This window comes from Anopheles nili, chromosome X, assembly GCF_943737925.1.
Source record: "Anopheles nili chromosome X, idAnoNiliSN_F5_01, whole genome shotgun sequence".
NCBI lineage: Eukaryota > Metazoa > Arthropoda > Insecta > Diptera > Culicidae > Anopheles > Anopheles nili.
The window spans coordinates 406,314-467,261 of record NC_071293.1 but is presented as its reverse complement, the minus strand read 5'-3'; the positions used below and the strand labels follow the sequence as shown (position 1 = coordinate 467,261).

Here is a 60,948-nt window from a genome sequence, read left to right as displayed (position 1 = left end):
CTTTAGGAAGTGCAAGGGCGGCCGGATTTTCGTTTACATTTTTTCTCCACGGTTCGATCGCCTCCGCGGACAATCTCGCGGGAAAGTTATGTAATTATCGACCGGCCACCACCCTTTGGTAGCGACTGAGAACGGTCGAGGGGAAAAACAATCGTCTCGGTTCTCTCTCAGACCTCGTGCAGCAATAGAACCAACACAAAGCTCACGTCCGTTTGGAGGAGAATGAAGCGGAAAACAAAGCCCAAAATCACCAACATGCCCAACGGATTGAAAATGGATTGCTTCGCAGGTGCTAGCGCTCCTGCTGTAGGTCCGCCTCCACCTCAAAACCTGAGTGGAGTAGTTGTTGGATCGATAATGATCAAAATATGGCCATTATAAGCTAGTGCACGCCGTTGAGTGGTGCAACGCAGGGTGGTGCAGTGATGAGGACCGGTGGGAAAGGACAGGAGGCGAGTTTAAATTGGCCCCATTCAAAGCGAACTCCAAATCGTTGCTGAACGAATTCAATTTCACTCGACCTTGAAGCGTTCCCGTGTTTCAACGAATGGGCAGGTCCAAGGGAAAATAAAACACCTTCAGATGGACTGAAGCGCGTTGTCACGAACAGCACTTCCAATAGCTCTAGAACGTCAGATCAACGGATGAGCTCGGTTCAAATTGTGTCACGAACCCGAGTTGCCTTTGAAAAGGCTACCGCGAAGGTAAAAGGGTGAACGACGCAATCGACCGAAGCTCAGCCCTAGGCCGGTGTCAACGACCTTCGATGATTACTCTCCTTCGCTCGGGGGATCTAGATACACGCCACCCGAAAACGGGTTGGAAAGTCGGAAGGGACGGTGACCTCTAGGTGCTAAGTTCATCTTCATCCCGCCAGTGGAATGCGCCTCACCGAAGGGCTCGAAGCATCCAGATTATCAGCGAGACCCTGGCGTGGGTCTTACACCCGAGAAACCTCGTCAGTATCGGTCTGTTGGGTACCAGGAACTCCGCGGTGATTGACGAGCATCATTGTGGTTAAAGGCAGGTCCCCGTTGCCCGGTTTAAGATGACATTGTGGGGACCTGAGATGCTCGCTTTATGAAGTAGTTCCATAGTTGGCTTTCTCGCTTTTCGTTGTCTCTGGAGATCTTTAGAACTCGAGTCCGAGGCCATGAACGGTCTGCCCACATCCGGTGCAGGTTAATCGTGCCGGCAGGTATATGAAATTAGCATCAAAATGCGACTCGCCGCCAACAGAACCCGCCTGGCGAAAGTGGAAAGGATGACGTCAAAGCACGGACGTCCCACCACGGGAGTCGCCATCTCGAGCATGGCGCGACCTGGAAGACCCGGAGAAAGTTTCGATGAAGACGACACCCGAGCCCTGAGGCGGCCGTATGGACGTGGGCGACGAAATCACGCGAGATCCGGGTCCACTGGGGGGGGGGGATCCGGCTCTGGAACGACTGGCAAAGGATCGACGACGACGAAGGCAACGACAATTTTCACGTGAATTCGCTTGACCGGTAATTGGAGATGCTGCGGCGCAATGGGGGAAAAATGGCGGTGCTTGACTTTTGCCGCTTTCTACCTTGGGCTGTTCGCCTTCCGGCTAGTGATCGCTGTTACCCTGGACGTGCCTCGAACGTGAGCGAAGAGCCCTCGATGGCTCAAGTAGCTTCGGTGTTTAGGGTTTGCGGGTTGGCGGGTGACACGGCACCGCAGGAGGTCAACCCGCTGCTGGGAACGAAATGTCAAATATTGGAAGGCAAGCTGCCCGTGGGAGGGCGTGAAATGAGCCAATGAAAGCATGCGAAGAGCCACCTAAACGAGGAGCCCTATGTTGGGGGGCACATTCCTGCAGCAGGTCCCGTACTCCAACATTGGGCTCGTGAAGTCGATCTCGAAGTCGATCCGCCCTGTACACTGCCCGTGTGCCCGCGTGGTAATGGGATTTCAAGCTACTCTTTTCCTCCATGAGGTCAGGGGTAGGTTTTAGTTTTATCGTCTCGCTTCATGCTCCTTCCGGCGCCTCAGGCATCATTAGCCTTCGATGGGCTCCATCGTTGTCTTATGTGAGCGTTTTGTGCTAACAAATCGCGCCCAGCCGGTTGAGAAGGGAATAAAAAAACTAATAAAAGAACTACTCCGAATGAAATTCACATCCCCAACTTTGGCTTTGTGTGAGCTATTTTTCCGATGGGGTGAAGTATTCACCTACCGCCAAGGCAATGCTTGAACGGCTTTTAAGAGTGAGTAAGGATCCACGCAAGGCATTTGATTTGGAAACACTGAAAATGTTGATGCAAAATTTAACGACCTGTGTAACGACGGCTTCCCCGAAGATGCGCCCTTCCATGAGGCCACGAGATTAGCGCATCGCTTTCACTTTCGGTGCTCACCTCTCTACTATTTTAATTCAAGACAAATCGAATTCGAGATGTAATGGCAAAGCAAACATAAGACGCAGCTCGTTTTCACCGCGCATAACCGTCTCGTGGCGGCACACATAAGAGGTGCAATGTTGCGAGTGCGTTCGTGAGCGGATCCCTCTCCACGTTAGATTTTCCATATATTTCATAACGCTGCCGTTAGCCGCGTGCCGATAGAGCCAGCGAAGATGGCGACGTGCCATTGCGCTTAAATATTTATGTGTGAATCTCGCTCACCCACCTGGTGGATGCTTCGGCTTATGCCACATGCGAGATGCTAGGAACGGCACCTCGAGCGGTGACGCGCTGTGGATCATAAACAGCTCGTTAACAATTAGCGGCCACAGCATGCGCCATAGACACAGTATGCGCCGTACGTGAACCGACGGGTGGTGACGTAAGCGGTGCACAATAAATCAAAATCAATCACCGCAAGCCGGCAGGCTGGATGTGTCAGAAGAGGAATAAATCCCGCGCGGGCGGCCAAACTTTCCCACCGATGGTGTCAGTTGCGAGAGTAGGCTACTGTGGCCTGAGCTGGCCGTGGCATGCCTCGCGATCGCTCCCAGCTCGACCCCGTCCTGTGAATTATGGTAATAACAGTCATAAAGATCTGAGCACCACACCCAGTGAGGGTGGAGATGATTACGATGATGCTGCACGTACATAGGCGAAGCGCACAGCCGGAGGACTCACGACCGGACCGGACCAGAGCAAGACGGCGTTGGTGCACAGCTGTCAAGTTGAAGGCTTTTGACATTTGACAGTGGCCCTGCGGGGTCCTGTCGAATTATTTCGCCAACTGCCCGGCAATTTCGCGAACGCGGAATAGTTTTCCGCGAGGACACCAGTGAGGAGCTTGCTCTCTATTGGTACGCCCGCCTCACGGCCCACAGGAATAGGAAACGGGAAGCACATAATGCCAGTAATGAAGCTCAATACATCAATCGGCATATACACGCGTGCCTAGCCGGAGAGGTCCGTGATCTGTGACTTATTACCTAATGCGGTAAATTATCTAACTCTCGCTCGATCTGCGCTGCGTGAGTGTTTTACTTTGCATGCCTCACTTGTTCCGTTCGGCTAATAGGGCCATCGAGCCACCCAAGCTACAAATAAATAAACACCTCCATCCCGACCGAGTGGCCGATCTAGTCTCGGTGAGTGGCTTCCGACGAGCCGGAAAACTATACGAATGTGTAACACCGATCGATGGATCTCTAATTGAACCGCGAACTCGATGCGTGCGGCCTACCTGCGTGCCAGCTGGGCGTTATCTCACACCGAGACAATTACAGTCCTCTGCCGCGCGGCAGATCGAGAGCCGATTTCGAGCAAAACTGGCAGGGGCTGGCGCACAACGTGGACGCGGAAGCGAACAAGTTACACCGGTGGGCGGCCGTTCGTGGAAATTCACCCGACGATGATAGCGCGACTGAGATACGCCGGTGTCGTAAGGCGGCGCGATGCGATGGGTAGAGGTTGTAAATAATAGCATAATTATGACGGCATTCGCCTACGACGGCAGCGCCAGATGACACCGTAGCCAGGATAGATGTTCTACCGTGGGAAAGGATTAAGCAAATGCGTCGCAGTCGGTCTGGTGAAGGTTAGTCATCCTTTTGACAATGACTCGTGCGGGTAATCACATGGAGTGGTTGCGATTTTCTCCCACTTTGAAGGCAGTAGCTGCTTTTCAGCTCGGATACCCCAGGTGGTTTATCTACACACGGATACGAGATCCCCAGGGGAGATTCGAATGATGTCTCTACCATGTTGGGCATTCCGTGGCACCGGAAGCAACGGAAACGATGCGCGGCTGGTGCACAACCGTTAAATCCTACCAGGAAGATAAACGTAATCATTAATCGAACAACCCTCTGCATGGGAGAAAGTTCGAAAACGCTCTACCCTCTGCCTTCTCTACCCGGCCCAAGCCCCGTTCGATCAACCATCGAGAAAGCCACACTTTTGATCACAATAGCTACTGCTGCAAGCACTAGGCCTCACCGATGTGCGCTGTTTGCACCGCCTCTTCTGTTTGCAGCTCATGCCGACGAATTCGGTACCACAAACCGGTACACACTTTATTTAAAGAAAATGGTAAAAATCCCCCACTCGCACACTGGCACACACAACATGTACACAAAGTGTTTCCGGAGATGGTGCAGTCGATTTTCGTGGTTGTCTGAACTTCGCACAGTGCGGAAAGTCTTCATGGTGCACGCCGTCGAAGTTGAGCCTACAGCCTTACGTAAGTTGTCGTAAAGCGAGGGTGTTTTGGCAGAAGATCTGCTGGTGGATGGAAACATGCTAAATTTGAATACAATCAATACCGAAGCTCCCGTACTCGTATCACCGATGTCGAAGTTATCACTAGCACCGTTTGAGCCTGGTCTGAGTTTGGCATCTTCGGCATCGATGGCACAGCACACACTCCGCAATCACGACTGATTATTCCACTGGCAATGGCTGCCGCTGGGGTCGTGTTGCTACGATGGCAGCTTTGCTCCATTACACTGCCATTGTTGCCAATTTATAGATGGTACCTCACCGCATGACGGTATGACGGTAGTTATAATTTATTATCGCTTCCTTTTGCGGCCCTGCTAATCTCACAAAGGGATATGGTAAGTTTTTCGTTAGTGTTTATGAGCCGCATTGGTGAGCCTTTCAAAACTTTGTTGACGATGTGTATAGCTAGGTATACCTGGTTCAGCGCAAATCTGGTAAAGCCGTTAACCTGTACCAGTAAAGGGCATCGGTGCCAAGAGCAGCGGGCACGAGGCCTCCGGTACACAATTTATCATGCTTTACATCATTATTATTTGTTCTCCTTTATACAATTGAGATTGGAGGTTCAATGTGACTACTTCTTAAAATGTGTACTTTTCTCGGGGGTACAGCTAGGTCAACAGCTGGTATAAACGCCGGGTCGCTGACGAGGGACGTGGAGTTGTGCCCAGTATTGTGAGATTCGCAATCGATGAACATCCCGTCCATCGTTTCAGCGCTCATTCAGCTGACCTAAGTGAGTTTACACAAAAGCTCGGCACATTCTCACAGACTAGCAATTTTTTGTACGGTGGTGGCGCAACGAGCCTCTTCTGCCCCAAAATGGTATTTGCGGCCCATTTTTGGTCATTAAGCTGGTGCGATTTCACCGGTGTCACCGGGCGGATGAGGTAATGGAGAAATTATACACATTTAAATTCAGCTCCCAACCACCCGGGCTCGGGCAACTCGACCAGTCACAGTGCCTTTCGTTTGTTTTGGCTGGATCGAGCACTCCTGTCCGGTGGATGGGAAAATGATAAGGCTCGTTCCGCCACCAGAAGACAATAAGGAATGAAGACCGAGACCTAGGCATCACCCCTCGGTTAACAATCTTAATTGAGCAACCACACTGCTGATTCGCTATCAACCGCGAGATGCCTGATGACGTCGGTGTGGGTGTGTTTTGTTTTGGAGCACTTTTGCTCTAAATGTAACTAAAAGAAAACGACGCGTTGGTTCCATTTCCTCCCGGGGAAATTTCGAAGCGCGGTAGAAGATGACGGACGAGGTGTCGCTCATGTCAGCGTTGGTCACCTTTATCGTAAGTGCTTGATGAAAATGATTCCGCTGGTAGCTGTAAAATGCGATTGCACTTTTATCTTGCATCGCAACACGTCAGTGCCATTACTTATGCGAATTCGCAGCAGTTAAGCTCAGATAGGAATGTTCGCGAGATGAGCGTTACCATTCTTGACGAAATTGAGCTGCATCGTAATTGAAAACTGTAAAAGATTGAGGAAATGTGCAACGTAAGTGCATTACGATGAACGCATCGTATGTGTCGATGACGTAATGTTAACTGCACGCAGCTGCCATTATCATATTATTTCGCCGTTCGTGCCCTCAGATCGACGCATGCGACCACGCAAAGAGTAGACTGTTTTCCCAGGTGAAAGAGAATTAAAATATCGGAAAAGTAGAAGGGGATCTCGGAAGAGTTGAGCTAGCGGTGGTTTAATCACGTCTCGACAACCTGAAGGGTCTCGGTCTCAAGGGTTGGAAAAGTGGTCGCAATAGCGCCGAAAAAAAAGGATCGCACGCAGATACAATTCTTCCGGCGTAGCAATGGGGTAGGTGAGAGACTTAGAAATGATGGCAGCCTTCCTCCCATCACCGCCATTATCGATCGGCAGAGATGCCGAAGCGACCGGATGCGAACAGAAGTAGTATTATTTAAGCTACACCAAATGTTTTCCTCCCGCGTCGGTGTTGCTTGTGGACTGGTCTTAATTGCCGGGTTTGCGTCTCTGTTGCGTGGGAGCTGAACGCCATTTCGGTCAGCTTGCACTAATACCTGGTCCGCTTTGTGGTACTTCCAGATGTGCAGCCTACTGCTGTTGGCGGTGTTGCTGGCGGTCGCGTCAGTAGAGGGTGCGAAGGAGGGCTCCATCGAGCGAAAGCTGAACATCGATCCGGCCCTTCGCAAAGCGCTGCTCCGCGCCCTACGCCACCTGAAGGAGCGCCAAGAGGAGGAGAAGCAGGAGCAGCTGTTAGGAGATGCTAACACGACCGAGGAGAACTTCGCGACCACCATTTTAGATGAGCTACTCGAGGAGAGCACGGTTGCGGATGGACAGGCGCGCACTCGTGATCAGCCTGCGGGAGACTTCCGGACGTACGTGGCATCAGAGGACGATCGGGACACCATCGAAGGAGAAGTGGAGCAGCGCGAGACAGGCCTAGTGACAGTTGGATCAGCTGACGCGAACGAGATCATCAAAACGATCATCATCGCAAAGCCAAAGACGACACTTGGTGTGCCGAAATCGGAAGCAGAGAACGAAATCGTTCCGCAGAGTGTGACTGAGCAAGGCCCTGTAGATACGACAGAAGCACTTTCGGCCTCTACGCGAAGCTCCACTGGGCCAACAACTACTTCCGTGCCCGTTTCAACCACTGCTGCCCCTACACACAACGAGGATGGCGAGAATATTGAGCGAGTCAAATCGGAGGATGTCAAAATATTCCAGGCTCCGCTTGTAGCGGCCTTCACCGTACAGCAGGATCAACTAGGAGTACCGCGTAATGTTATTCCACTGCTTCAAACCCCTCCGAAGCAGAAGTCACCAGTACAGTCGGACTTCAAGCCATCTCCAGTGAACCTGTCTGGGGGAGCTACTACTACCACTCCGTCAGCTTCACCGGGAGTTCCCTCGAATCAACCACTGTTGGCACCATTGGCTCCAGCTTCTTCACTCGGTCTGAGTACACGCGCCCTGGAGGAAAAGACGCGCCAGCTCGAGCAACAGTTGATCGCCCTACAGAACCAACAACGCGCACAGGAGCAATTGTTGCGGGCGAAAATCCAGCAGGAGCAAGCCATCATCCAGCAGCAGCAGCAGCAGTTACAGCAGCAGAAGCAACGTCTAGAGGAGGAGACTCGCCTGCGCATCCAACGTTTCGAACAGGAACAACGCCTGTTCCGACAGCAGCAGCAACAGTTCCAGCAGCAGCAACAGCAACAGCAGCAGTTCCAGCAACTTCCACCTTCTGCACAGCAGCTACCTCCCTTCAAACCACAGCCCTTGCCTCTCCAGCAGCAGTCACCGTCGGTACCACTTGCGCCTCAACCAACCTTCGTGCAAGAGCTACCTCGGCCGGGACCAGCTGTGCAATTCATCCCAAGCGTCAGCCTGCCGGGCGGTAAGCCCATCCCGATCTCGGTGGAGCAGCAGCTTCCCTTCAAGGAAGCCGTCGACTTCCAGCCGCAACAGTCGCAGCAGCAGTTGCCTCCACCATCACCGCAGCAACCGGCATTGAACCAGGGCACCAAGGTTGCGACCTCTGTCGAGCAGGTGAAGGCTCTAAGCCAGTCACCTCAGCTGGCTCGCGAACAAGCTCTTCCAGTAAAGCCTTTCCAACCGTTCAACCTGTTCCCTGTGCTACCGCCTTTGCTGATCGGACCGAGTCCGTTCGATCAGCAGCAGCTACCGCCTCTGCAGCAGCGTAACAGGGTGTTTCGCCAAGAGCCCGTCACTGGAAACTTTGGACTAAACGTCGGACCTGCAGGAGTACCTCCTCAGCAGCAGCAGAGCCCGCCCTTCCGACCATCACAGCCTCTCTCTTTCGGTGGATCGTCGCCGGTTCCACTTAGCGACAGCCAGAATCTACAAAACCTGCTGTTCCAGTCGGGCATCACGTCCCGCTCAGCGGAGGACTTCAACATCATCACGAAGGTTTTGGCTCTTAACCACGGCATCCCGCAGGCCTCCTCCCAGCGCATGTTTGCGAAGCTAACACCCGAACAGCAGCGCCAGCTACTCTTCCGGAAGTGAGCAACGTGAGAGCGTTCAACACCTGCACCACCAGCCTCAGCCGCCGATGCCAGGGCGTTCGAGAGGGAGGTAGCTAGGCCTCATCTCTGCCATATTTATTATTTGTCACAACTGCCAACGAACGTTGCTGGCGGTACAGGCAACCTTATTCATGTCGTCCATATCGCATCTGCAGTTCGTTTTAATCATTTCATCCAGCCCAAACCGTATCCTCCCCAAATGACTCAGCTACAACAAATACGTTTTGTTACACAATATGAATTCTCGATTCTACTTGTGCTCCAGAGATCAATTGATAATCTACCGAGATCCATCTCTCTTCAGTTCATTAATGTTCACCATGTAGAAATAGTTTGTGCGCTTGCAAGCAAATCGAGCCTCTTGAAGGTTGATAGTACTAAGATGCAGTCCTGGCGCATGTCCTGGTGCTAGTATACATCAGTATAAAAAAGAAAGCGAAAGTATATACGGGAAAAATTTTCTCTCGGAAATTGGAGTGCTTAGGAGCATGCAGTCAGGGCTGTTTAGGAGATTATTAAGTAGTGTTTTAATATTGTATTGCTTGTCGATTGGCTTCTTCTTACCGATCGACCTTATGAATAAATAATACTTTAAAAACATCGTTACTACGGAAAGTTGTCTTTTGGAGAGTAGCGCATAGCCTAGTGAGTTCGATATTTGGTTTTTCATCTAAGACCAATACATACTTCAATTCAGTGGGACCCTTGCTGCGAGATTTTAGGACTTGACCATGACCAATAGGATCGCAATAGGATAGCAACCATGTTTCATCATGACACTATTTTTCCTACTGCAAGATAAGAAAAAGTCTCATAAGCCTTGCTCCAAAAAGCGTTCGCTCTTGATTCAGTTCTCCGGGTATCGGCATTCGAGGACGATGTAAACCAACCGTAAAAAAGCCTATTCAAATGAGGTAAATGACAGTTGAAATTGGTTACCTTCTATTCCGTCGGGCGCATATCATTTCCTTGTCTTTCGGCTTATGGCGTTAGAACGACGTTGCACTGTTAAGAATAGTCGATTTCCCGGCCAACTCAAATCCATCGTTAACTTCTCCATGCTACTGTAGCTCGCAGTTGACTAGCCCCGGAGCGCTACGTTTTCTTCTTTGTTTATGGTGGGATGTTTATGAGCAGTCACATTAGCATAGAGCGTGGTGGCGTCAAATCGCGTGACTTTCACCGTACATCACGGCAAACAAATCCCGGAAAAAGGATACCATTGTGGAAGCTCCGAGCATAGGCTGTATCTGGCGGTCACACACAGCATTGGCACGTCCGTTGCATGTTCACGGGCGCTGCTCAAGGGCGGGTTCCAGTTTAGGGCCTTTTGCTGCTGTCACGGCCTAGCACGTTTTGACACCGCATCCGTTCACCATTCACCACGCCTATGCATAAATTTCATATCGACAGCTTCGCGCATGGTACACACGCGATATCGGGCCTCAGTTGTGCATCCTGCCAGTCGACGTTGTGCCTCGACCGCACTCGGCGGGTCTACGCAAGATCCTCGCATCAGCTCGGACACGGTCAAATTTTGTAGCAGCTCGCCAGCAAACGGTTCCAGTACGCTTCAAGCTGACTTCTGAGGAACAATACCTGTTGGAGGCGTTGGCACGGTTCTCTTACTTTGATCGATGGACCGATGAGCAGCGACGGAACTGTTGCCATCGGGCGCAGATCCGTCAGTTCGAGCCTGATCAGACAGTGTTCGTCGAGGGCGAAGCCCCAGTCAACTACGCACACTTTGTGCTCAGCGGCGAGTGTGGACTTCTGCAATGCCTCAAACTCCATTGGCGACACGACCGCCGCACGGGAGCCAAGCGTTATCGGTTATCCAAGGTTCAATACACGGAGGACGAGATAACTCGATTTCATCGTCGGCGTCAGCAAAAAAAGGACTCAACTCTCGCCAAAGAACTCACGCTGCCCACTTCAAGTCAAAGGTATAAAAGACCGTTTAGTTTATGGTTAAGTGTGAATGTCTGAGTTAATATTTCAGTGGAAAATCGGTCTCAAATGGATAGAAAACTTCATGAAAAGCAAATTAAAGCAGAATTATATGATTTCCGCGGGATCCTACATCAGCAAACGGAAGCATTTACATGAATGAATTTGTAAGAAATAATATATATATATATATATATATATATATATATATATATATATATATATATATATATATATATATATATATATATATATATATATATATATATATATATATATATATTTATATTATAATTATTTTTATATACCTTTTTATAACATTCACTTACATAATTATCTACTCTAATTATCAGTTAATTTTTCTAACCCATGCCTTATTTTAGAACGATTCCAGCACCTTCAATCGCGGGACACAAACCATCTCAGATTGAGTACCATTTTGTCGACATCGCCACCTACAGTCGCGGCTCGGTCTTTGGCATCGGCGAACACATGGTTGATCGAGCTGTGTTTGCTCGCAGCCGCGTCCAGTGCCTACTGATACCGCGATACTGGTTGCTTGAGAAACCTCAAAATCGGGGCAATATTTGGAACCGCATTCGCATCTTTCTTGAACAACGACAACCATCGCGAGTACGCTTGTTTCGGTGGTTTCTGGCCGGGGTTCTATGGCATCGCTATCGAAAGGAGCTAGTCGATGATTTTTTGATAGTGCACGCTCCACGCCATCTACCGCGATTATTCGACGTGCCACTTGTGTGTCGCATCGAAGAGTGCAATGTACAGCTGAACGAGTAGGCGATCATCGTTGAACTCCTGAACCGCATATCGCGCCTTTTGAATCATACATTCACTTAACAAACGAAGAGCTTCATGAACATCAATAAATGTGAATACGTTATGCCACAACAACGCTACTAATACTACTAATTTAACATAACAAACGCATGTGATATTACTTGTCGTTTCCATAAAACTATCACTGATGTGTCTAGCTTATCTTCGCTTGTGACGGCGTTGCGTATGGTTTTGGTTCGTTTAGCTCTTGAAGATCGATCAGTATAGGATGACAGTTGATACTACCTTCAAATTGTTCTGGAAAATTATAAAAGACATAATGTTAAAAAGACCACTTCTTTTTTTTTATTCAATTACATTTTTCAACATTACCTATGGATATAAGACCACAGTTTGCGATGTCGGCTTTAGAAAACAACCTGTCGCACTGTTCTTCAGAGATGGAGGACAAATGTTTCACAGTTCGATACAGCCCTTCTCTAGTTATTTGATGCTGGTCATTTCCGTAAAGCTAAAAAAAATATCACGTTGAAAATAGCATACTGTTTTGCCAGTATCGCTAATGGCTTCTTACCTTGAATAAAAGTTTCAAGAGCTCCAGTTTTGGTTTGCCCAGAGTAGACATAAAGAGTGCCAATAATAAATACTCTCGGAAGTCAATCAATCCCGAGCAATCGTTATTCTGTGAGCATCAAAAGATAAAATCAAATTATTATCACATTTATGGTAATTATTTTTGATCTATCTTTCTTACTTTTTCAAAAATTTTAAACAATATTCTAGTAGAATCGTTTTTTATCGGTACGTCTAGCCTGTTTGCAAATTCTGACAATGTTATGCGAGCATTTTCTTCTGTAAAGGGAGCGAACTGATCCAACATTTTTTTCTCGACGGTACCGTCTGTAAGCCTGTAAGAATGAAAATCAATGTTAGTTGCAGTTATTAAAAAACCTATTCTAGCCTCTACCAACCCAAGCCATTTGCGCATTTTGCCAATATCATGACTCCACGCAAAGTACGGCATTCCGATGGCAATCATGTAGTTCATCAGCTTGCAATCGTTGTAGCCATGTTCTGTGCCGGGAATTCCAAGGGACTGAGCAATATAATTGCGTACATTCAACGCGTATAGCTTTGCATCGTTACGCTCCTGCTCGTTGGGATAGTACACAGGCAGGAAGTTAATTTCGAATCCGGTATTCAGCGATGTAAGAGTGCGCCACAATAGTATCGGCCTGGATGGAAAAAACAACAAAATACACATGCAATGGACATCGCCGGAGCTAAAACTCTATTCTACTTACACTCCTGGTCCTTGCCACGTCCAGGAAACCGTGTTGATCGGATTAGTATATCGAATGGCAACAGGTTGCACAGGCAGACCAGGTCCAAAAGCACCCGGCTTGAACTGAACGATAGCTTTGCCGTTACTGCAGGTGCCCTCGGGAAAGATGAGAATCTGCGGCCAATCTTCCTTCGAGATGACGCGCTCGATAATGAGATGTCGCGTGATATGCCGTGAGTTCGGATCCTCTCGACACACGTAGATTGGTTGCGTTATATCGATGATCTCTGTAATGATAAACATAAGAAGCCGGCCATAAGTCTATAGACTTGTTTATGACTGACAACAAAACTCACTTCCAATCAATGGTAGATCAGCAGCCTTACTCTTTGCCACCACAGTCGATGGTCCACAATAAGCGACGATAATAGAGTCGAACAAGCTGTAGTGGGGTCCAACAACCACAAGTGGGGCTTCGCGTGGAGATGCGCATACGCCGTTCACCTTGATTCTGTGAAAGGATCCGAAAAAGTACAGCATGCGCATAGCCAGTGCTGTTAATTCACGCATTTCGCTGCAAACGAAGAAAGAAAATTATGTTTTGAATCTTTAAAATGTAGCAATTTGGCTAATTGTTTAACGTTATTTGAGAAATAAATAATAATAATATCATTATGTTCGATCGATTGAACATCAGAATTATGCCAAATTTTTCCCCAAGTCAATTACTAGACAGAAAGTGACTAAATTGCGGTTAGATAAGTGTCCCTGTACGTAAACCGTCCTTGACAAGAGAAACAATTTGTGTGCATTATGATCGTGCATGGTACTAAAAATATGCAATTGTTGCGCGTTTCGCTCGAGCTGAAACTGTTTATTGCGTCGCTAATTTTGCCGATATCTTTGACACAATTTGCCAAACGATTGTAATGACAGAAAATTAGTTAAAGAGCTGGTATCGAGCTTCATTCGGCTTTTGCTTGCTTTCACCTTCATCGCGTATAGTTTCAAGTGGAAATTTGGCATAGGTAAGAAAATTCTGCTCAGTGAAACGAAGAATTAAGAAGGTTGCCAAACGTTTTATACTGCCCAGTTCATGATCGTTGGTGGCAAGGCGACTAAAAACCCACTCGTTATCATAAGACCCATGAGGAAGTCGTAGATATTTCATCCGGCCGTGAGATCACGCCAAAAGAAAAGACGGTTTGTTATTCCGCAGCCACTTGTGGTAGTTTTTTTTTTGCGCACGCTAAGTACGGCGGATCACGCCACTTTTTAACATGAGAGTTTTAAAAATAGCTTCGTCCCTCTCTCACGAACATATTCGTGACCGGAACGTGTTCAGTTTTTTGTAGGGATCGTTTCTCTCCTTTGCCCAGCATTCCCTCGACAAACCATTTGTTTGCTCATGCGTTTCGCACTGATAACGAGTAGACGACGCGTTGCGTGTGGTACAAAGGTCTCCCTAAACTCGGCTGATACCACACTCAACATTGCGTCTAGACTCCGGAGCCATGCAGTCGTGCGCTTAAACAGCTGCTAAGCATGTGTAACTCGTTCGGCTTCAAGCTCTCTTTTTGCGTTCTCGTTCAATGTCACGCTGGGTTTTTTTCCGAACTCTCTAGCCACCCGTTTCATGAGGAAAATCCCACGTGAGGTCGCACGCTGGCTGTGCAGATACCGATAGATGGTACCATGCTAATAGTTTGTATATCACTGTAGAACATCACATACCGTCGCCAACCGGAAATTGGTGTCGAACGACGCTCCTTTTCAGTCAACCCATACAAGCCTATGGAGGCAAACACCCACGCCATCAGCAAGCACAATCCCATTAATATCGCTCGAATTGGCAGCACAAGCAGGGTCATGAGATAAGTCTGCAAAAACAGAAGTGTAAATTCAAATCGTATGCCTCAAAGATCGCTGGAGCCAATGCACTTACCTTCCGTCGTTCCCACGGATCATCGAGATCCAGTCGCAGTACAAAAGGATTGACATAGTCCTCTTCACGAATGCGCGCTGCCGGGTCTGAAACATCCGTTGATCGGTGAAACTCCATTCTAGCGTAGCTTTTGGTTGATAGATGGAGCTGGAAAACAAAACTGTATTCCAGCACAAGCTCGCAGACCAAACCACTGATGTGAAACACTTGTGTTTGACTTAATTCCAATAACAGTGTGTATTTCTCATCAATCCCGGCGGTTCACGTCGATACGATATGCGCCCAGAACTTCACCCCACCCGTGTGGCACGAGCACAAAACTTTAACTATTGTGTGTCAACGTCGTTGTTGCCTGCGCCGGCCGGTTGGACTGAATTCTTTCGAGAGACGCTAAAGTGAGGAAAGTCGTGCGAAACTTGTAAATATCTGCCGAAAATGAGAAAGACGGTAGCCAATCCCGGGTGAGCGAGCTCGCTATTGCTTCTCTCGTGAGCGCGGGAAAACCACACTACCGATGGGGTAGAGCATGATATAAATAACGATCATACTCAATCGCTGGTTCAAACGGTGTAGAAGGGCGGAACAACACACGATTTACTCGCTATTCATACTATTGACCGTGAAATCTATTACGAAAACAATAATTTATAGCAGAACGGATTCGGACTCTTTTTTTTCTCATCTCTCATTGAATGTGGAAACAAATTGATCAAGATTTTACTTCTCATTTTTATTTCATTTATATAGTGTTTTTTTCTCGTCTGTTCCACATACACCTTAATCTACATAGGTTTCCTTACAGGACACAGAGTAACACACTGAAATCTCAACAGTTAGCCAAAGAGAGACATAGCGATTGGAAAGCCATCATTCTCTTCCGTTTTCTTTATATATATATATATATATATATATATATATATATATATATATATATATATATATATATATATATATATATATATATATATATATATATATATATATATATATATATATATATATATATATTATCTCTCTCTCTCTCTCTCTCTCTTATTACATATCTCGTGCGTATATTTTCAACTGTAGTTGTACGAGTGTCGTCGTTTTTAATACCCTGGCAAATTTCATTTGCAACCTGATTTTTCAATTATTTTTACAAAGCTTATAAATGATTTTGCCTGATCATTTCTACTATCCATCAATATCTTTCAATATTTGTTGGGCTACAACAGAACCCGCACGTACATACATATACACACAGTCGCACACGCATGCTTAATCTAACTCTGAGTTATATTTTACTATAATCTAGCACATTTTTGTAAGGTTAATCTAGTCGTAAGATTTCTCCAAAGTATTTTTTCCAAAAAGCAGGTTTAAAATCGTTTTAAGGTATAGACCAAACTCAATCGATTACGTTTCACTTACACATGAAAGATGTAATTTACAATTTCCTGTTCTTACATTGTCGACAACGACGATCATAGCACTCAAGCTATATCTCAAATGAAAATAGTAATTGCTCGACATCGTTCATATGCAAAAAATATTTACAAACGGCAGCCTGGAAGAATTATTAGTTTGGACAGGATTATCCTTAATCTAGGCCATCAGTGCTTGCGAATAAAATAACAGCGTGTTGAATTATCTCTGTAGCCTGTCATGTTATGTTATGTTCATAAGTTATGTAGTTATGTTCATAATAAATTTAGAAACAAATTATTCAACATAGAATTAATTTTACAACCAATTGCATGGGCAAGATTCATCGCTTGTGTTCAAAGGAATGGTAGAATCATTGCCATTTATCTAAAATACTATTAAAAAGTATAAAAAAGTTGCTCATAACAATACAGTTCCTTTAGAGACGGTCGATATTCTGACCAATGAAGTATGATAGTCTAGCCCCAGTATCATAGTCGTAGCGCAGGTCTTTTCTAACCAGACTCTTGAAGAACATCAGGTGGTAATTCCATTGGTGGTTTCCATTTCGCAGTATCAATGTGCAATCCAGACTACTGCATAAGTTCGCTATGGTTATTTCTTTGGCCGTTTTAGGCAAAATACGATGTTACAGCATACTAAGTACCGTTTTAGTATGTTATGTTTCAGTATACCCTTCAAGGCTCGGTCAGCATTCGCACGAATGTTCATTTGGGCAAATCACTTCGAGCTATTTTTTCCGCAAAACGTAGATGGACTTTGCTACTGTCATTGATTAATTGATTACTATAGATGAATGATACCGGTGCTAGATGTTGAAAATGAACAAATTACAGTGAGGTTTTCCAAGCTCGAAGAGTAAGAGTCAAGCTGTTATAATATTAACAATCTTCCGATGAATTAATGTAGCTTTAAACTAAACAATTATTTTATATTTGATCTTTTGTGATTGTACCCTGTGAAAACATAGTGAACAATAACTGACAACTTTAAGTATATTTTATGTTTCAAAAAACATGTTCGAGATTGATAACGTTAACGTTAACTACATCGTCCTCTGCTTTTTCTTCTGATAGGTTGATCTAATAATAGATATATCTTAGTATTCTTAGTATTCTTTGCCTGAAGCCGAAATCGCACGGCCGATTAAAAAATAAGAGGACGATTTTCAACCCAGTCTTAAGTTGTTGGGATCATTATTCTTCTCGAGTTTTGTAAGAAGTGGATTATGCTCGATTGCCTTGAGGAAATTACCTGTATGCGAGAGAATTAATTTATGTAGTTAAAAATTATTAGCAGAAATTTCAAAATAAGCTGGAGATCAGCAAATAAGATGAATAAAATAGACGTACTGAATTTGATAGTTCCGAGATTGTCAGAATCCGCTAGAAGGAAAATACTGTTTATTTCCTTGCGTGAGATTCGGACCAGATGTTTGAGAGCATCGTACAGTTGGCTACGATTAACACGTCCATCGACGCCATTCAACTGTAACAATAGACAAGGAAGCTTAATTTTCTCTATCGCTTACATTTGGTATAATACTCACATAAAACAAAGCTTCAGCAAATTTTAGTTTAGGTTTATACAGCGTAATTAAAAATAAGGACTGCAAAAGATACTCTCTGAAGTCAATAATGTTGGGAGTTTGAGGCTAGAAAATATAAGGAATAGAATTTAATTTTTGTTAAAATTGCTTCACAGGACTGAGATATACCTTAACGAATTTTTGAAACAGGTTGCTCGCCGCTTCGTCGTTGGGGTCAATTTGCATTTTTTCGACGAACTGAGCAAACGTGAGATAACTGTTGGTGTCTGTGAACTCGTGCTGAAGTGTTACTATATCAGACTCCACATTGGAGAGATCCATTCTACAATTACGATATAATGGAAAAGTGTTACAAAAAGAACCAACATTATAATAATACATGCACTTTACATACTTGAGTGTCTCGCGCAGTTTTTCAACATCAGCTATGGCAGCAGCGTGTGGTATGCCAATATTCTTGACAAACGTCATGAGCTTACAGTCGTCGAAAGTGTAATCAGAAATTGGAATTTCTAGCGCTTTGGCCATTAGTAAGCGTACATTATCAGCATACAGCTTTGGATTTGTTTTTTCTGCTTCGCTGGGATAATACACAGGCAGGAACTCAATCTCGCAAAACGTGTGAAACTGCGTAAGCGTACGCCAGAGCAGTTGAACGCTGTTAAAATGAAGAGCTGTAGTTATATTATCTCTCGGAATAGCTACCAATATATCTTACGCGTTTGGTCCTTCCCATGTCCATGTGACGGTGTCAACTTTGTTCGGATACCTCATCAAAACCGGCTGGATGGGAACACCGGGGTAAAATGCTCCGGGCTTGAACTTTATCAGCGAAGTGCGATTGGTGCATGTGCCTTCGGGGAAAATGAGGATCTGGGGCCAGTCCTCCTTCGAATTGGCACGCTGAATAATCTCCCGTATGGTGGTTTGTCTTGAATGCGGATCCTCCCGACACACGTAGATAGGCTGGGCGTAGTCGATGAGTTCTTAGTTTTTGATGCACGTTTTATATTGATTTTTCACGTGACCATCAACGAAGGAGAAACAAGTTGCAACATTAGTAGTCGTGTGTATAAATGGTGATGAGATTCGACCTCTTTCTACGGTGGATAGCCGGGTGCGTAGATGAGCATGACAAAACAAACCGAAGACGAACTACATAAAAACGGTTGCCCCGCACAGAGCATATTGCACAGCACTACTTCATCAGCGATACACACCCTCGCACGAACACACACAACCACACAAGCAAACAAATGATAAATGGTACAAGGTTGAAAGGATTTCATGAGATACACTTACTGAGCTTACACACAAGAAAAGCAATACTGAATGATTGTATAAATGGAGAGCTTTGAAAATCAATTATGCATTATGTCAAGTATGCAAAAAAAATCAGATACAATCGTTCCAGCTTCGGAGTAAGACGTTGGCATTCGAGCATTTGAAAACATATATTTGCAGCAATTACTGGTAGGTTAGCATTCTAGCACCGACAAAATAGTGCTGACCCGGGAAGTTGAAAATGTATTTAGACAGATTCATTTCTTCAATACGTCCCTTTTGACAGGGTAATAATGGAAATAATGAGCTAAAACTCCCTATTTTAAGTTGGAAGATTCAAACAGTCGATTTTTCTCATAATTAAAAGCAGAAAGCTGACATTAGAAAGTAGTATAAATTTGTAGAACTAGATATTGTCTGTGTCTGTCTATTTTATGTGTTTTGGAAAAAAAATTATAATGGTATAATTTTTATATAAAGTAAAAAGAAGAAATAAGACAGAAGGGCCAATTACAGGGAAAACGTTCAAGCTTCATAAAGCGTTTCATAAAAAGGGAATTTAAAAGGTCATACCCAAAATAAAAGGATTGGAAGACTTACTACAGATCAAACGAAATTTTAATCAACACAGAGAAAATAAAGGTAGGTTGTAGAGGAAACATAAAGGTAAAGAAAATAGGCTGCGGAAAAAACACAAGAAATCAAATTCTGACACTTACTCCCGAGATTGCGGTCAGCGTTTCGAACCAGCGGACTGGACAGCCCGGTCAGATAGATGATGACCGCGTCGAGGAAGGAGCTGTGCGGTGACACCACCAGCACTGGCGCCTCGGAACGGCTGGCCTGCCGACCGCGGATCGTAATTCCCAGGCCGGCGCAGGTGTACGCCAGAACGGCAAACTCGCCCAACGACCACTTCAGCCGTCTGCTCAAGGCATAGGTTCAATTATAACATTGTCAATATGTTCCGGTGTGAAGAGTCCGTCCAAAGCGAGCGCCACGTGGTTGTCCAAGGAAGGGATAATATAGAGGAGAAACAGGTGGTAGATTTCCGTAGGTCGTTTATTTGTCCATCGATCATGCACGTTCACGTTCAGTCCGTTCAGGTTGATTTCGTAATGCATAGTTGAAGATAAACGGTGCGGATATGCGTGTGGGTGGATATGGGATGTGGGTGAATGTGGATTTGAGAAATAATGTCGAATTGGGTGATAATCAGATTGATAAAAGCGTACGTAAATTGTTAATGGATGGAAGATTTGTGAATGTATTCACATATCAATATACATTCAATAGGGTTGCATCAGTTTCACCAGGAAAATAACAAAGATGAAAAGAAAAGCGTACATAGAGACGCCAGCAACATGATCAATTTAAAGTACGAAAAAAATTAAAAGCAATGTAAAGTGTGTGGTGTAAGAAATGTAACATAAAAGTAACAATTTTGATTCAAAACAATTCCAGGAATGGAAATGGATCAAGTTTCATCAGGATCGCCCAATGTACAAGAAGAAGAGAAAGAGAGAAAGAGAAGAATAAAAGAGAAAGATAAAAATACACTTCATGAAAATGGGCTGGACATGACACGATGCAAATTGTTTACAACCCCCAATATACATAAATATAATTATATATAAATATAAATATATATATATATATATATATATATATATATATATATATATATATATATATATATATATATATATATATATATATATACATATATAATATATATATATATATATATATATATATATATATATATATATATATATATATATATATATATATATATATATATATATATATATATATATATATATATATATATATATATATATATATATATATATATATATGGGTGTGTGACTTGGTGAGTGTTTCACCATTAAATGATATTAGGAAAATTGGTGTGTTATAACGGGCATTGTTACAAATTATTGCAATCATGCTACAAAACGGCAAAAATTTAGCTCCCAATTAAATGTAAACAATCTTTTCAACACATAAACGACAGCACCGATTACCTTCGTTACATATAACTGTGGTATGTTACTGCTTAAGTTAGTCGAAGATCAAGGTATGCGTAAGCATAATAGATAGTAGAAGGTACCAGGGAGTAAGGTTGCAAGTTTGCAAACATTTCAAAGCTGAATCTGCGCAAACTTTGGTATGCACAAAGGTCATCGACACAATGTTGCCGTTGTGGAAATATATTTGAACAATGTTAAAAAGCGCGCCGTCGTCGAAACAAAATGCATTAGTGGCTACACCCGCAGGGCGCTTAGGCAGGCAAATGGTTAGTGACATGTTATTCGTTTCGCTCTATGTACAGAAACTGGGCGCGGACAGACTTTGTACACACCGAAACGGCGCAAAGGATCTATTTTTAATCCACTGTCTGATGACTGACCTGCGAATTTCCGATAAACAACACAACACCCCTGGAAATGGATTAATTTAGTTCCATGACCATGTGCGTAATATAAACCTTATACCAAACAGGTTAAATGCTTGATCTGGATCATTAGAGAAAATTATTGATCGAAGCTAGCGAAAATACTGTGACCGCGACTGAAAATAAAACCATGCATCAAGTGTCGCAGATGATATCATCTATGGCAAGCTTGCTAAAAAGAATGGGACCAGAGAGCGATAAGTCAGAGGAAGAGAAAATGCATGCGAGATGATGGTTTGTGATTACAGTGCTGTGAATGACGATGATGTACATTGCGTTTATTTCGTACGTCTTAAGTCTTCATTACGTTAATCGTTCAAATGTTCGGACCCATAAATTTTTTTTTTATTGGTTTTTAAAGAAACTTTGAGTTTGTGAGCATCGTTCGCCTCTTTTCGGACCCAGAAAGGTAAAATCTTCCCATCGTTGATGGTATATATTAATAACACAAACATACTCTTTTTCACATACACACATAAACACGAACTATATCGTGTAATACGTAAGGAGCATGTGCTATAAAATCAATCGCGATAGGCTCGCTTCTGTTCTCATTGCCCTGCCTAGTCAAAGGAAATCTTGAATGAAGTAGATAAATCCCTCGTGGTATCGGTATCGTGGAAGAGTGTAAAATAATGGAAATGGTAGAGAAATGGCAAGTCGAATGCAACATTATGAGTCCCGCGTAGGATCACATCTAGTATGTTGGGGCCTGATGTGTAGTGGACATGTGCGGAATGTCAAAATTAGAGGAAAGCATTTTGCAATTGCTCAAAAGCAAGCACACTGAAGTAGTTCACGTTCGGTTCGTTCGTCGGCTGATCACCGGACAGAGAGAGGACAGGGGATTGGAAACGACAGCGGATGTCAAACCAGCGGCGTGAAGCACCATGATCAGATAGGAGATCAAGACAAACACCTACTTCCGAAGAACGGCAGCGAGGCCGTCTCGTACTTGGCGACGACGGCCGATGGTCCGAACAACACGACGCAGACCGAATCGTAGAAGGCAGTATGAGGTGCCACGCAGATCACTGGCGCCTCCTTTGGCGAGGCTCGCACGCCCTTATACCGGATGTAGTTGAACGAGCCGAACAGGAACAGCGTGCGCATTACAAGGGCCGTGAGTTGGCGCAGCTGGCTGCAAGGGATGGGACGGGTGGAAATAAGAGAGAAAGAGACATAGAGATAAAATAGATAGAGAAAGAGATAGAAAGATAGAGTGAGAGAGAAAGAGCGAAACAGAGAGTATAAAGAAAAGACGGTGTCATTCAACTGGCCGCTATTGCAATATTCCTTATACTGGAGCTAATCCATATAAGGATATGTGGGTAGGTTCTAGGTCGAATGTACCAAAACCTGGTACACATCAATTATTTGGAATACTTTAAACCAAAATACTAAACTAAATAAATTTCATGATATCGTCACAGGTTAGAATACTCGGAATACAATTACCAGCATGGGTCAACAACAAAAAACTCTAAGAACCGTAAAAAGTATTTTAGATAAAGAGAAGATTGCATTTAAATTGTATTTTAATAACAATCAATTAAACATAACAAATGAATACGTCTTTCAGATTCTATCAAAGGTAGCACTAATGGCTTGAGGACTAATAGAGAGTTCACAAATGCGCAACAGGCCGGAAAGGAATCTCCAGGATCGAAGAAAGTGCATCCGGCGTTGATTGGCAATTTTTATTTGCATCGACTGTCACGGAACGGAATCACAAGACTCACCGAAGAAAATCTGTCAATTAAACCCCATTGCGCAGGTTGATGAAATGCTAGGTGATTTTCTTCGATCAAGGAAACTCCTCCTTTCGTTGCAGTCAAAATGTCATGAAAATAAATGATATGACATCGCTCCCCAGCTTTCCCGGTATATATTGACGGCCACATTGAGGTAGACGAAAAAAGGAACGGATAAGACTTTCCCTCAGAGGGAGAGCGGTCCTAACAATCGTGACCAACCAAAGATCCATCTGGTTGTATTCGTTACACCTTTACTGCATCGACACCAGCACCAAACAAAAGAGGGAGAGATATGTTTAGGAAAGTTAGTTACATTTTTACGCGCAACATTTACAGACCCCTCGTATAAGTAATGGTCATGAATCTCAGGCCTTATTACTTTCACGAGACCATTTTGCTGCACTGCCTGCGGTTTAGTGAATGTTAGAGGTACTACAAGCCAATGCGCAATAGTCACTCTCTCCCAGAGAAGACAAATCCAAAGGGAAAGACAGACATATAAACAATTCCGTTCCTCAGAGACCAGGGTGGACCTTGATGCTTCAATTTGCCTGTTTCCTTACGTGGAAGAAGGGCTAGCGAAGCAACGGTGAACTTATGATCGAATCATTCGATCCCGTGAACTCTGCCCATTGGCCGTTTTTTAATCGGATTTGTTTATGCTGTTGATGTCAGGGTGGTTGACTCAACAACAGCACACTAACTTTATGGACTGTCAAATGAGAAACGACACAACCAATTAAGAGGATTAGTAGATTACATTGCACTGCAATTCTATTAGTACCATTATTCGCTAATCTACCACCATCTGAATACAAACAAATCTGACCATGGCTCACGATAAGAAGGGCCTCTGTAATTGGGATGTAATTGAAAAATAAGTGGACGCGCAAGGGCTCTAGAAAAAGGTGGAAACAATTCTACATCGAGGGAATTATACATCCAGAGACCAATACTCACCGCCGCCAACCAGCTAGAGGTTTTGTGCGTAGATCCTCTTTTGATAAACCATACAGGCCTATATTAGCGAGCGCCCACGCCACGACGAGGCAGATTAAAATCAACGCGACTCGGAATGGAAGCAGAATTAGCGTCAACAAGGCCGTCTATTCGAAATAGAGGAAATAAATGGAATGAATCAAATTTGATATCATTTTAAATTAAGACAAAATTGCCTTCAGATAAGATAACAGCAAACATTAAACACAATTTTGCAAACATAGTAAAAAAACGTTTAATGGCTCAATATGGACTGCAACTACGCATAAATTCCTATAAATTCTCATCCATGCAGTTGCTTGACTGCGATACTTCTGGACGGGATACAAAGACCGCGTTGTATAGTACCTATAAATAATCTGCAAAAAAGCGAAATGAAGTTTCGCTTGTACATTTTATTTCTGGACACGAGAATACAGCCCATTGAGAGCGAGATTGCTTCTGATTTCCGTTGGCTTGAACATTTTGGAACGAAGCAAGCAAGCACATACATCCAGGGAATGCGCCATATCAGAATACAAACAGAATACAGTGAAACATATAGGCACTTCAGCTACACTAGGTAAACCGATGCATCAAATTATTTTCCTCATGGATGGCGCATCCACGCAGACAGAACAAAGCAAGGCCAATCAAAATATGTGAAGGTCGATGGAGCATCTTAAAATACATAATCAATACGCTAAGACTAAGAGAACAAGGAAGCATGGATACTGAGAGGCACTGAGAGACGCATAAACGCTTTTCACAACATTTTATAACAAAGCTTGTCCTTTGATGCGTCCATATCCGTCAGATGTTGTCAAGCAGCAGGGAATCAAGCAGTCACATAGGGGAATCTTCCTCCTCCAGTCTGTTTGTTGGGTTTTGGCGATGTGGGCTGGTTTCGGGCGATGCTTTTGTTCGCCTCAAGCATTACGCAGTACTTGACACCACGCCATCATCAGCAAAAATGGCAAACAAAGACAACCCGAAACGAGCCGAAAGAGCAAGAGAGAAGCAGCAGCATCCGCATACGTCATGGGCTTTGTCGCTATCAAATATCTTCAGGGAAATCTCGACACGCAGTTTTGGCGTTAGAAAAATGAAGCGCGGCGCAAATTCGTCTATTTCTTCGTTAACTCTTCAAGCCAGTTTGGAGGAATATGCTGCTTTCCGATAGCAACTAGTTGTTACCGAAATACGATAAGGGAGATTGTATTGCATTGCATTTTTGCAAATATATCAAACACCCAAAGAAAGGCAAATATCTGAGGACTTCCTCTAGGTACCGTACCTTGGCCTTGTCGATTGGATCGTCCCAGACGAGCTTGTGCACGAACGGGTTGACGTAGTGGATTTCGTCCGGTTGATTGCTGTCGTTGCTGCGATGACTCCGGACCGAGTGCGCCGAACTGGGCCGTTCCGCAGTCGCACCCGGTTCGGCGGCATGCTCACTGATGCGTTCACGCGTCGGAAAATTGGACACTCCACCTGGCAGCCACGCTGCCTGCCGCCCCTCCTCGGCCATCATAATGGCGCACTCACAATTTTCACGCGCGTTCGATCTCGAAACGGACAGGTAAAGTTAGTTGAACCGACTGGCCACGGACCGATGCCACCGATACCGCAGGTTGTTGAAGCAAACACTCGCACGCTGCAAGATGAAAGCACGGAAAAGCAGCGAAAATTCAGCTCTTTTGCAAACACTGCTACGCGTAGGATACATTCCACAGAGACGCATATACGTCCGATGTCAGAGCCGTCTTCTCTCTATCGAGCTATCTCTCTGCCATCGGCTTCTATGTCAATGAGGGTCGCTAAGGTAACGTGTACATAGACGCAAACATTTTAACAGGATCTATTACCTATATTTTTAAGGATATGTTTGTTCGTGCTTCGATTTTTGCTTTTCTATTTATTGCACCGGCCGTCCGAGCAGTCCCGTTTTGTTTGGCTGCCGTTTCTCGGTTCACTTCCAATTTTTATCTTTACTCTTAATCACTTATATTTAGTCTTAAGCAGAATCGTCATCCATTTATCTAAATTCCCACTTCGCAGTAATTCACAGGGTTATATTGATTGAAGATGTGCTAATTTATAACGCGCACTTTCACCACTGATCAACGGCATTCGACGTGGGACTCGTGAAGCTTCGCGACACACTCGCAGCAATGCTATGATTCAACGGTACCGTTTCACCGCACGATATGCTAGGCATATCCAAAAATGGAGGGGATATCTTTTTTCTTACTCAGTGTTGTTACGCCAAAATAGAAACGTAAATTCTTGCATCTGCTGTCTTCCAATTGGAAGCTAATAAGAAACTGAATTTTTGCGTATCCTGCTACGGCAAAAGTAATTTTTTTCGCTGAATGTTCCGAGGTGGTAACTGGGAAAACAACTTTTAATATCTTAAGATCTTCGGAATACATTTTGGCGTTTCTGTGGGTTGTTAGGTTTATCGTGTTGATTTCAACACTCTGAGAAAAACATTTCAGGATGAAATATAGGTCAGCATCGATATTCAAGGCGCCTCTCTTTACATTTCGAAGAATATTGATTTATATATATTATAGAAAAAATCATCAGTAAAAACAAATGGTTATGAGATAAAATTAAAAAGAATTATCTACCCAATTAATATTGTTCAAATTCAAATTATGATGTAGGTATCATGTTTTTCGTCTATATTTAAAGCAAGGTAACGTTGGAGATTATGTTTAGAATCCGCGTGACTATCCTCGTAAAAATTTGCAGAACATTTTAAATCGTTTGCTGTGGTCTGTTTTTGTCTGTTGTTACAGATCACTAAGAGGTAACCTTCTCATTGCAGCATACGATTTTGAACGTCTGTTCAAATTGTTTAAAAGCATAAGCATATATATATATATATATATATATATATATATATATATATATATATATATATATATATATATATATATATATATATATATATATATATATATATATATATATATATATATATATATATATATATATATACATACATATACATATACATATATATATATATATATATATATATATATATATATATACATATACATATATATATATATATATATATATATATATATATATATATATATATATATATATATAAATTAGGCGTCATCTGTGACATTATTTAAAAATATTTTAAATATTAAGCGGCATGTTTTTTTCCTAATTGTCTATATAATTAACATTAAACAGTTTTTAAAACTACCTAGGAATTGTATAATATATTACTTTATTAATTAACACTGCAATATTTAATATAGAATACTAGCTGGTCTTATTACAGTTAGGGTAATCAATGTATGTAAAAAATTAGATTTTTAAGTGTTGAAATGAGATCAAATGTTAAGCACCTCAGCTCCAAATTTTCTCGGATGTAGCTATGCAGGGATCTGTCAACGTCAAGTTGCCTTCTGATCTGTTTGAATGTTATTATTTTGATTCAAGTTCCGTGGTACAGCAACGTTTGTCTCCAAATGAGTACATTTTCGGGATATATCCCTGAACTTCCCGGAATTGCTATCGATTGCTTTGAAGAACATGCTCGGAGTAAAGGGCACGTATTTTTTCTGTCGCACTGCCACGCGGATCATATGCGAGGACTAGCGCTAGATGCGCCGCTTCCAGGGCCATTGTATCTAAGCCCCGTGTCTTCCGTACTCATCAGACATCGTTATCCTGTACATGCGAATATCGTGCGTTCGTTGTCGGCCAGAGAACAGCTGGCTTTGACGATCAATCCTCTGTCAGGTGAGGAAAAATATGAGCTGTATGTACGTACAGTTCCCGCAGAGCACTGCCCGGGATCAGTTATGTTTTACTTTGAAACGAAAAGCATCCGAGTGCTGTATACCGGTGATTTTCGCTTAACAGAACAAACACGCTTCACAATGCAACAAGCTCACATCCGGCCACTGGTGGTATACCTCGATTCGACCTTTCTTAATAGCGAGTATGCCTACTTTCCATCTCGAGATGAGAGCACGCGTCAAATAGTATCTTTATGCTCTGAATGGTTGGCAGCGAATAAAAGGAACATTGTGTCATTGTGGCTTCCTGCAAATTATGGTTCGGAAGATTTATTTCAGCAGTTGTATGAACAGTTGCACGAAAAAATTCATATCAACGAAAGCCAACGAGGCCCGTATATGCATTTTTTAGCTTTGAACGAGATATTGACTAACGACAACGCAGCCCGTATTCATGCTTGTAACGGCATCCTGCAGCCACAGCGAGGACTACCATGTCGAAAAATTACGGAAAATGAGGATGAAACAATTTTCATACGAACGATTCGGCCGTCCGCCCTTCGATGGCGCGGGTTGCAGCGACATGAGCCTTGCTGGAAGCAAAGCGATAGGCTTTTCTACGTTTGCTACTCCGCGCATGCGAGCTACAATGAACTAGCGCAGTTCATAAGATCTCTACAACCCGATGCGAGGGATATTCGATTTAATGTGATAATGAATGAAGCAGATCGAATACAAAAAGAGCATCACAAGGCTGCCATTCTTGATGGAGAACATTATAATCCAATTTCCAGCTCTAATATATATCAAACAATAAACGAACAAGAGGACGATCAAGAAATGAGCAATAGTTTGCATCTAGAACGAATAATGTATAAAACACATGTAAATTTAACGGAAAACGACGACAGCGAGGATATTGATGATTGTCCTTATAACCAATTCACAAAACGATTGCGTACAGAATAAAATATTTCCCTTGCAACAGAACCAAACCGGCTTTCCTTCACGTGAATCAGTTGCAAACTGCGTCCTTTTTGAGTAAATATTTTTTATATGATAGGTAAATTACTGAAAGTAGCTTATGGAACACTAACCGTTTAAAAACGTCACAGAAATAAGTGATTTTTGCATAACGTAAAATGTGTTATATTGGTGCCACAGAAGGTGTCATAGTATTGAATAAAGAATCACGTGTATAGACTATGTTAGTCTCTAAACGTTCTTGGAACCAAATCGAAAGTGTTCCTGGCGATCGATCATTGCTGTTTGGCACGCCCCTTGCGTAGGCCCTTGCGTTCACTATTGCAGGAGTGAAAGAGCAAAGTAGATAATTGCAACGTTAAGGCTTATGATCGGAAGAAGTGCAACAAAAGTAAGTGGATTGATGTCACATTATTTGTCCCATAGCCATTGTTATTTTGCGTCGCAGAAAATAAATGTGGTTTTCGCTATCGGAGGTTATCGTTTATTTTAATTCGGACATTTTATTTTTTTAATCCTATTTCGTTTACAAGATTAGTTTCAGAAGATTACGATTATGTTAAATAATTGTTTGCTGGCTCCTTGTCGTCTTGTTCTTTGAGCCTTTTAATGCAAATAGCAATTGCTCTAGCAACGAATCCAGTACAACAAAACAATTAATTGGTTTAATTGCAACAAATTTTATTTAGATTACGTGGCTGCAAACAGCATCAGTCTAACAATCAAAAACAAAAGCTAAATAACTTCTTTAATCTTTGACGTTTTTGTCTACCGATGGTTCATCTTTCTGCCGAATCTGTTTTTCTAACCGAGAAAATTCTTGTTCTGTGATTTTGTCTACTTCGTCTGTCACTTGTTCCACTGAGACTACTTCCGGTATGTAGAATTGTAACATGTTCTGTACTCCGTTCTTGAGCGTCACAATCGAACTTGGACAGGATGAGCAGGATCCTTGCATCTTGAGCTTAACAATGCCATCGTCAAAACCCATGAAGATAATATCACCACCGTCTTCTTGCACTGTCGGTCGAATGCGCGTATCAAGAAGCTCTTTGATCATCTGTACTGTTTCATCGTCATCTTCGTTAATCTGCGTATCGGGGTTAGGCTTCGCATCAGTCACAATCGGAAGTCCAGACGCGAAGAAATCCATGATAACGGCAAACACCTCGGGCTTTATGATGCGCCACTCAGCATCTTCTTGCTTCGAAATGGTTACAAAATCGCTACCAAAGAACACTGATCTAACCCCTTCTATGCGAAAGAGCAATTTTGCTAGTGGGCTGCACTGTGCTGTTGAAACAGACGGAAAATCCATTGTTTGTCCCTTTTCTAGTACGGCCACTCCAGGTAGGAATTTCAGGCTGTCAGGATTTGGAGTGTCTTGTGTTTGAATAAACATAAAACGCTTCACGTTGTGAAGAAGATTCCTTTCCTTACATTTAAGTACTACATTTTTATTACGTATCAGGGCCATGGTACTGTAGGATGCGTTATTTGTAGAAACATTTCTGTGAATAAAAAATTGAATTAAATATTGATTATACTAGTTGGGCAAAGAATATCTAAGGTTGGATTATTTTAGCACTTTTTTTAATTGGAAAATTTACAGCAAACGATTACAAGTAACTGTCGCAATAGTACGCAGATGTTTTCCAAACTTCACTGTGTGTTGCAACATATTTTACAGATTTTCACGATCTAGGCGGCAAATTTCCGAAACTTTTATGATTTATGTACGATGTTCTTTCAATGTTTTGACGTTTCTTGATAAACACAGTCCATCAGATTGACATCATGTTTTTGTACGGCCAGGCTACACTGACTTTATAAACGTTGTATTGTATATTACTAAATAAATCTATTCTTCCATTGATTCAATATATTTTAATATATGTTGCATCTTTCTCGGAGACAAAAAATATTGTATGCAAAACACGTTTCTAAATTATTCATAAATATGCACGAATTAGATACGAAGTACTGAGTCTAATAGCATAAACTGTAGCAAACGGATTTCGAATCCAATTTACAGTTGCATGAAGGAAATATTTTGTTTCCTTTTGCATTTACTCATCTTATCACATAAACTCTATAAAATAGGAAACAGATGACTTGTTCGACATTAAGGAAGAATCATTTCATATTTTAATAGAACGGGAAGGTATATTATATCGCTATTGATTCTACTATCAAGATTATCTATATAGTATATCATGTAGAAATACTGCGAATGCTGTTACTTTCTTATCTAGCAACCGGTACAATTATTTTACGTTTTTTCACGAAGAACCTGTATAATTGTTACAGAACCTGTTTGCTTTGCTGTTTTACCTGATAAACAGACGCCAGACTACCGTCTGTTTATCACGAATTTCAGGATTTTGGGGATGGCATCAACGCCATTGACCCATTTCAATTTCAGCATAACACCCCTCCATTGCCCATGCGGACGGCCTTCGCGAACTATGTCGGTTGGGGTCATTCTATTGACATATCCAGCCCACCCGGGGAGATGAGTGGTGTATATCTTAGCTGCACTATACAGAGGTTATTGGACAACTCTTGGAGCTTGTCGTTAAGTTGGCTTTATTACCACCGGTCGGATGGATTTGATTTTCACTTCTGCTTTGATCAGATTGTAGATCACCACAGATTTGAAATTGTTTCGTTGGATTGTTAAAACTAAATCTGTTGGCAAAATATTTTTTCTTATCTGAATCACGCTCTGGCACCGTTTATTATATTATCCCCTCAAGCCAAGCATTCCCGAGGGAGTTGGTATTACCCATTCAGCCAGGATTGCGATAGACAATATTTTATGATATGTAGGGAACGTGTTGAGTAGAAAACATATTGAGTATCGAATCTTATGATTACCTTATAGAGGCTTCGGTAACAGCCCATAACACAACGTTCTTTTTATTACATATTTCATAACATTTCACAATATTAACTTATGTAGTAAGATTAAGATCAGATTAAGACAAATAATTTAATAATGTATGTACAAGAACAATGCTTTTATGTATTGACGTATAACTAAATGTACCTAGGAGAAAAACATCGTTATGACAATAATCTAATCAGTCTTTGAGTTGAGCTTGATTCTTCACTTTAATATATAATTTTAATTATAATTCTTTGTTAAAAGTCAGGATCTTAACTCTCGTTTTAACTAAAATTACAAATTACTCTGTTAAATGTGGTTCTAATTGGCGGGAGGTGATATTTGGATGACAGTATTTGTAAAATAATACCATCAAACATATACCGATCGCAAACGTAAAAGTCGGAAAAGAGCACAGAACTGCGGTCCAGAGAGTCGATTGCTGTATTGTGGGATTATTCACGAATATCAAATACAGTATTCCACATGCAATCGTTTCAAGAAAGCATAATGCGTAAAACATAGTATAGCGCAAACGTGTCGGCCCTTCTTGTAACGGAATATAATTAAAAATGAACACTGTACCGAAGGCAAAAGACAACAAAACACGTTGCCCAACAGAGACACCACAAAAGCTGGGACGTTCGTAAACGAATACCCATATTGTCATCACAAGGGCATGGATGGTACATGCAAGAACAGAGTATAAAGGAAACACGCTAGCTACCGTTGCAATGGCGAGAACGCGCGCTACCGTAACAGCAAATTGCCATGCGATCTGAACAATAGTACCAGACCATGGGATGTGGCGTTTGTCCAAACGAGCAAATCGCACACAGCGATAGTAAGACGCCATACACCAGGCAATACTTCCCATCGCGCTGACGATTGCAAGCATTTGCAGCACAGTGATAGGCCCCGTTGAAAGAACTATGGTAAGCTGCAGGATCTTTTGTAACGTCACTTCAAGCAAACATTCGAAAATGCGCAGAAGAGCGACATCACTGTCTTCTTGCACCAGTAGTTCATATGTACGTTTCTGAACAACCAAGTCTTGTCGCCGCTTTGCCTTATAACAGGTGTACGAAAGGCGTAATGAATGCCAGTACCTACAGAAAAATGGTACGATTACAACGCACAGGCATGTGTTGCAAACAGGTTGCACTTCTCGGCGCATTCGACGCGTATCGTCGAGGTACATCAACAGACTCAACAAAGCGGTGATGATGGCTGGTATGACGAGTCCAACTAATGTAATCCCGCAGTAAATCGTCCTTCCATTCTTGTAGTATTCATAGGCGAGCAGAAGGGTTAAACTGATACTAATGAGCCGAAACAATATAGACAAAGTAGTTAAAACAATGTCCCAGCTGGAAACTTCATGACAGGGCTCGTCTGTGCGAGTGAAATAGACTAGTTGATGTTCGACCATTGTTGTGAGTTTCGAACCATCTGTTTCAGAGGCACGCAACTCTTCTGGCTGCACTGGTGACGCCATCTTTCTATAGAATTGGTAGAAAACAAGAGGAGTGTGCGGGAATGTCATAAGAAAATATTGTCAAAGTACAAATCAAAAAATGCTTTACCTGTATCACGGATACTCCGGCACGAAATGGTCTATTGATTGTTGTCGTTCGATGATTTTTATAAGAGACTTTGAGCTGTAAAGCTGCATTCGCCACTAAAATGGGCTATTGATGACGAGCCAGTGAGGTTTTACGCCATAACATATAGGTGTTGATCGTTCTGATTGCCATTTGAGGAAATTCACGGACTCATGGCTGGATTAGGAAAAACCGCGAACCAACCCTGCTTTTGGTTGATCGTTTATGGAATGTAGCAGGGGTTTTGTCCCGACGCAGAATTGTTGATAGATTGATGGGCTTTCCATTAATGCTTATTAAAACATACCTTCTGCATGTTTAAGTAACATACAATAAACACCATCTTTATTCACGATTTTTGATAAAAATATCACGAACATTCTCTGTTATTTCAAAATAAACACATGAGTTATCTACGCTGTAAAGGACACTCATGCCCTTTACTTGTCAGATCGCAAGGTGAGCCAGTCGTTATATGTCAAAATGTAAAGTAAAATGATGTTTTAACATAAAAATGTAGAATATGGCATCAAAATATACCAAATGTTTTCGATGAATAACATGTTTTATGGTTCCAGAACCTGAGAACGACATTACACTGAATTTATTAATACATGATAACCTGTATCTGAATTAGGTATGATTTCATGATCACGTTTATCAGAATGAGATGGTGATCATGATAGTTTGGCGCATGTTAATTATCAAGTGAAATCTGACGGTGTTTTCCTCAATAGACAGAATTAAGACAGGCTATAAGAACTATTTGTCAAGATTTATTATAATAAGATTTGTCAAGATTGAATATAAATGATAATATGGCACGACAAAATGAAATATCGTATAATACGCGGCAACATAGTCATTCCATGTCCTTAATGAATGTTTAAAAACAAATAAATAAATTAAGTTAAACTGGTTTTGATTGTGAAGATTTAGTAAATATTATTTATTGAATGTAAATGTTTCTTCGAGAATTATAGAAACTTTACGATAGATGCAAATTTACGTATCTCGATGTGATGCAATTCAAAAGAGAAAAGCTGCTCAAAGTCAATATTTCATATGAAATGATTCCCTTTCACCGTGAAATAGCTAAATATGTTTCCATAGTATTGAAGAAAAAAGAAGCAAATATTAACCTGGTCACTCGCAACCGAGACTGGATGAGTATGGATCGATAAGCTACAGTTAACAACAGAATCCGGTGTCCGTTGGCATTCTGTTCGCGGATGTCGCCGCGTTCGCACGGGAGAAGATATAGAACAAGCGGAATTGTTCCGATATTTATCATCGCTCAGTGTGTGTATTTAATCAACCCGTGAATTTTTTTATTTATCGAAAAAAACACATTCAAAGTATCCCTTAAATTAACTGCGTTATTTTATTTCGTATTGTTCAAGTTGGATCCGTTAGTGCTCCGCTATACTGTTGAAATGGAATTGAAGCCTGTTTTGTTGAACTAGCTGGAAGAATACAGCATTAAATTTAATGAACTATTTAGCTTCTAAGTTATCAGTAGTTCTTATCGTGAGTATCTACTGTTGATCATGATCTTTTACGTTCCTAAAAGGTCTTTCTAACTTTTCATTGTGGAGGTGTCAAATATCACGATCTCATTTTTACATTTTTAAACGTTGCACTCTATGTGCTTTTAAATTAATGATGTATGATTGTTTAAAACTATTTTTAGACTTGTTATTGCTTTGACATTCATAAGACGATCAACCCAGAAAAGATCAATTTCTTTACTCTGTACTTTGCTGATGACTGTTTTACACCCCTGCGTAAAATCGAAGCAAGTGCGTCGCGATCGCATATATGTGTTCGTCTATTCTCGAATGCATCTAGCGAGCTGCAGTCTCCACTGATCTGTCAAAGCTGATCAAGACAGGTTGTTGTTGTTTCATTAATTTTATGTGAGTAAATTTTTTTTGAAGAAATTTCACAATTTCTACAGCCATCCAACATTCAACAGTTATCAAATCAATTATTTTCTATTCAACCAAAGAGAACGTCTCATCTTCTTGTATCTAAATTTGAGTAAGTATTTGGAGCTGCAAATCAGAAAAAGCTAGAACTTCTCAATTCTAAATCTCGCCTATTTCGTTCTCCCTTTACCTGAACAGGGTATTGGGTTCGAAATATTATCCCCAGCGCACATATATCTTGTTGTGATGCGGCATTAGTCTTTTTTTAAAACGGCTCTAATTATCGACTGATCATAGAATGCGTACGGTAAGTATTTTTTATTTACTCCATTCTCAATGCGGTGAAACTGGCGTTGAGATATTGATAATATAACTTAACGAATAATTATGGAAAAGGTTAGATAAATAACCACCGCCATAGCTGAGCACAAATAGGTTATTGTCGCTATTGGACGCGGAATTAGCGCCATTTAGCATCGCTCAAATGAAATGGCACGCGACAGGTGGAGTCCGGTGACTGTAAAAAGCATCGGCTGAACTACCTGACCTACCAATCCACGCGCTGCGTCTTTATGCTTTGAGCGTGTAAGGTGTTGTGGAACACACCCAGATCTATCGAACCGCCCTCGCGCTTTTTCGCACTCGGTAATTAAAGGATAAACAAAGCAATATTTATCTGCCCCCATTTTTTACAAGGGGCTTAGGGTGGTTTAATTGATTGTGCGCCGTGCAGTGTGGTCTGCGGAAAGCCATCATAGCTAATTTTGAAAGAATAAGCAAACAAGTGGGTGGATTTTATTGCTCTTTAATTGGCGCGTGTATTGACTCTGCTAGTTCATTTATTCATGCTAGAATCATTGAAAAAGCTGTTTGAACTAAAAAGAGCATTTTTTTCTCTGGCAAATTTCTATTAGTGGCTCAAATGAACTATAATTATCCGTAAAACTAATGATAATGTGTTCGTAATATTTGTGAAAGCTGCTACTTCAATTTCAGACCTATTTAGAGCGCCCTAATAGTTCGGGTTTTGAAGCTGTTTTTGATCACTACTTTTCGCATTTTATCTGTTTCCTCTAACCCCATGCCTCTAATTGCATGTAAATAATAATAAATGATTAAATAATAATAATAAATGAATATTAATTTCTTCAATACATTCTGTTGGGAATATTTCTTGCATCTGCTTACAGATACTTAGGACAAAATATCGCCAAAGCCATGCAATCTTTATTCTGCTGTTTGTAAGCATTGTTACGCAGAATATGTCATTTCTTGTCGCTGGTCGCATAGTTGGCGATAATGTAGCTAGTTCGAACATTCTGCTCACAGATTTACCGCCATTGTTGATACAATCAGCAGATCAGACAACTCCTATGCATATTGGCGCAGGTGATCCACCTGTGTCTACCGGCATTCTCGAAAGCGCTGGATTATTAGGTATTAACCTTCCTCCATTGGATGGCGACCATCAATCAAGCGGAGGAAGCAACGTTCTTGGAATTACAGAGCCCTCGTCTTCAGTATCGATTACTCCGTCGATCAGTTTGGCAGTTACGCCTTCAGCTACCGTTGGCGGTGTTCTGGCTATAAACGATATCGGTGGTTCAACAACTACAAGTTCCACGTCAACAACCTCGTCAACAACCACATCAACGACGACGTCTAGTTCTTCAAGTTCGAGTACTACGACGTCGACCACAACGAGTACAAGTACCGTAGCAAATGTTGGACTACCACCGGTTTCATCTACTTCCAGCAACACGCGGTCTGTCCCTTTGACACCGCTGATTGAATGTTACCATGCGCATGAGGAGTTGTGCGCTGAAAGAAGAGGAGATTGTGAGTGCAGCGTCGATCCACTGATTCCAGCCGCGTTATTCTGTTGCAACGTAACCGACATCAACAAAGCGATTGGGTGTGTCACAAATGCACCTGAGACAGTAAATTGGAAGTATTTACACATGCGCAATGTGACCGTACGTGATTTGGCGTTGAACGAGTCTAACCGCTACATCAAGACGCTGTTGTCCCTAGCCATTACTGATGGAACGATCCAGCGCATCAGCAGATCGTTTGCGCGTTTCTCTTCACCGGTGTGCTTAAACATATCGAACAATAATATCAGCGAAATCGAACAACGAGCGTTCCGCGAGCTGCGTAACCTTACCATGTTAGATCTGTCATACAACAATTTATCGACCATACCTTCCACTAATGGGAAATTCCGCCTGGATATTCGGTGAGCGTTTAAAGATTTTCGTTATAGTATTCTGTAGTATAACAATCCTGTTTTGTTGCAGTGGCAACGTCGGTATGCTTTGCAAATCACTGCTCGAGTCGTTAAAGAGTGGCGTCAAATTTAAGGATCCCGAGTCCACGTTTTGTCTCACGAATCGAACATTCAATTGGTTTAACTCGACAGATAGCCTACCGCTGCATCAGCTCGAGACGATACAGCGTGTACAGGACGAATGCCCGGAAAATTGTACCTGTGAGCTGGACCGGTTGAATTTTGATCTTAATAACACGGAGCGTAAGACGATCACTACTCGCGTAGCCTGCACTGGTCTTGGATTGACCAAATTTCCCGACCGTCTACCGGCTGGCACGGTAACTCTGAACATTTCTAACAATAATGTGAGTTGAAGACTCGGGTTAGCACCACGGAGCTGGAAAATTAATCTTTTTAACTATATCGCCTCCTTAGATAACCAACCTCGAAGCTCTCAATACACCGCCTTATCAATCTTTGCTACGACTGCATGCTGATGATAACCAAATAAGTTCGCTAAGCGATCTCGAAGGCATGGATTTTATCTCTCGCTTTACGATGTTCTCAATCCGGCGTAACAAGCTGAAGACCGTTCAATCGTACATTTTTACCAAGTCACTCGACCTCGGCTCATACATATTTCTCGAGGGAAACCCTATGACGTGCGATTGCAACGCCGCCAAAGGATTTAAGAATTGGTTACTCAGTCGGAAAGCTCAAGTGCCCGATCACGAATACATTTTCTGCGAGGGAAACACCAATCTGCCGCAGCTCGTCACTATCCAAGAGAGTAAGCTTTGTCAGTCTCAACACGACTGGACGGACTACATTTACTATCTAATCGCTACCGAGATCCTTTTGTTGGTAGCGCTCGTCTGCAAGGTATCTTATGACTACTGGGTATTTAAGTCGGCCGGCTACCTCCCGTGGCCAGCCAACAAAATGCCGAAGCTACCGTGCGATTGTTTGTGTGAATAGTAGGGAGTCCCATATGTCGCAAGATGTAGACGAAGATGATGAGATTTTTTCTTTATTCCTCCCCTTTTTGTTTTTTGTGTATGTATCTCTCATCGACTGTGATAAACTTCCCTATTGAAAAACATGAACTATACATGAAACTAAACATAAACTATCGGCTAACGGAAAACATAATTAAAATGAACTAAATGTGCGTACGAGTATGCGTATGCAATAAAAATACAGCATACTCCTACATTAGAGTTTACAAATAAATTTTCTACCGTGTGTTTTTCATTTTGATTATCATACTTCCATTCAGAATCTAGCTTCAAAGCGATACCTTGTTTTGTCACTCGGATGTAATATTGTTTCGGATATCATTGTATTAGTGGGTAATACTTGTTACTGCAACTTCGTACATCAAGGTTATTTATGCATTAGTTTGATGTTTTTTGGTGATGTATTTTTTCGATTAGCTCCTATCTAACGTAAAACTAGATGAAAAGAAGAAATGGCAGAAGAATCTTATATATAATGTATTTACACATTGCACATTTTCCCTAAAGAGTTCTCAGGCGCTCGGATGTGTAAACCAGTAGCTTGGATACTATCGAATATCTCGACAGCCATTTTGCTCCTAATAAGGGCAAAATGGTGCTGCTGGGTAAGGGGCACGACCGGGTAGTGCATACGGGGCTGGGTTTACCACCCGACAGATGTCCTTGTAATCGCGACCCTTGGCTTGCCGCTTGTGTCCAGAGCTCGTTGTTGCACGATGATGGCCACTGAAACCGGCACCGTTTCCACTGCCACCTCCCCCGCCGTAGTAGGCGTACTGGTTACCGCCGTAACCACCGCCAGAGTAGGTGGGCTGGTATGCAGCAAACCCGAAGAGCTTGTCGAGCATTACCGGTGATCCCAGGCAGGGCGCTGGACATTGGAACAAGGCCAAGACTAGGGCCAACGTAACCATTGTTACCAGCCTCCAAATTGAACCGAGGTACAACATCGCTTGTGAGTAAATGCCACCGACGACTTAACACGATGAAGGCTTGTCAGCTGCTGCTGTTAGTGGCAATATTACACCTTGCTCGTGTGCTTAAATCCAAGGGTCGACAGAACACAATTGCTCGATAATACTTGACGATCGACTTGATCAGTTGACTGGTTGGTTGCTGCTGCTGTTGATTATGTTGTTTAAATGATAGATTAGTGATCGATCACGTGCGTCTGGTGGTAGCGGTGTGTCAACGGGCCGTTTGATTGTTGGGTGCAATAATTTTAGTGGATAGTGGATATTAAATATTTTTACACCATTTTGCGCCGTTTTTGACCGCCACGATATAGTATGAGTAGGACAGACCTCACTTTAGTTCTTCTAATCGCTCGAAGGATAGATGTTACTCTGCAATGTGCTAGCGATCCGCCCGCGAGCTTTTATAGGGATGATGATCAAGCACAAGATTCTCTCCGGCTTCGTCTGTTCTTACGCTCGCGCTCTCTCGCGCTATGTCGCACTTTGGCGCATTGGTCTGGCCAGTTTTGCACTGCACCATTCGCTGCCACTTGCCGGATGAGGAATTCACACAATTCGGTCCAGCCTCCCAAGAGCTGCAGCCGGAGTTTCCAGCATCAAATGTTGCTCTTGTTCCGCTAGTGACGCTTCTCGACTGATAACCTTGAAAGCGACAGTGCAGTGACCAGCGCGTTCGACCTCTGAGGGTCGAGGATGCACCGTGATGGGCAGATATTGCTCGTGTTGACCGGTGCAAGGATGCCGTTAAGGCGTTGGTTTTTGCTTTCTTCTTTTGTATTTACGGTCCTGCCTTCTTTTTGTATTCGCGTACTACAATCAGCTGTTGAGCTACCCGTTGCTTGCGCACGAAGTGGAAAATAGTTGCACTGCAAATGGTTGAATTTTGGAGCAAAATATAAACGCGGTTTTCCCAAAAATTCGGAAAATCGAACAAGCTGATGTGGTGACGTTAAAGGTACTGATTTTCGCGACTTTAGGCATACGTTCCGTTCCAAACTAACTGCAGACTAATACTATCAGGGAGCGTGCGTTAGTTCACGAGGAAATAGCATATGGCACCTCGAAGAGTGGTGGGGTTGGGCTCGTTGGTACCAATGGCACGAGGAAATACACCCCGGTTGCATCGTGGAGGCGGAATGCCATTTCATTCGTTCCATAACTCTCTCGTCTGTTCATTGCGCTCGGTTGCCTTTTTCTTTCGCTGAATTGTTTTTCCAAGCTGCCGAGGCGGATCGCAATGAGTCTCTCTCATCGGGGCAGCTACCACTTCCTACTCCATTAAATAATTAGTAAACTTATTTTACATTTTTAACATAAATTTAGGTTCTATTTAGAGGATGGCATTGATTATCTTGTGACAAGGCTATTACCCAAATAAGCACTGCTCAAGCATTACGTGATCGCGTCTCAGAGTACAATCAATTGTTTTCAATCACGGAGGCGGAGACGTGAAGTCTACGCATATCAGAATTACGGTAAAGATGATGAGACTTTTTGCTGTAATCCAATATCAGCCTTATGTCTTTGGGTCGACAAGAATAGCTTAATCATGAGGCATCAAAAATGTGTCGCAGTAATGAGAAAGAGTAAATATTTATTTTTCGTGGTATCAATGTAAATGCTAATGACAAAAACAATTGGGATTTGATTCATAAACAGCATCTGCATGGTTTCAAAGCTATTCGGCCATGTATAAGAACAAACTGGTGCAGGAAATGGTGAAGGTCGGTCATTTGAGATTACATTGGTAACAGTCATTAGACGCTAATCAGTTATAGCTAATAAATGGTTGAATTAACGGAAAGATGCAAAATATTTCATGGCCAATAGAAATATGCTAGAATCATTTGTCATTGTATCAAGAGGTAGTCATTTCATGAGTGAGTTAGTACAGCGCACATATTTTCTATCAAACTTATCCACCGTTGCATATTCGTAGAAATTGGTGTAACTGTACCTGTCGTAGGACAGCCATAGTAATTTTCCTTTCGCCCTTTTCGTGGTATCTAAAAATAGCACACCATGTAAGCTTGTACTTTTCCTCCGTGACCAGCCAAGCGAACGGGTGACTACCCGTGATCGTGCACGTGCGAGTCATTGTGAAGGTATTAACAAAAAATCAAAACGGAAACCGGTTCCCAATTTGTTAGCTAACGCCAGCCGCGTCTCCGAGCGACTTCTTTATGGTGCTGCCCCTACATACCGGTGCTACCGGTCGCCAAGGGGCTATGCCAACCAGATCGCCCGATTGGCGGCCACTTAATGTATTATGCTTATAAAACGGTGCAGAGCAGTGCAAGCAAAAGGAGTATAAATCGGTGGATAAGATCGCCCTTTGGTGTTTGATACTTTAGTAGCCACAAATCCCAAGGTTCGTGGAGGTGTTCTTACTAAATGCCGCAGGTCTGTGTGCCTAAGTATCCTAAAGCTCGTGAAACACCCGCTGCGGAAGGAAATAAATAATCCAGTTTCTACTGTAGTCGAAAGATATCGTAGCGCTTTTCAATCTGGCTTTGAACTACTCCGACGGCCATTCTCCGCCACTGCATATCGAATGTAACGAGTCTGTCTGGGGGCATCTAGAGCACTGCTAGCGGACCTCATTGAGGTTATGGTGATAATAAAAAATAATCACAACAAAAGCACCGCCAAGGGGAATGTGAAGGGGGAGCCAGTGGGTGAGCAAACTAGCAAGAACCAAGTAACGCACATGGCACTATCTATGCTGCAGTTTCAATGAGGTAGCAGCATCTAACGAGCAAAAAAGGAGAGCAAAGCAAATCCTCCATTAAGCTCACGGTGACTAAGGGCGTTACGTTCATAATTACTGGTCTCCTTTTCGGGTTAAGCTAACGATGCATAGGACTATGCAGTGGCTCATTGCAAGAGCGACACCTGATTCGCAGCTTTATCGCCAATTAATTGAAACAAAAAAAATGTACATAAGTTAGTGGGTTCGAGTTTAAAGATCAGGTAATATATAGGCTTTATAGGTACTATGAAAAAAATTGTCTATGTTGATCACATATGTATATTTCTTGTTCAAAAATATTATAAAATAGCTAATGTTGTTCCTGCATGGCTTTAGTTGTTGAATCTTCCTTGTTCAAGGTTATTCGGAAAGTGAAGTGACAGATTGCATGGTAATACGGTGTCTGACTAAACCCTTTGATAAAGAAACCTTATTAACATCCTCAAAGCATGAGAATAAACCCAAGAATCCAGCTATTCGTCCCTGCTTAGCATGCTAATTGGGGATGACCATTAACCAGGAGTGGCAAGAACCCGTATTGTTGGTATTTCCCCGATTTCGTCTTTACGAGATCATGAAAATAAAATCCCACAGCGTCTAAGCAATCTAAAGAACTGGGAATACCCCAATGACTCTCCAGGTTACGCAGCTTAACAATTATGTTTAATGACAGATTGTGAGATTAATGAGCAATTTTGCTTGTCTAAGGGAAGATAATATGTTCCTCTAACCTTTAACAAACATGCTTAAAGGGAGGATATACATGAGTTCATTTGCGAATTAATTCATAAACGAGTGTTAAATAATCTTGTACATAAATATTCACAATAATATCCATTTGAAAAATATGGTTTAGGTTTATAATTTTATAAAAATAGCTATGTTTACTTACTTCATGCAAACATATACTTACTGGAGAATATAATCCTTAATGGTTTAACGAGTTCACATACAGTTACATGAAGGATGCTTTGATCATTTTGTTTCTTTCTAATTGATTAATTACAGTTCGTTGCTAAACACTACGGTACAGTTCGCATGATTCAATGTGTCGATTTATTTTGGGTAATCGTATGTAGCTAATAAGTGACATATACGTAATCTAAATCTTTATCGTCGTCGTTCATTTAAACAGATTACGTTGAAACATAATTTTAACAGATTTTCTTATATATAGTTTTTTAGAGCAAAGGATGACTTAGAATGGACACTTTATAATGAAGAATATAGCAAGGTCACTTAGCATATACTATAAAAAAATCTCATTTAGTGAAAAGCTACATTTCCCAAAGCACAATATCTACTGTTTAAAATTAATATTAATACTTATATTAGATTATAAAATGAGATATATTTTAAATTATGAATATTATGATTATATAATTAACTTGTTTTGAAGAATGAGAATTAAGTATTCCACTAAAATGAATGAGTGATAGGATGATGATGTTGAAGATGCTGATAATAATGATGATGATGATGATGATGATAATGATGATGATGATCATGATGATGATGATGATGATAATGAAGATGATATTAAAACTAAAATCATGAATGTAAGAAAAAGTGGAAAAATAGAAACTTTTTCACCTTTACCTCGCTTAGAGCTCGGAAATAGTTGATGTAAGGTGAGTAAATTATTATGAATAAACCAATCAAATCGGTAACAATAATACCACTAAAATCATCAATAACCAAACAAACAAGAACAACTGCATTTCGAAATTCGAAACAAATGCCTAATTTGAAAAGGTCGTATCCAATGACCGCATAAAATCTGAATATATAACGAGGTGTAGGTGAAATCAATATCTAAATAGCTTTTAAAAACTATCTAAAAAAAATAGAAAAGTTTTAGTCATGTTCATTAAAAGATATATCAAAATTAAATAACTTGGACAATTCTTTTAACATTAAAGTTGTGTAAAACTAGCTAGCCGCAACTAAAATACGAAAATTTTTAAATTGATTCTTCCAGATAAGCTACATTGATCTTAACTAAAAACTCTATCCATAAAGAATGTTCTGAAACTAATGTATATTGATAGTTCCTCATAACCTATATTGCACAATAAAGTCCTAATGCGGATGTTTAAAAATAAAAATCAAATCATACATGCATGAAAGTTAAAGATCTTTATGCTCTCGATACTTACTCGATAGCAGATACCGCAATACAAAAAAAACCAAATTAAAAAATTCTAACAAATATAACAGATTATCCATGAATATTGATGAAACTACTTGATGTTAATATGTATGACTACTGCATGCAAATGATGATGTGTTAGTATGATAGTTGGTACTAGATACGTTAGACTACATGTCTCTACCTTGATTGAGAGCTCCTGTGAAAGGATTCATACCTGATGTTTCTTGCTGTAATATAATTCATTTCCAAAGCTTAATGACACCGTCTCGGCTGCTTGATGCGACGAACGTTTGCTTTGCTGTTCGACACATGAGCAGATCACTGATAACGTCATTGTGACCATGAGCTGGCATTTCTGGGCCCATTCGATGATCATCGTCGGAACGGCCGCTTCGTTCACTAGCGCCGGAAGCGGTAGTGCTAGCGTTGTTATGCCCACTGTTTCCCCCGCCAGGCAAGGCATTAGTGTTATTGTTCGCACTACCGATGTTATGGCAGTTATTGCTGCTATTGCTATTGTTACTGTTGTTGTTTGTAAGTGGAATGTTCATATTATTGTTGCAGTGTATTTCGGAAATCACTTTCGTTCCGTCAATTAGTCTGGACCTGCGATAAGTGATAGAAAAGATGTTCAGCGGGAATGCAACAGATAGTTCGCTATAGTTGATATTGTACTTACTCGTATGCGACATTGATTGGAGTGTAGTCCCTAGCGGATGGTACAACAAGTGCGCAATTCTCGATATGCGCGGGATCCCAGTAACGCAGACGTTGGTCTGTTCCACCGGTAAGAAGAAATGGATTGCCATCGATAACTCCTGGCAATAGCGCACAAACGGAATGCGACGAAACGTTACTATTCGAGAGGGGTGGACTTGAGCTGGCCCAATATGCTTGCTGCCGATGGCCGGTTTCGATGTTCCACACGTACACCTCGCTGTTGCCCTGTGAAGCCGAAATAAGCCAGGAGGACTCGGTCGGATGATGTGAAACGCGCCGAATGCGCGCATCGTGCGGATGTTTGATTTCGGCGATAGGCAACTGGAATCGAAGGTCCCAGCAAACATGCCGGCCGCTGCTAGTACCAACCGTTAGCCATGAACTGGAGGGGTCAATGCAGAACGTAGTAATAACACCACTGCGCAGATCGCTTTGCAGTCGCCACGCATAATCCGGCATGCGTATATCCCATCCAACAAGGGCACCGTACAGCGTTGCATAAACGATTACACTTTGCGCTCCTTGATCAAGCGGATGCATTTCCACTACCGGGCCATCGTCAGGACCAATCTCCGACGTCGAGCCAACCGTAGTTGAATACCGGGAGTCTGCTTCGAAATGTCGAGCCTGTTGAAGTGCCATCTTACTGGAATTGGTATCGATCTTGAGCAGCAATAGAGTACCATCTTTACCGGCGACAGCTAGGGACTGACCTGCGTCACAAGCAGCCACTGCGTGAAGTGGAGTATTTGCGTGGTAGGACTGGCGCGACCGATTGACCGATTGTTGTCCATCTAGTTTGTTGCAATCCCACAGGCGAACGGTGCCATCACTCGATGCGCTAGCGAACATCGAACCCGTGTGGGGTTTCAACGCCGCCATTCGACTGACTGCCGCCTTATGTTCGGTCAGATGAGCGACTAATGTTCCTGTTAGTCGCCAACCGGGCGCAAGAGGTGATGTGGTGACATTCGTCTCGCGAAGCTCTCTCTGACGTTGGTAAGTGGCATAGCGTGTGCGTAATTTGGTCACCAACGCCTCCATCTCCATGCGGCAATCGGACAATCGTTCCTGGTAGCCACTGGTGCGCTCCGGTAAACTGTACTCAACTAGGCTAGAGCTTGCCGTTGTGTGATGCGCCGTTGCTGGCAGAGCAGCTATAGCCGTTATCGGAACAGAGGCACCAGTGGCCGCTACCATAGGAGCTGGCACGACCGTGCCCGCTACGGTTAATTCACTTGCCGTCGGAGAAGTAGGCGATGGTGAATGAGAATCGATAGCACTAAGCATATGCTGCCAATCTTGTACACTGTCCGATTCACTTTTGCGAGACGAGCGTCCACCGGAGGGCTTCGATAATTCTACGCCTAGCCCTGTGACAACACCATCGCCTGCACCACCACTTTGCCTTGAAGCTGTACCTTTCACCAGTGAATTTGTCGAGTCGCCAGCGAGCGACACTTCGCCCATCACGTCGGGATAGTGGTCAAGCACTATGCGTCCCGACTGCTGCTGCGAGTTACGAGTTTCAGCTATCTTATATCGATGGAGCTTTAACAGGTGTTCACTCATTGCTAGTAGTTGCTCTTCGATGTGTTCAGTAAGCCCTTCGGTCGTCAGTCGTCTGAGCAATTGCTGTATGTTGGAAGGTATTTGATCCTCATGGTGTAAGGCCGTTGGCTGATGATTACGTACCGCTTTTCTCTCACGTAGTACTTCGATTAGTGGTGTGATGTTGGGTCCGAAGCGCAACACTGCGTCATAGATATTGCGTGGTACCGGGGGTAATAGAGAGTCGAGCAGCAGCTCAGGGCATGTGATTTCGATCAACGGGAAACGCAAGTGGACTGCGATCGAGGGTCGTACCTTGCACTGAACGTCGATTGATGTGAGGACGCGAGCAGCTGTAGCAATCAATTCGACAACTTCATGTCTAATCCAAAGGTTTGGATGAGCCAGGTAACACGCACATTCGCTGATGAACTCATTCGTACCTTGCTTTTGAATAAGCCCGAGTTCGATTAGCATTGTGGTAGCGTGAATCGCTTTCGCAATTACAAACTCTTCCGGATCTGTGAGACCCTGCTGTAGTAACGGCAGTAACATTGGCGCGCAATGCCACCCGACATATGAAGCTACCCCAACAATGCAGTCGAAAAATGCACCTCGTAAGTTACGATCCTCTTTATCGTTGAGGAACGTGATCATGTGTGATAGTATGACGTCGTTGGCTTTCTGCCGTCCAAAAAAGACACACAACTGCGTGATACCTGACGTCATCAATGTCTGCTTAACGGCCGACTGGGTATCGGTTAGCAACGACAACACAGTCTGATGCAACATTTCGTGCAGTGCGCTGAGCTCTGTCTCATAATGCGGTGGTGACATGTTTTCAGCAGTGCAGCTTTCCTGAGATTGTTCCAGGAAGCTTACAGCTGTGTCAGCTAGGGCCGCGATGTTACGAGCATAAGTCATTCGAACGATTGTGGAGCTATCAGTGGCGAGTGGCGCAATGGAGGGAAGAATGTACTCTGGAAACACATTAGCATCACTACGGGGCAACTTTCGGACCATTCGCAAGCAACGAGTGAGCGTGTTCAATGCACGTACGCGCACACGTGGCGCAGGGTCCTGTGCCAAATGCAGAATGTACGGAAGAATACGATCAAGGATGGTCTCCGAAGTGGTATTTTCCGCTAAGACTTGCAGGATCTCCAACGAGAGAAGTTTTGATTTGCAGAAGCTTAGACCCCGGATACACGAAGTGACGACGCTCGTGATTAGTATCAATCCGTCATCGTCAGATGCTTCCAGATAAAATTCATCGTCGATTCGTAGAGGACGGCTGATTAGGCCTCGATCTATATCACCCGACTGCTCATTGCACTCAGAATTCGGTTTCTGTTCGTTGCCCGTAAGTATCTTGATGATCTGTCCGATATCACCATGTAATCGAGAGATTTTCTCATCCGGGGGCACAACTGGAACAGTAGAGAACATTTGCAGGTACGATTGCAGGAAGGAATAGAAATATTCGGGAAATAATTTGCCGCGTTCATAATCCAAGTACAGCTCTGCAGATTTGCGGTCACGCGGTTCAAGACTAAGCATCGACTCAACGAGTTCACGCAGCCTGCCATTTTCGATCCCATCCAAGTGCTTGTGCACCAAATCAACTTCGTCACGGCGGTAGGCCAGCAGCTGAGAAAATTCGAATGGTGCCGTACCCTCTGTCCACAGCTCTAATAAGGCACATCCTGCTGAAAATATATCCATTTCAGGCAATAGGTGCCCAGCGTAGTATTGACCGTCGCCTACAAGTGGGCCATCTTTGGGTTGTATCGATTCACCACTGGAGGAGCGAACAAACCTTTCCGGTGCTATATAGCATGTTCGCCTCCGGCTAGTGTCGAAGAAGTAGCTATAATCTGCCGGATTGTCTTCTGGTAAATAAGTTGGTTTGAATGAGGCAAAGTCGGATAATAGCACCCAATTCCACGAGGTGATGAGAATATTTTCCAGCTTAATATCGCCGTGACAGATTTTTTGTTTGTGACATTGATGTAATGCACATAAGATCTGGAAGGTGATCCATTTCTTTTCGATAAGTGTGAGAAAAGGACGTGTCGAGACTCGGTCATATAAACTATGCTTCACGTATTGGCGTACGATAAGGCACGATTTTTCCATGGTCTATAAAAAAATTGAAACATGATATATAACGATTAGCATGAATTTATTTGTTGATACTTTGCCCTAATAATCCCTAAAACGAAGAGTTTTACAATACTATAATCATTTGAAACGTAATAGTTTTTCTAGTAAAAAAATCGTTATAAAACAGAAATGAAACGATATTCTTACCAATACTTTTTGAAAAGACAAACAGTTGACTGCGTTTGCTAGATGCTTCTTGATGTACTCGATCCGTTCCAGGTGTTGTTCTAGCGGCAGAGAAGGATCATGGCGAACAAATACCTTCACAACGGCTGGTCCTTCGTCAACCTTTACTTTTGCAACCTTCATAAATCGTGTACTACCCATGCTAATACCGTATGCGAATATTAAATGCTGTATTGAGGAATGATTCGATGAAAATTTTACCTTTTTTCAAATTGCAACTCAAACTCGAACGATCCCGTGAGATAATGTTCTACGGGGAAGATCTGGGATGGTGCCAACGCTACCAGTTGATTACCCATCGTGGCAAAATCGTCTTGGCCAATAAGGTTAAGCGATAATAATGGTGGCACAAAATTTTGTTTTCAAATCGTCTGTGCTGAATCAGCTAAAAAATTAACGCATCACATTTTTTTTCTGTATGTTAAACAACCTCAGAATTTTCTTTAATTAAATTTTTAAAGGTCCAAAAATGAAGAACTCAAGCGCTACATAGTAAGTGAGATTAAGAAGCGGTAGCTTGACGAAGAATATTTTTCATTTGAAGATGAAATATGCTGAGACATACAATTATTTTAAACGTATACAAACTGCACCTACATCTGCTACGCACGTGCAGTTTAGATATTTGTTTTCGCAAAGGATTCTCGTAATGGGATAGGGGAATATACGTTTCAGCAACAAATGCATAACTAATGAAAATATAAGCTATTTAAAGATTTGCTTCTATGGTATAGATCTATGGTAGTTTCATCTTACCCGCTAAGAGGAATTCGATAAAAAGTCAGTTTTAATTGAAAAATTTACAATTAATTGTTATCACAATCCGACCAGAATAGTAGAAAACCCAAACACGTACGCACACTATCGCACGATCCCTCCCACACACTCTCACTTTACGATTACGATACTTCGTATCAGATTCCGTATTGTTATGACTTCGAAAGGATGTGGTTGGTGTATGAAAACATCAACGTTACAGAAACAACATCAAAAAATATAGATCGTGAAACATATAGTTGAATATTTCAATTTATTGCAAACTATCAGTACAAATGTTTTTTGGGATTGCAGCCAAGCTGAGATGACTGTTTATTTTATTCGTCATATGATTTACACTTTTTTTACTTTCTTGTTTGTCTTATTCTTACATGTTTCTCAATCTCATTTCAGTTGTCTCATACAAATTTGTTGTTTACTTGTATGACGTTTGTTTGAAAGTCAGTCAATGTTTAGGACCTAAAAGTGGTATAACAGTTTTAAACGTGGCCATTGTTGAAGCCCTTATGTCATTTTTTTGATTTCAAATTAACCGTTACGTGTAAACTTTACCAATTATTGTAAATCAAACCTATTGTTTTGTTTAGAAAAATAAAATCATAGTTAAGTACGATAAAGAAACATAAAATTGAATTTTTTGTAATCACAATCTCACCTTTGATCAATTATATTGGTTTTAAATTGAAAGAGCTACTTAAACGCTGCTTAGCCGTTACGACACGCTGGTATATTATGATAAGAAAGCATTATCAATCTATCGCGATTTAAATTAACGCAGGTTCGTAAGTGTAAGAATTTATCTGTAAAGACCTGTTATTTGTAACGTCTGGTACAGGCAAAACAAGTATTTGATTTGTACGCGTTTCTTACTGAAACCCTTACGTCAAAGCACAAAATGTCATAACGTATTTCATTCCGCTCTAAGGGCCTGAGTTGCATGTCGTCCGGTTACAGAGGCGTTGTATAAAATTTGAACGTGCTTATTGGCAGGCCAATTCATATTTGGTGTTAGGACCATAGTTTGAAATATCACTACATGTTCGATTTGGATTACATTTTTTAATTGTGAAAGGGATTAGAAATTGATTTGAATAAATATTTTGAAATATTGAAAAAAAATATGTTTGTACTCCTTGAGTGATCACATGGATGTATGTCAGTCCATACAGATATAAATAAATTTAAAACATTTCGGTTTATTTAGAATTCCTAATCTTTACATTTGCTATTTTTTGTCGTAACTAATTGTTTAGTTGCAAAAGTATTGCTTCTTCTTCTGGTGAAAGCTCAAATAAGTCGTTTTCTGCATCGGCCATTGCTTTCAATTGAGCCTGCAATTCCTGCATTTCTTGCGTGCAAAGACGTCGTTGGGCCATCGCGCAATTGCGATACTCTCGTAGCAAATGGGTTTCCCATAAAAAGTCGGCACAGTTGTCTAGCTCTGCCTGGCATCGCATGTATAAAGCCACCACTAAGGGCTGAAACTCAAGAGGGGTCTCATCGGGAAAAGCTCGGGCAAAGGACGTACTGAGTAATTGATTCTGTTGGTCTACGGTACGTTGCTCCAGGGATACCGAATTAGCACCAGTCGGCTTGCCGGTGTCCGGTTTTAGGCGCGAGTCCAAATCGGTAGATGCACCAGGCTAAAAAGAATAATAAAGCATGTTGGTACTGGTTGACCGAAACACACACTAAATGGTTGATCGACAACTTACCTGTTGGGCAGCTACCAGACTAACTAAAGCTAAAATGGCTACAATGCTCTTCATCATGCTTGCAAAACGATTGCCAGGAATGTGTGGAAGATGCTGTGCAACCAACTGTAGATATACTGCCAGAGTTGTTTATCCAATTCCATGGAAACATGTCGTTGGTCTTTGTATTGTGAGGAAGTATTACAATGTTTGCTTGTGGGTTAACGTTCGGATTTTAGTTCTCCTCGAATTAGTTGCTATCCTTTAGGTGCGAACTGTTTGATAGTCTATTGTTATGCCCTAGCAGAGTTTGCCCATAAACAACACTGCCGATGGCACTAAGAGCTGTTGTGGATTCAGAACGTTGAAAATGAGTCTTAACTCTTGCACTGCACTGCACTGGATGTTTTACATTTGTGATGAATGCAAGTTGAATAGGGTCGATGTACCTTCTTAATTATGAGGTTTCCTTTAATAAAATAAAACAAAATCAAAACCACGTAAAATCTCGCTCTCTTTTGAAGTTGTTTCTCAACAAAGTGATATTAAGCGAGAGCTAGGATCATAAGCTTCCTGAAAATCCAAACTAGTTTCTCATGATTGCTTGATTATAACAATAGAAGCTAGAAGAATACATCATTTCATTCACAGTATGTTTGCTATTTGTTCCAAATTCGAGATATAATGAAGAAGTTGATCTGGATGTAAAGTTGGTGCAAATAACTTGACATGGATGACGGGGAGAGGCCACCCATATCATCAGCTGGTCGACAGTAAAGTAAAGTTTAAATTATGACAATAATTAGTACAATAGATAGCGATAACACCTGAGGTAATTTCTCCCGAGCGCCCAGAGTCAGGGTGAATGGTTTCACGTTCATAGATAGAAGGGGGTAACAGTTACTATCAAATGGCCTCGTCCGTGATTCTGAATCGCGAGTGCGGGCAGTCAAAGGGACGCAAAAAGTCAGCGCTGTTGCCGAGGAGGATTCTAGTCGGTTGTTAATGCCCTCTGCTCGATCGACCGTCCGCGGTATCCGGCACGTGTGGTGTGGTTTTGGGGCCACTATCGTACCTTCATCGCCGCACCCTGGCTATGGACGCCATATAAATTGCTGAGGAACCACGTTGACACTGTCGTGGTGAAGAGTCACTATATAAACGGGCAGTAAAGAAGTTGTGGCATTTAATTAAGTTTTTGCTCGCGCTCTGTGTGCAGCATCTCGCGTCTTGTTGAACTATCTTGAACTTCTCGGATCTTAATTCGCTTACTTAGATATCGTGTAACTCACCCCAAGAGTCCCGCGACCTGACAGTTGGTGATAAGCTACCACGGGCAAACACGTACTCTGCTTACAGTGGTGCTCGGTAGAAGGGCCTGTACGGACGGAGCAAAAAAGCAGCGTGAACAACGCGGACGGAAGTGGGTTAAGGGATCCCAGTGTCGAACCGAAAGCGTTTACTGAAAACTTTCGCGAACACTCGAGTGGCAGCTTCGAAACTGTCAGCACACAGTGTAAAGTTCGAATTGAAAATATATAAGGAAAACGACAAAAAGCATCAAGGGAGCGTTAAGTGTAGAATCGACGTCGCTGTTCTTGAGAAAGTGCCACGATGCTGTTCAAGTCGAGCTTGTCCGCAGCTGTCATTTTTGTAGCTCTTTGGGCCACTGGGCAGGTAAGGTTCTGGCACTAGACTCGTGTCGGCCAAAAAGACCGTCTATCTCCCAATTGGTCAATTTGATTGCGAATTTAAACTCTTTCGTTTGGGGTACACCAGGCACAGGAGCCGGCCAGCGCAGTACTAACCCTAGCAGAGCAAGCAGCCCAGCATAAGGAAATGGTGTTACAGGTGTTGAGGAAGCGCTCAACTAGTCTGTTGCCTGAGAATGCTTTTGTTGTCGCCGATGTGCTTATGGAGGCCGAAAACCAGCTGGACGCGTGCGCCGCGGCTCTGGAAGTCCACCAGCAGGTCTGGCAGTATAAGGTGTGTGGATCAGCCGCTCTGCAGCAAGGATTGAACGGACTAAACGCACTTCAGGCCGCTAATGGTGCGTCAGTGAACGCTGCATTCTAGAACAGTTGTACGAAATAAAATGCTTGTGTGAAAGGAAATATTTTATTTTTAGTAAACAATCTCCAATTCCTAGTACAGTACGATCGTAGTAGGCTTTCTACCATATCAATAAACAGTAAAAAAACGATCGAACTCTATCCCAATGGCCGGTGGTCTGCGGCATTGGGAGAGCTCGTCCGGGAAACGTTTAAAATGTGTTTTCCACCATTGCATAAAGACCCCTCCGAAAGCAGAGGAGTGGGTAAAAGCAATAAGGATGTCCATCCTAAGTTGGACGCTTCTCTCGGCGAAAGCGGAGGCTGTCACGCTTGACAGGTTGGGCAGGAAATATTTTTTCGCAACTCGCTATTTGCGCTTTGCGTTTAATAATTTTCTACACAATGCCTCGGTCCCTTCCGCCTGTGAAGGTTCGGGCGAGGTTCCGCGCTTTATCGAGTTTTGTGTGAACAGAGCGTGACAGAGAGTTTGAGGTAGATACGGCCGGAGGAGAGGAGATTCGGAAAGTGGGGTGCGTTTTGGGCAAGACGGATGTGCAACCATTTTGTCGACAAAAAAGTACCAATCATTTCGCTCCAGTTGGCTATCCGGTTCGCCTGGGGCATTTCGGCTTGCACTTCTGGCTCTTTCGCTCTCGTTTCTTCCGGAAGATGGATATACTTCGCTTCTTTTTCCATCGCTGCCGTCGACCTTTGTGCGATTGTCGTATGATTGAAAAAAGGACCACTGTAAAAATAAAATATATGACTTAGGTTTAATTGCGTGCTACTGTACCTTTGTAGCGGCGAACAGCGGTAGCCACTGGTTCGTATGGTTCGAAATGTTCATTTTTGACATTTATGCTCCTCCCTATCGTACCCATTCCCACCAGCTGCTCACAGGCTTTGTGTGACAGCTTTATTTGATGTGCTCCTTAGTGCAACTTTGGACCCCCCGCCAATGGAGCGCGCAATATGGCGAGGCTCGTAAAAAATCCACTCCCGACGCGGGTGGCCATCCGTTTGATGAACTACGGCCATGGCTCATCGTGCTAGAAACAATGCGAGATGGATGCGAAAATTCGACGAGGCAGTAAAAAAATGTTCCTAACCATCGATAGCGTAACCGATCTTGTTTCAACCAGGGGTGGAATTGATGGACGACCGGTGGTAAGCGAGTCGTTGTTTTCTCGTGGAAGGTGTGACTATTTCACTTGAGAACCACACGAGACCTGAGATGTACTTTCCTCTTGAGAACCACACGAGACCTTGCTGTTGGTCATGCAGGATGAGGACCTACTGTACTCAGGGACCTGCTGTCACGAAGGTCTTAGAACCTGATTGTGTATCATTGTACGCGTCGTTTATAACACAAAAGCATTGCTGGTTGAAAACTCCACGAGGCGGCAATTTTTCACTCGCCTGCTGTCGGAATGCTAAGACGTGCTATTACACCGGGCGTTTGGTGCGTTTGATTACCTTTTGCCATCGTGTCAGGTGTGTGTGAGAGAGCTGTTGGCCTTACCGGGGCTTGTCCTCCGAACGGAAGGGATCTAATTCACTCGACACAAAAGCTGCAACCGAATGGAGGTCCTGGAGCCGGTTTTAATAACGTCTTTGCCCTCATGGCCGGTACTGCTCGAAGATGGCGGCCAAGCAAGACATCACCTCCCCCGAGGGTACACATTGTGCGCTGGTGTGTAAAGAATTTCGCTTTACGATTTGACACGGCGACCAGTGGAAAGCGTACTGTTTGCTTTTCCACAACAATGGGTGCCAGCAATTTTCGGGGCCACAGAAATGTCATTCCCGGGCCCGGTGCAAGGCGCCTGAGGCTGGTCGGCGTACGCAATAATCTTGCTTTGGGTAAACATTGCATCTAAGGGATGGGCGATAGCCGGATTTGGAAAAAAACACCGGCACACACGCGTGGATATGAAAGAGGAAGCGCGTGAAACTCTTGGCCCTACCACGGCCTTCGGAATGTTCTTTGCCCGCTCTTGGTCGCCGGACGAATGGAGTAGTTTTTTTCCTCCTATCGTGCGTGAGTATTGTAAAGAATTTGTTCGAATTATCTAAAATTTGCACGCTACACCACACACGAATAGGGACCGGGAATTTTCCATTCTGATACCGTACAGGGGGTGTTCGGGTTTCGGCAGCATTTTACCCCGGCGCTTTTTCGGCCCGCAGTCGAGTGGTATTTCCGGATATTTTTTTGTCGGTTGGTTTGGGACAACCTTTTTACCCGGCTGGCGGCTGAGGGTTGTCGGTCCGTTCTGCTTCCGACGGAACCGCAAGCTTGTTTGTCGGAGTCGGGACGGAAACAAGCGTCCCCGAGGCGCTGGACCCAAGGGGAAATAGTTCAAGGAGATTGCTTTTGATAGTTCCCACTGGAGCGGACTCTGAGAAGTTGTTTCAAATTGTAATAATAAAGCACTTTCAAGGAAGTTTGCGTCCCGATGCGCGACCATCACCTTCGTCCGCTTAGATGATGGTCTAGGGCGTGCTTTGCATTACTGGCTGGAAGCCTAGATGCAGACTTTTAGTTTAGTGCTTTTCTGGACTAGGACGTCGTTGGTCGATGGCTTTACATTACTCATACGATTTGCAAGACGTGCACTGGGGGCTAGATTGCGGCCTGCCCGAATAAATCTCCGCCAAAGGACGCTTCCGGCCATCATCTTAGCTGTCGTATCCTGGCAAATATTGAGTCGGATTGCATTTGCGGTTCCGTGCGTCCGCTCAAGCGCTCGCCTTGGATGCCATTTTCCTGCCATTTTGAACCGATATTAACGGTCCAGAGACGAATGTAGATGTGCTGCGGTTCGCCTTGATTTGGATGTTCCAGTTTGGCTGTTTAACTTTTGGGGCATCAGGGGGGCTTGATAGCCGAAGCGTTAGCTTGCGACACAAACACACGACAGTATCGGGATCGAAACTCGTCTGACCCTCCCCCGTACGCAGAACTGACTATCCAGTAACGTGAAAAATTCTAAGTCATGAAAGCCTTCGCTTAGCTTAGCAAGACAGGCCTTGACCGTACACCAATTGTCGAACCAATTAAGGAAGGGTGGGTTCCAATCGATGACCTTTATCTCGGTACGCGAGTCGATGAATGTTTGCCGTTTCTACGTAGCAGCGTGTTACTACATGTGAGTGGTTTTTCCGTTTTAAAAGCGATAGATGGTGAAAGCAGCGAAAGCGTTCCGGATAATATCCAAAGAAGCACTTTCGGTGCTGGCGAGACCAACTTTTCTAGGACGGTGCATATGATGGGGTGAGTTTTCGCTACGCTGACGAATTCGTTTAGGATTGTATGGATGGGGATTATGTAGTACGCGTGACAAAGCATTTAACAGCCATTTATTCAGCTCCGGTCCATTATGGCCTACTCGGTAAGTGGTACCGTAGCTCCTAGCCGCAAGCCGATTGTAGCCTTTTTTTCTTAGAATTGCGAGCTCCATTTACGCTTTCTGGAATTGATCAATCGGTGGCTAAGGTAGGCAGGTAGCTTTGGCGCTGGTCAATATGATAATATTCCCTTAACGTACTTGATTAAAACAATATCGAAACGGCGCCGTAACTCGTAGCAGATAGATAATAAAAATTCCATAACACAGCTCGCTCCTGTCCGAGAGCGGTGAGCAGCAGGAGGGCGATTATGTGTAGAACAACGAAGGACAGAGAGAGAAGCAGAGAGAGCGTGAAAGAGAGAAATAGAAAAAAGGCAACAGCAAACCATTTTGGGAAACCTGCTCGCATTTAAATGAACGAAAGCGAACCTTTTTACTCCCACCTCCAAGAGTGGCCGGCGAGTGCGGCTCGCCGAAGGACGCCCTTCACATCCTTTTCCAGCTCACGTACCGCGGACAAGGAATGCGTGTCGGCCTAGGGGTGGAAGGGCTGGCCAAGGCGGTGCCGCACAAAACAACGACGAACCGAAAGATATGTGAGAAAAATACGAATTAACACACCGTCGACCGGAAAATTACGTGAACACAACACGCAAAAGTGTTATTAGATTGTGCGCTTGGGAGAGGATGTGTTTGTGTGGGTGTGTATGTGGGAGGGCGAGTCGACATAACTTACCGGTCGAGCTGTTTTGTGGTGTTATGTGATGTGGGAATTAAATTTTGATCGAGCAAAAGCTAAGCAGCAGAGAACGAAGCGCGTTCCAATTGATTAACCATAATTATATAACAACTTGCTAGCGGCTTGCTTCCTACGTGTGTGGGCTCTGGGAAGAAGAAACCAATGGCAGCAGCAAGAAAACAAGCGCTTGAAGGCCAAACAACCAAATCGAAAAGTGTCGACAGAAAAAAACGCTGGGGTGGGGCGAAAAAGCGAAATGGAAATGGATCTGACAGTTTAAAATTCCGAATATGTTCAGAAAGCTAAAAATATATGTGTGTCACCAGACCGTGAACATGCACGTTTCGAGAGGGTGATGTCGGTTCCCCGCAGGCCCCGGCTCCCCGCGCAAGGCTACGCATCCTGCTCCTTGGTCCTTGACGAAGGTCCTTGCGCTCGCTTGCACACACGAGCACCCCGGGGTGCATGAGGGTATACGAATGTTTTTGCACTAGCCCGCGTGAAACCATTTGCCGATCCGGTGTGCGATGGGCTGTGGAGAGAGTGCACGAGTGCGGAGGAGCAGGACGGGGAGTCGGAAACGAATCAGATCGGGGGAGACAGAGGAGCCTTCGGGGAAACGGCAGTGCAATGCTGGTGGCACCGGCAATTGTCCCTCGCTCGTGTCCAATGGTTGGGAAAAGGGATAAACATAAACATATAAAATAAAGTATGAATAAAAAAGGAAGAGCCAAGCAGCATACGCAACATCAGCAACAGCAATAGCAGCTAGAGTGGGCAACCGCAACCGCACACCGGAAATACCGGTGGGGTCGGGCGAGAGTGCTCGTATGGGCGGCAGGATAAGCGAGGCAGTAAAAATAAGCACCTCGCAGTCAGGGGACGTCAACTCGTGAGATATGATGCCCGAAAAAATCTTCTCAGGAAGCCCTTCTGATTTGCCTACTGAGCAGAGCTGTTGAATGTTGGTGACGAGGATTCGAATTCCGGAATCGTACTTTATTCATGTGCAATTTGTGAATTCAAAACATATGCAGGCATGCAAAGCTCATGATATAATGCATCATATGGCATAACTTGATGCGAGGGCCAGAACACTCTTCATAGCCAGAAGTAGCAGGTAGACAGCATCCATGGGCACCTTATGCTTATGCTCTCTGAGCAGGTTGCTAGCCTCTGGTCGGTTACCTTGCACGTTATCGCCAGCGGCCGTTGTCGCTTTGTTCCATATGGCAAGGCGGCCATATTGGGAACTGGCAACGCTCTCGACGATGCTTTTCTCGCATCGCAATGCTTCGCCCACGCGCCACTAGAGGGAGCTGCTCTAATACCCTCGATTAGCATTAGTGCACCGGCGACCGGAGCTTAGCTTGGGCTGCAATTAATCGGTTTGCGCCGGACCGAAGAAAGCGAGCTGGCGAGCGATGCCAGCGCCAGCCGGCACTCAGCAAATGTGAAATGTCGGACATTGTTTCTTTTTACGCGAGCATCGTGATTCGAGGGCCCCGAAGCACACTTACGGGTGGAATAAATAAAGAATGAAAAAAATGACGCTGGGTAATCCCGCGTAGAATGATAATAAAATCCTTCAGCGCGGACGGATAAAAATGAACAGACAAAAAAATGCACTCAGATAAAAGCGAAGTAGGCAAAAAAGGAGCAAGGATAAAAAGTGTACCAAGGATATGGCAACAACAAAAAAAATAAAGAGCGAAAGAGTGGGAGTGCGAGTGACGCAGCGAATGCGGCGGCATGCCTGCACAAGGAGCGTGGTGAGAAAAAATAAATCATCGATGGAATTTTGCGCAGAATGAGGTCGAGCACGCGGGATGAGTAATTCCGCGGATTATGATGATGGGTTCCTCCACGCCACTCGATCCTTTCACCCGCGGCGAACATTGTTCCCTCGCATATTCTTGCCAACCCCCTTTCGAAGGCGCAATTGTTGCCATCGTCACCGTTGTGATAGCCCTCGCTCGCCCTTCACGAGGCTGGCGAAAGCACGCGCGGGTAAAGAGGTGGCGAATGGCAGAACGGGGCGTTGGGAGTCAAGCAAACAAGCGCCCAGGAGAGGCAAGGGCTTGCACGCGGGCGACATAGCTGCTAATGATAATGATGAGCCATCATCCATCAGCGTAAAAAAGCTGCAAACGGGAGAGCTCCATTACTTTCGCCCGCTTGGATCGGGTGCTGGGTGGCGTAACACCTAGCGGCCGGGATGCAGGCCTTGTAGGCGTGAAGGGCCTCACGCCTATTTTGCGGTGGCCAGACAACTTTTGTGCGGCGTAAAGTGGCAAAATTTTCGCGCTCAGACACGGATGCCGCTCCTACTGTGGATGGGTGGAATGGGCTTTTCCGTGGGGCTAAATTAAATGTAAAAGAGGAACCATCCCACCGGAGCGAGGAGTCCGCCAAACGAGCTCCACGCCACTCTTCACTGCTCCGTGGCGCTAAATGTCCTTGTTGAACAACGAGTTCTTGTTCTTGCCCTGTGATTCGGGCCCTTGTTCCTTATTTAAGCAAAGGAGGGCAATAGAATTTTGGATCCCCGGGCCATTGGGAATGGAGGATTACTTTATTACTATTTCTATTTAGAGGGAAAAACTCGCTGGCATTGTCTTGGGATGGGACCGTGTCATACCTGCCCTGTGCCGAGCCGATGGATTAACTTGGCTTTCGATGGTCTATCGGAGCTGGGGTGAAATGAAACAGATGTTCCAATAAATTGCTCGAGCAAGTTTAATTTATTTTTCGCTTTTTCGCATATACTCTCTCGTCCTGTTAATGCCCTGTTAATGTTAATCGAGAGGATGTGGGAGCTCGTTCTGGCGGAAGTGCTCACAAGGTACAAAATCTCGTCCGGCTTATTGAACCCACGTGCAATTAAATACAGCTGTACGGCAACATATTACGAGCCCGTTACGACCTCATCTCTTGAAAGTTTAGTTCAATGCAACCTGGTGCCAAACCATCTCTAGAGCTGACCCAACTGAAGGGATTGGATCCCGTTTCCTAGCTACGTTTCCCAGCGACATTTCTCATTGCGTGTTATATATCTTTTTTTATGGTGTTTTATTTTGGGACGCGTTCTGCTACTGAAAGATAAAGGTGGAAAACCTCGAAAACGCCAGCTCACAGATTGATGAACGG

General features: G+C 43.3%; 12 protein-coding genes across 13 annotated transcripts; 5 read left to right on the top strand and 7 right to left on the bottom strand.

Moving 5' to 3' along the window:
- The first annotated feature begins 5,967 nt into the window (after positions 1-5,967).
- Positions 5,968-8,746, top strand: LOC128728314 (mediator of RNA polymerase II transcription subunit 15-like). Its single transcript, XM_053821934.1, has 2 exons — positions 5,968-6,012; positions 6,791-8,746. Exons 1-2 carry the CDS (start codon positions 5,968-5,970, stop codon positions 8,744-8,746), a joined length of 2,001 nt encoding a protein of 666 aa, XP_053677909.1.
- A 1,143-nt stretch (positions 8,747-9,889) lies between these two features.
- On the top strand, positions 9,890-11,514 carry LOC128728313 (uncharacterized). The gene is made up of 3 exons (XM_053821932.1): positions 9,890-9,950; positions 10,310-10,712; positions 11,100-11,514. Exons 1-3 carry the CDS (start codon positions 9,890-9,892, stop codon positions 11,512-11,514), a joined length of 879 nt encoding a protein of 292 aa, XP_053677907.1.
- On the bottom strand, positions 11,113-14,861 carry LOC128729053 (lysophosphatidylcholine acyltransferase-like). The gene is made up of 9 exons (XM_053822700.1): positions 14,745-14,861; positions 14,534-14,679; positions 13,156-13,373; positions 12,819-13,086; positions 12,486-12,749; positions 12,269-12,422; positions 12,089-12,196; positions 11,887-12,025; positions 11,113-11,811 (listed from the first exon to the last, which is right to left on the bottom strand). Exons 1-9 carry the CDS (start codon positions 14,859-14,861, stop codon positions 11,708-11,710), a joined length of 1,518 nt encoding a protein of 505 aa, XP_053678675.1. The 3' UTR covers positions 11,113-11,707.
- Positions 14,862-17,337: 2,476 nt separating this feature from the next.
- LOC128728312 (lysophosphatidylcholine acyltransferase-like) lies at positions 17,338-25,732 on the bottom strand. Its single transcript, XM_053821931.1, has 9 exons — positions 25,496-25,732; positions 24,181-24,326; positions 22,387-22,604; positions 18,437-18,704; positions 18,113-18,376; positions 17,887-18,040; positions 17,719-17,823; positions 17,522-17,657; positions 17,338-17,423 (listed from the first exon to the last, which is right to left on the bottom strand). Exons 1-9 carry the CDS (start codon positions 25,730-25,732, stop codon positions 17,338-17,340), a joined length of 1,614 nt encoding a protein of 537 aa, XP_053677906.1.
- Positions 25,733-27,701: 1,969 nt separating this feature from the next.
- Positions 27,702-28,943, top strand: LOC128728311 (protein artemis-like). Its single transcript, XM_053821930.1, has one exon. It carries the CDS (start codon positions 27,702-27,704, stop codon positions 28,941-28,943), a length of 1,242 nt encoding a protein of 413 aa, XP_053677905.1.
- Positions 28,944-29,658: 715 nt separating this feature from the next.
- LOC128728769 (NFU1 iron-sulfur cluster scaffold homolog, mitochondrial-like) lies at positions 29,659-30,675 on the bottom strand. Of its 2 annotated transcripts, none has more exons than XM_053822413.1 (2): positions 30,569-30,675; positions 29,659-30,469 (listed from the first exon to the last, which is right to left on the bottom strand). In XM_053822413.1, the coding sequence occupies exons 1-2, from the start codon at positions 30,637-30,639 to the stop codon at positions 29,707-29,709; spliced, it is 834 nt and encodes a 277-aa protein (XP_053678388.1). In that variant the 5' UTR covers positions 30,640-30,675; the 3' UTR covers positions 29,659-29,706. The 2 variants fall into 2 exon arrangements, with proteins under 2 accessions (XP_053678388.1, XP_053678389.1); XM_053822414.1 differs by lacking the exon at positions 30,569-30,675 and adding an exon at positions 30,547-30,562.
- Positions 30,676-32,149: 1,474 nt separating this feature from the next.
- LOC128729101 (XK-related protein 6) lies at positions 32,150-33,346 on the bottom strand. The gene has a single exon (XM_053822752.1). It carries the CDS (start codon positions 33,344-33,346, stop codon positions 32,150-32,152), a length of 1,197 nt encoding a protein of 398 aa, XP_053678727.1.
- Positions 33,347-36,645: 3,299 nt separating this feature from the next.
- On the top strand, positions 36,646-38,876 carry LOC128728679 (protein halfway). Its single transcript, XM_053822314.1, has 3 exons — positions 36,646-37,622; positions 37,684-38,020; positions 38,091-38,876. Exons 1-3 carry the CDS (start codon positions 36,646-36,648, stop codon positions 38,631-38,633), a joined length of 1,857 nt encoding a protein of 618 aa, XP_053678289.1. The 3' UTR covers positions 38,634-38,876.
- A 376-nt stretch (positions 38,877-39,252) lies between these two features.
- LOC128729187 (uncharacterized) lies at positions 39,253-39,624 on the bottom strand. Its single transcript, XM_053822842.1, has one exon. It carries the CDS (start codon positions 39,622-39,624, stop codon positions 39,253-39,255), a length of 372 nt encoding a protein of 123 aa, XP_053678817.1.
- A 5,173-nt stretch (positions 39,625-44,797) lies between these two features.
- Positions 44,798-49,480, bottom strand: LOC128728837 (phosphoinositide 3-kinase regulatory subunit 4). Its single transcript, XM_053822486.1, has 7 exons — positions 49,383-49,480; positions 49,143-49,323; positions 48,122-48,971; positions 46,664-48,085; positions 45,238-46,501; positions 45,128-45,164; positions 44,798-44,986 (listed from the first exon to the last, which is right to left on the bottom strand). Exons 1-7 carry the CDS (start codon positions 49,478-49,480, stop codon positions 44,798-44,800), a joined length of 4,041 nt encoding a protein of 1,346 aa, XP_053678461.1.
- A 1,635-nt stretch (positions 49,481-51,115) lies between these two features.
- On the bottom strand, positions 51,116-51,735 carry LOC128728863 (uncharacterized). Its single transcript, XM_053822512.1, has 2 exons — positions 51,674-51,735; positions 51,116-51,601 (listed from the first exon to the last, which is right to left on the bottom strand). The coding sequence occupies exons 1-2, from the start codon at positions 51,728-51,730 to the stop codon at positions 51,200-51,202; spliced, it is 459 nt and encodes a 152-aa protein (XP_053678487.1). The 5' UTR covers positions 51,731-51,735; the 3' UTR covers positions 51,116-51,199.
- A 1,142-nt stretch (positions 51,736-52,877) lies between these two features.
- On the top strand, positions 52,878-53,905 carry LOC128728750 (uncharacterized). Its single transcript, XM_053822393.1, has 2 exons — positions 52,878-53,329; positions 53,432-53,905. Exons 1-2 carry the CDS (start codon positions 53,267-53,269, stop codon positions 53,726-53,728), a joined length of 360 nt encoding a protein of 119 aa, XP_053678368.1. The 5' UTR covers positions 52,878-53,266; the 3' UTR covers positions 53,729-53,905.
- Positions 53,906-60,948: the final 7,043 nt, after the last annotated feature.

Bases quoted from the DNA above. Each gene is read 5' to 3' on its own strand.
- LOC128728837 (XM_053822486.1), bottom strand. From the start codon at position 49,480: ATGGGTAATCAACTGGTAGCGTTGGCACCATCCCAGATCTTCCCCGTA. The intron at 49,324-49,382 runs GTAAAATTTTCA...ATACGGTATTAG, and splicing joins GAGTTGCAATTTGAAAAAAG to CATGGGTAGTACACGATTTA. The intron at 46,502-46,663 runs GTGTTGTCACAG...AATTAACCGTAG, and splicing joins AAGTGGTGGTGCAGGCGATG to CGGGCACGGTCGTGCCAGCT.
- LOC128728863 (XM_053822512.1), bottom strand. From the start codon at position 51,730: ATGATGAAGAGCATTGTAGCCATTTTAGCTTTAGTTAGTCTGGTAGCT. The intron at 51,602-51,673 runs GTAAGTTGTCGA...TATTCTTTTTAG, and splicing joins GTCTGGTAGCTGCCCAACAG to CCTGGTGCATCTACCGATTT.
- LOC128729053 (XM_053822700.1), bottom strand. From the start codon at position 14,861: ATGGAGTTTCACCGATCAACGGATGTTTCAGACCCGGCAGCGCGCATT. The intron at 13,087-13,155 runs GTGAGTTTTGTT...TTATCATTACAG, and splicing joins TGATCTACCATTGATTGGAA to AGATCATCGATATAACGCAA. The intron at 11,812-11,886 runs GTAATGTTGAAA...ATAATTTTCCAG, and splicing joins CTGTGGTCTTATATCCATAG to AACAATTTGAAGGTAGTATC.
- LOC128728314 (XM_053821934.1), top strand. From the start codon at position 5,968: ATGACGGACGAGGTGTCGCTCATGTCAGCGTTGGTCACCTTTATC. The intron at 6,013-6,790 runs GTAAGTGCTTGA...TGGTACTTCCAG, and splicing joins CAGCGTTGGTCACCTTTATC to ATGTGCAGCCTACTGCTGTT.
- LOC128728312 (XM_053821931.1), bottom strand. From the start codon at position 25,732: ATGATGGCCGAGGAGGGGCGGCAGGCAGCGTGGCTGCCAGGTGGAGTG. The intron at 24,327-25,495 runs GTACGGTACCTA...TATTTCGAATAG, and splicing joins ATCCAATCGACAAGGCCAAG to ACGGCCTTGTTGACGCTAAT. The intron at 17,824-17,886 runs GTATATCTCAGT...TATATTTTCTAG, and splicing joins TGTTTCAAAAATTCGTTAAG to CCTCAAACTCCCAACATTAT.
- LOC128728679 (XM_053822314.1), top strand. From the start codon at position 36,646: ATGTCATTTCTTGTCGCTGGTCGCATAGTTGGCGATAATGTAGCTAGT. The intron at 37,623-37,683 runs GTGAGCGTTTAA...GTTTTGTTGCAG, and splicing joins AAATTCCGCCTGGATATTCG to TGGCAACGTCGGTATGCTTT. The intron at 38,021-38,090 runs GTGAGTTGAAGA...TCGCCTCCTTAG, and splicing joins TGAACATTTCTAACAATAAT to ATAACCAACCTCGAAGCTCT.
- LOC128729187 (XM_053822842.1), bottom strand. From the start codon at position 39,624: ATGTTGTACCTCGGTTCAATTTGGAGGCTGGTAACAATGGTTACGTTG.
- LOC128728313 (XM_053821932.1), top strand. From the start codon at position 9,890: ATGTTTATGAGCAGTCACATTAGCATAGAGCGTGGTGGCGTCAAATCG. The intron at 9,951-10,309 runs GTACATCACGGC...CAAATTTTGTAG, and splicing joins CAAATCGCGTGACTTTCACC to CAGCTCGCCAGCAAACGGTT. The intron at 10,713-11,099 runs GTATAAAAGACC...GCCTTATTTTAG, and splicing joins CTGCCCACTTCAAGTCAAAG to AACGATTCCAGCACCTTCAA.
- LOC128728769 (XM_053822413.1), bottom strand. From the start codon at position 30,639: ATGTTGCAACACACAGTGAAGTTTGGAAAACATCTGCGTACTATTGCG. The intron at 30,470-30,568 runs GTAAATTTTCCA...TTTTATTCACAG, and splicing joins GTTACTTGTAATCGTTTGCT to AAATGTTTCTACAAATAACG.
- LOC128729101 (XM_053822752.1), bottom strand. From the start codon at position 33,346: ATGGCGTCACCAGTGCAGCCAGAAGAGTTGCGTGCCTCTGAAACAGAT.
- LOC128728750 (XM_053822393.1), top strand. From the start codon at position 53,267: ATGCTGTTCAAGTCGAGCTTGTCCGCAGCTGTCATTTTTGTAGCTCTT. The intron at 53,330-53,431 runs GTAAGGTTCTGG...GGGGTACACCAG, and splicing joins CTCTTTGGGCCACTGGGCAG to GCACAGGAGCCGGCCAGCGC.
- LOC128728311 (XM_053821930.1), top strand. From the start codon at position 27,702: ATGAGTACATTTTCGGGATATATCCCTGAACTTCCCGGAATTGCTATC.